Source organism: Cornus florida, unplaced genomic scaffold (genome assembly GCF_030987335.1).
Source record: "Cornus florida cultivar Cherokee Brave unplaced genomic scaffold, ASM3098733v1 CherokeeBrave_3.0.0_Hap2_Chr02, whole genome shotgun sequence".
NCBI lineage: Eukaryota > Viridiplantae > Streptophyta > Magnoliopsida > Cornales > Cornaceae > Cornus > Cornus florida.
Window position 1 is genome coordinate 57,834,123 of NW_026775572.1, and position 72,089 is coordinate 57,906,211.

General features: G+C 37.0%; 1 protein-coding gene and 1 pseudogene across 1 annotated transcript; both read right to left on the bottom strand.

Annotated features, from left to right (window-relative positions):
* Positions 1 to 4,606: 4,606 nt before the first annotated feature.
* Positions 4,607 to 33,898, bottom strand: LOC132295078 (phenylacetaldehyde reductase-like; annotated as a pseudogene).
* A 7,073-nt stretch (positions 33,899 to 40,971) lies between these two features.
* On the bottom strand, positions 40,972 to 42,669 carry LOC132296275 (uncharacterized). The gene is made up of 2 exons (XM_059794487.1): positions 41,930 to 42,669; positions 40,972 to 41,245 (listed from the first exon to the last, which is right to left on the bottom strand). The coding sequence occupies exons 1-2, from the start codon at positions 42,667 to 42,669 to the stop codon at positions 40,972 to 40,974; spliced, it is 1,014 nt and encodes a 337-aa protein (XP_059650470.1).
* Positions 42,670 to 72,089: the final 29,420 nt, after the last annotated feature.

The window sequence follows — 72,089 nt, forward strand, 5'->3', positions numbered from 1 at the left end:
GACACCATATATGTATAAGCAATAGGCAATCAACCCTAATCCTAATTTCATTCCAAGTTTAACAATAAGGAAAATAAAAGAAAAGAAATAAAATAATAAACATATATACCCTAAGTCTGTACGTGATATATATAGATATATATATATATATATATAATAATAATAATAATTAACTTATAACTACATATATATAAACTGACTATGTTAATTATTACTAACTATTAATAATAATAATAATTTCCTTATATATACATAAATACCTATATATATATGTACCACCAACCTATGGGTAAATATTCGTACCCATTAAGTCTCCTATCCAAGTAATTCATGTGACCTAATTGGTTGGTTCATTACTACTATCCATATCCATAAAAATATAAAATAAAATAAAATAAATATTTAAATCATTTAATCTAACAATAAATTACAATTAAACAAACACATCATTTAAGCAAACACACCAGTTAAACAATTTAATTCAAATAAACCATTTAAGCACACAATTTACATTTAAATAATTAATTCAATTAAACACATAAACAAATAGTCAAATAATCAAATAAATAATTAAAAATGCAATTAAAACAATTAAATAAATCCCGAAACTATCTTTTTAAAATTAGGGGTATTACAGACCATGGCTAAGGCCATGACACCCACATATCACTTGGTGGGCAACAGGTGTGCCTATCAAGCAAGTATCCAATCAGATGGAGGCATGTAGGAGTAGTTAAGATATGATCAGTGCCTTATAATCAGTTGTTCCAGACAAGCCTTGTGACTTATATTCGATTGTGATAGCATATGCAGATATGCTAGATGACTTATGATCAGTTATTGCTGTGACATGTTGTCATTGGTCAGTTTCCTATAAGTTGGAGGATGCCCAACTGAATATATGTATCTATATGTCTGACACAGATAGGTGGTTGAGGGAGAAACATCTATGGTGCGCTGCACGAGTATGATAGGGTTATTTAGCTAGAAGGTTGGGTTTGTCAACCTTATCTATTGTGTCTAGATACAAACACATACAGGTTAGTTGTAGGCAGTTTTCCTTGAGTGCCTATATATTGGGATGCAAGGGGCTTGGATTAGGCAGAGTGTACATTGCAGTGTATGCAATGAGAACGTTGGTCTCTTGTATGAAATTGTGTCATTTGTATTATATTTAATAAGATCAAAGGTTGGTCCTGTAAACTGTTTGTGCCTATATTTGTATTGTATATATATTTTTTTCTTCATAATTGTGGTTTTATAAAAAGAGAAGAAAAATATGTACAGGAGCACAGAGGGCATTCCCCCAGAAATGGAAAAGCACCTAAAAGAGTAAGGATACAAGCATCCAAACCCTAAGCCAGAACAAAACAAAAGCTAAGGACAAAGAGAAACTCAAAACCTCAGCTGAAAGAAAAATACATAGAATTTAACAAGTAAGTTCAGTAATAGAAGTATTGTGTATATCCAACACTTCTAATAATAAACTCCTAGCAACAACTTCCGGCTTAGTATCATGGCCATAAAGCCTAGCATTCCTCTCATGCCAAATACCCCAAAGAGACGCTGCAAACAGAGTCTTATGAAATCCCATAGAAGTATTAGTTTTAAACCAATTAAAGAGATCATCAGTACTTGCAATAGAAGCAAATTGAAGGAAATTCCATTGAAGCAGCTCCACTAACCAGCTCCAAAAACGTTTAGCAAAGCTACATTTTATAAAAATATGGTCAGTGGAATCCACAGCAGCATGACAAAGGGTACATCTCGGCACCAAATAAACCTTTATTCTCTGAAGATTGACCATGGACGGCACTTTGTTTAGAAGAATAAAAACAGCAGTAACAGACCATCTAGGTCGAGCTTTGCCCCAGCAAAAACTATACCACTCAACTTCCTCCACCTGATTTTTATAGACTTGCCAAGCTCTCTTGAACGAAAATTTACCCTTGTCCCACATGAACTTTTCAATGGAATCATGAATAGGCACTGCATTAAAAAAAGATCTAACTTGTTGTAATCTAGGCCCTTGAAAACGCTGCCAGTCCCAAGTACCATTCCTCAACAAAATACTCAAAGTATCAGATCTAGAGATATTTAGAGACCTTAAAATCCGGTGACCAAATCTTTGAGAAACGGTCATACCATGACACCATGGATCTTGCATATGAAATATCAAACCATTCCTAACACAGAAATTAACATGTTGTAACATAATATTTCTCATTTCCACCATAGCTCTCCAAATGACAGAATGAGTGATTTTAGGAATGACATTCCAGTAACTTGATGAAGGCGTATATTTATTTCTGAACCAAGACACCCAAAGTCGATCTTTACTTATCAAGAAATCCCAAGTAAGAACAACTCTAGAGGCAGACTGAATACTAACAAGTTTTCTCAAACCAAGACCACCTTCAGCCTTGTTGCTAGTAATTTTATCCCAACTCATGAGATGAATTTTTTTGGAATGATCAGTACTACCCCAAATAAAGTTTCTACACATTTTTTGCAATTAATTGATCACAAAAACTGGAACATTGTAAATACTACACCAATATAAAAATATAGGATTGACAGCGGAGCGAACAAGCTCCACTTTACCAGCAACGGATAGCAATCTAGTGCACCAACAATTAATCTTTCCTGAAATTTTATCAATTAACGGTTGACAATTCGCTTTCTTCAATCCATAAGGTCCAAGAGGCAACCTCAAATATTTAATGGGAAATTGTTCTTCAGAGCATTTCAGAACTCTGAGCATTGTTGATTTCCTTCTAATTGTTGATTTGTATTGTATATTGTGTGTGTGTGTGTGTGTTGTTTTGGCTGAGACTAGGTCCCAAGTGCCATTATAGAGGAAAAAATTTATAGTGTGATTTGACCCTGTAACACTGGCCCACTAGAATTTTTTTTTTTCTATACATAAATTTGTAAAAATTGATAAAATGCCTCCCCCTAAAATTAATAAAATGGCACCTCTGCCCCTGAATCCATTAAATTTTATTTTATTTTATGCGTATGATTTAAAAATATTTATAAAATACCCCAATAAATTTATAAATAATCCCCTTAAAATTATCTATTTCTAAAAACGTCTTTAATTCTTTATTCATTTTCCTTATTATTCTTCAAATTTCTTTTTTTTCATCTTCAAAAACTTATGCATTCTCTTTCTACAATTAAAACCTATTTTTTCTTTCAAAATTCTCTCATAGTGTTAATATGTCCCCTGAATCATATTCTTGGCTCCGCCGATAATAGGAGGCATCCCATTATAAGTACAACTTCTCCCCGCGATACATGGGACGTTTGCTTCACCAGGCTAACGACTGCACCTTGGATTGACTACATCTTACTTGATAGTCTTCATCAATATCATTGGAGAACTTCAGTACCATATGTAGGACAAACATGGATTTCCATTCTTGAGTAGAACCTTGATCTTTATGCGATTCCTGCTCTTTGATTTGCCTGCACTACACGAACATTTTCAAGGTCCTCTTACTTCAGTCTTCCTCATCGTTCAAGACCTTCGTTATCATATATCACATTAGGCGTAAAAATTAGTAGCTCGTGACTTCAACAATAATTAACACTCAATGAATCCATCTCTCATTTTATTTCGAAATTCGTTAAGCAATTCCTGTAAACTCCATAATCCTTAGATTAACCTACCTTGTGTTCTGTAGCTCAAAATCTTGCTGCCATTTTCTTTGTAATTGTAATCTATTACTAAATTTATTTATCAATGGAAATTATTAATTCAAGTCCCACTGTAATTAATTTGTAACCACTTGGTAAAAAATAAAAAAAGTATCCTTCAACAATTTATGGTGTCAGTTCATATATTGGCCACCAAGGTACAGAGGAAAAGGACCAAATAATCTTAATCTCCTACTTCTACTAGGTGTGTATTTTTTTTTTTTTATTTTTTTTATTTGGGTAACCTATTCACATTCAATTGGCTAGTGATTTACAATATAGCTGAGACAAGGTAGACTGTGGACGCACATTTCACACAGCCATTCTTTAGCCCTTTCTGGAGTTGGCATTGAATTTGATACTGCTATAAATATAAAGAAGTTGATATGCACAGAAGATCCAAGTATGAGAATTACAGAGCAGTTCCATAGGTGTTCAGATGAAGAAGGTTCCTCCTTCAGATATACAAGCATTAGATATGTACCAATCGATTCTACTGTTATGCAATGCAATATTTACTAAAATCGTGCAATTTTGGGTAAAAGGCTCTGGCTTCGCGGTGATTAGTTCGATGAGAAAAACTGGAAAATTGGGGCATCCATGTATGAAGAAGATTTAGATTTTTTTCCCTTTTACCTGTAAAGCTACAACAATTCTGGTGTTCCTAGCAATCTCAATCTCAAGTTTGTATTCATTTGGACCGGTTGATCAGCAAAACATTTGAAGAGCCTTTATTATATATTTTTGTTTGAACAAAACAATTTAGTTTATGGTATTTTCATTTGGAAAGTTCAATGGATTTTCACTTGTTATGTATAGCTGTCTGTATGTATATGTGTGTGTATGTATAGGTTTCAGACAGCATTAATAGGTCTCAGAGAAATGGATTTGAACATGTTACTGTATACAAAACACTCAAAATTTCACTCTCACATAGATAATAGATTATTGGTGTCTTTTGCAAGGAGAACACACCCCTTCATAAATGAAAAGGGAAACAGCAGACCTATCAGTCTGGGAATTATTCTATCTGCAGAGTTCTAATACATATTCTACAAATATTTTTCCATTACACACGCATTTGGATCATTTTCCGGTATATCTTATAATTCAAAAGCTGAGAAAGTTCTTCTCCTTCAAGCTTTCAACAGTGTCCATGAGGCTCACCTCAAGAGAACGGAAATCAATGCCCAAACTTTTTGCCTTCTCCATGGAGATGTGGTAAGGTGGCATGGGACGCTTTTCATCTTCACATCTGCTATGACGAAAAAATGCAAGTCCAGTCAGAAATCAGAATTCTACAATCTTCAAGGGAAAGTGCTTCTAGCGACAACAAGAAATTCCTAGGATAGTGAAGTCATTGGATTATGTTTAATTTATAAAAGAACAGAAGAAACCACCTAGTAATTAAAATAAAAAAATGTGCCACCAAGCATTAGTTTGAGTGATACTTCCACCTCGGAATTATTAGGCTGGAGGGTCTCATCTGGAGAGGGACAAAGTGGATGTGCAAGTGTATTTTACTTTTAACCAAAAAAATAAAAAATTAATTAATTTGTATGTTGTGCTGTCCATGTTTACGATAACCAGTCTTAATTGTTTGTTTTGTTGTTTTGTTTAGGTAAATTATTTTTTGTTTTACCTTTACATTATTTCTTCCCCATTAAATTAATATACAACAATATTAAGAGGCTCAAGTGATTTTAATGATAAATTGACAAGGTACAGCAGTCCCATCATACATGTCTAACACCTCAATCTGAAAAATTAAGCATTCAGTTGTAAACACATTTCTGGAAGGTATTACCAAAACAGAATATAAGGAAAGAGCATGACATTCTGTTACGTATCAGTGAGTCAGTGACACTAGACCACATCTTACTGAATGGTTGGTTAACATAATTCGTTTTACCATATCATGCGAAAGCTCACTGGTCCGTTGCAGATATACAGACAACATGCCGCGGCATGGACAAACATTTTGGCTCTGATGGCGTACTAAGTCTACTGTCGACACATTCATTAAATTATTTTAAACTGAAGAATGTGTGTGTGTGTGTGTGTGTGTGTGTGTGTGTCTATATATATATATATATATATTAAATGCAACCAAAACAAACTGCCTGGATCCTAAATATATTCACTTTTTATTCAATGATTGGTGAGCTTTATATTTAGTACCCAAAATCACTATCTCTACTGTGCATTATAACATGGATGATAAATAGGAAGAACTTGTGCACTCTAGATTGCTATATTCAGCCCCCAACCCCCGCAACAAAAAAAAAAAATTGAAATGTAATGACAGAATTCCACATCAATTAGGCCTTAGAGTTCCAATGTGTTCGGAATTTTGCCAGTCATATATGAAAAAGAAAAGGCTAGCTCATGAGTGTAAAAGAGTTTTCAGAAATATATATATATATATATATTGTGCTGACCTCACAATTTTCAAAATCTACATCCTTGAATGATATTTTATCCACGAGACAACAAGAAGAAGAATCTCAATAAATCTTCATAGGTCAGCCATGCAATTTATTAATTTAATTTTCTTCCATTTGGCTCCATCCATGGCGGCATGGCCTAATCTTCAATAAAACATCAGCTAAAGTGTCATCTCTCACAGCCATAGTCCATGTTTTAGGGCCTCGTCTTGCATGCTAGTAACTTCAGTCAAATCCTTCACTTCGTTGATTTAGTCACTGGCCCATACTATCATCACTATGTTCCCTTCTCTCATATTCCATTTGAGTTTTGTGGATAAGTTGGATTGTCATTAAGTATTAAAGTGTGCCTGGATGTGAGCTGTTCTATTGTATACTTCATGTATAAGTTGCACCCCCTTTCTGCACTACTTCAATGAACTGTACTTATTGAGGGAGGGGGGAAGAACTTGTCGAAAATTGCGAGTAGATGAAGATTGGAAATTCACTTATCACTCTTTGTTCTCACGCAAGTTTGGCACTCTTAACATAATATCGTGATCAAGTAAGATATCTAATCTATGCCCCTTTCTGTATCCAAATCTATCAAATAATACTTCAAGGACCATCATACAATTTTCTTAAGTCAGCAAGTATAATACTAAGTTCCTTTCTATATATTGTTTTAAACCTCTTCATTATTTGCCTATGGAACAAAATTGTTCCAATAGGTTTTGGCACATAAACTTTATAACTACAGATATTACTAATATATGTGATAAATTTGATATCATAATTATTGGTTCAGCTATGAGTATTACTATCGAACACATATGAAAGATATCGACCTTTTCCTCAAATCATTAGATATTCTTTAAGCTTTATGATCTTCTTGGACAATTTTGTTAAGCCAAATTACAAACATAACCTAGACATTTTAAGCCACAATAAGAAACAACAGAATTTTTAATCATTCCTATTCTTGTATATTCTACAGCGTTTATAAATTGATACCCAAACTTCAATTTTATTTTCTTTCTTTTTTATTTTTGTTTTCTAAACGACTATAGTTTCTTAAACAGGTCATATTCTAAATTTATGGATCTCTCTGCCTTCACTAACCTATATGCAGAATCAACTATATTCTTATATGAGTAAAAATTGTCAAATCCTAAATTTCAAGTACTTTCTGTAAGTTTACTGCATTGATTTTGAAAGTAAATCTTCTTCATTTCTTTTATTTTCTCCACCATACAACTCTCTGAACTCCCTCACATTTAATATGCTTAACATGATCCAAGTCCCTGGCAGTAATTGACCAGAAATATGAGTTGACTTTCAATATATAAATTTTTATTTAGATGAATGAGGATAGAAAGTTCTCAATTTCTTTCTTCAAGAAAAACTCATGAAAGTATAAGCACCATGGCATAAGGTATATTAGTTAATTTCTAAATCAACTTGAATTGCTTCTGTTAATGGGACTGAAGAAATTAAATGAAGTACCTGGAAAATAAAAATAACTTACATTTTTGGAAGGTTGAGAGTAGGGTAAAGTTTGTGCACAATCTTCAGAGCCTCAGAAGAGAATGTTACTGTCCCGACCAATAAATATCTGCCACTAGCAGAAGGAACCTCAAATGCTTGAATATGTGCGGAGGAAACATCTCTTACATCAACCAATCTATAGATTGAATCAGCGAAGACTTCAGTCCCTGCATTATATAAAAATTACACGTATTAGGTTGTGTTGAGAAGAGAAATGACTTTTGCTGGTAATTAGTATATAACTAGCAGGGCAGCCATTTGGGTTTTCTATCATGCCCTTCGTCTGGATATTATATTTGAAGTGACTCAATAACAGAACCAAGTAACATGCTTGATAATTTCTTTGCACCTCGCTATAAATTGTACACTTCCTCTCCTTCCATACAATGCAGAGTCGCCCTCCATATAAGAATGGTCCTTTTATCATATACTTGCCTCCCTCCAAGTCTCCACTCTCCAGTATATGATATCAGCAACCTTGGGATGAACCATTGAACCTCAAATAGAGCAAGAATATCAAAAAGGCACCAAGCAATGCACCAAGAGATGATCTACTTATTTTCCAATGCTCTTGCACATCCAACACCAATTCAGCCATCTAATCAAGTTGTCTACAATAAGAATTTTACCCAGGGCACGTAAAATAAAAACAGCATCCAAGAGCTCCTCAGGAAAGTAACTTCTTGTTAGAGATGTTAGCCTAGAATCTTAGGATTTGATATGTTAGGCAAGAATCATGAGATTTGACTTTACTTGCGCATATATTTAGCCATAGAATCTGAAGTATTTCTATTTGGTTTTCTTTCACGTGCTCATTTATTATATAAATACCAAAACTGTGAATGAGTGAATTATCTCATTGCAAAAAATTGTGTAACATGGATTGAAAATCATACTCTCTCTCTATCTTTAAAACTGTAAATCCATTACAAGTATGCCATGTATTAAATTGATACAAAGACAGTAATTAGTCAAACCAACAGGAAGAAAATTTATAATTTTAGACACATGCCTAAGCCAAACGTTTCAGTATATATGCATACTCCTATATCATTCTACACTTGTTCTTGCAGCAGGAAATAGTTTTTTTTCCTTTTAACTTTCCACATCCGCTGACTTAATCACCTAAAACAGAAACACATTAGTTGAAGCAGCAAAAGTTAGAAAGGAATATTATTGCCTTTCTATGTCAGGATTGCCTGATGAGTAAACTCAAAAATTAGAGTGAAGAATCTATAGAAAGTCATGTAGAAAAATAAATCACACATCATCGTCATTTGTTGCAGACAAGTTCCAGTTTTTATGAGGTTCAGAATTGACTCAGTAGTGAGATTGAGAGTTGGCTGTAAGAAAGGACCAATCACAAATCCTGGATTTAGTATCACCATGTCGATCCCGTTCTCTTTTGCAAAGTTCCAAGCAGCTTCCTCAGCCAAGGTTTTTGAAAGTGCATACCATTGCTGAAAAATATGAAAATGATGAATAGCATATAATGAAGATAATTAATGCAAGTTAACACTAATCAAACAGTATCATTGAAGAAACAAAAGCATTTGATAGTAGTCAAAATCAATACAAGCTATTAACTAACATTTCATGGATATCCAAAATATCAATTTCTTTTTGGTAAATAAAAAGAAGGAAGCAGATCAAAATATCATTTTTACAAAGAAGATGAAAGGTTTTTTTTCCCCAATCAATATGACAGGATAAAAGGGTTTTAGATGTTCAAGATCCTTCCTTGGACCCCAAAAAAAAAAAGGCAATATAAAAATGGGCTTTAAATAACATTACATAAAGTAACTAATAGAGTCACCGAAATCATTGATTATGTTTAAGATGATAATTCTATACTGTTACCAATGCGACTTTAATATTTAAAGTTAATATTTTCAGTCTTACTTGATTAGTTAAAATCTGAATGAATACAAATAGACATCTTTTTTGTTTTTTCATGCATGACATATAATGTCCAGAGTAAAACAGAGCATCAAAACCAAGAGTCAAAGTATTATGCATGTTCAAGTTGGCTCAATCAAGTCCTCTTGGCCTCGCTGGCTTCCAATGCGATAACAAGACCCAGAAAAACATTAGGAAGAGGACACTGTTTTGTAAGTATTTCAGGACAACCCTCATGTCTTGCCAGATAAATTGCCATCTCGTGGGATGTTGTGCAAGTCACTTAGCAATATGCTGTCATGTCGTGACACGCACTCATCTCACCACCTTTTTCAACTACAATGCTTTACACACCGGCAACCACCTAGGGGAGTGCTGACTGTGATAAATTGATAAGTTTTATCCATATGTAATTTCGTAAAACCTCAAGGATGGTCAGTGCAATTTAAACAAAGAATATACTTGTATACTTGGTTATATTTACACGACCAGGCTCCAGTTCACATGGAAACCAAAATGAAAATATTACTGATATTCTTTCAGGTTTTTAGTAACATCAGTTACATCACCATTGACACATAACCGTACAATCTTAATACGAAGCAGTAAGAAAAGAACCAGCACATGTAATATTTCTGGGAAAAAAAAAAATGCCAATAACACCTGAAATAATTAAATTATATACACACCTTTGATTCCTCACAAAATGCCTTATCTGAAAACCAAGTCTCATCGATTACCATATCAGGATTTCGAGGTTTTCTATTGCAAATAACCGAGGCAATGGAAGAAGTTACCACCACCCTCTTGATCGATGGAACCTTTGCACATGATCTAAGAACACTAAGTGTTCCCTTCACTGCAGGGTCAATTAATTCTGCCTGAAAATTTGAGTGGCAATGATAAGCACCCCTTTTTTATACAGTTTCAGGGAAAAATAAAATAAAACAGAAAAGGCCAATAACATTATACAAAGTTGAGCATGAAATAGCATCATGGAACTTTGGAAAAAGAAATAGCATCATGGAGTCAGAAGAAAATTCTGTTGCCTAGCAACCCTGTACTATGCTGAAGACTACATGGTATCCTTTTTCTGGTAAACAAACCAATTTATGATACTTTTGAAATCATCATCATCATCATACTCTTCCTTGCCTTTATCCCATATTAATCATCCTTGCCTTTATCCCGTATGAATAGGGTTAGCCAAATGAATTCTCTTTTTCATTATTTTCTATTACAAGTCATGTCTCTTATTATGATCTTGAGCGGCCATCCAAGCATGAATACCTTTGTTTAAGGGAAATTAAGAACAAGGATATATGTGGTTTGGCCACTATGGCCTAAATTCATGGCACACAAAGCCCAAAGGGTAACATCACTTTTATTATATCATCTTTTAGTTTTGTTTAGAATGACCACCTCTATTTATAGGTGAAAGAAAACAAGTTTCTTATAAGAAAATAAAAGATTGAAGAGAGAAATTAAGAATGAAACAACACAAGGATATACGTGGTTTGGCCACTATGCCTACTCTTAATTTTCTTTACAATGACACCTCTATTTATAGGTAAAAGAATACAAACATGTGATAAATAAGAAAAATACATTGATAGAGAATCCCTAAAATCAATCCCATGAATCACTCCAATCAATATTATATCGAAGGCTTAAATCACTTCTAAAATGAATTCTCTAACACTCCCCCTAAAGTTGGTAGATGGAGTGTTTAACTCAAGTGTTCAACTTGAAACTCAATACGAAGTTGCCGAGAGTCCTTGATTTCGGATTTGTCACCCATGATATCTGTAGAAATATAATATAGAACAAAATGTGAGAATTATGTAAAGGTTCGAATGAGATTTATAATATGTAAAGGCTTGAATGATATCAATCACTCATTCACAACCCTAGTATTTATAGATAAAATAAGAGCACGTGCTCATATTACAAGAAAAGAAACTAAATCAAATCTAAATCAAATATCTGTTAATATGGCAAGTCATTCCATAAATCATGACTATCATATATGCTAACATATGCATAAGCAAATCTATGCTAATATTGTAAGTCATTCCATAAATCATGTCTATCATATATGCTAACACTCCCCCTCAAGTTGGTGCGTGGATATCAGAACGCCCAACTTGGATAACGCATCTTCAAACACGGTCTTGCTAGCACCCTTCTTCAGAATCTACAAGTTGTGGAGTGCAAATCTAACTACATTAAAAATGTCAATCAACAAACCAAAAATGTCTCCTCAGACCATAAACAATTAATAATGTCTCCTCAGACCGTAAACAACAAATCACGTCTCATCAGACCATTCATGTTTAAAACATTTAGATGGAAGAATCAACAATGTCTTCTCAGACCATTCCTCTTTATACATATGTTTAAACAATGTAGAAGAAAGAATCAACAATGTCTCCTCAACTCATAAAAAATAAACAACTATGTCTCCTCAGACCGTTTCTGAATGGGTGGTGCCAAACTCGCAACGCCCTCATTGAGATCGGAACACCCTGCCTACCCAACACCTCCCGGATGGGCGACGTGACCTTAGACCATTCCCGAATGGGTGGTGCCAAACTTGCAATGCCCTCATTGCAGTCGGACCACCCTGACTCTGATACCAACTAGAAATATAATATAGAAGAAAAAGTGAGAGAATTGTGTAAAGGTTCGAATAAGATTTATAATATGTAAAGGCTTGAATGATATCAATCACTCATTCACAGCTCTAGTATTTATAGATAAAATAAGAGCACATGCTCATATTCCAAGAAAAGAAACTAAATCAAATCTATGTTAATATAGTAAGTCATTCCATAAATCGTGGCTATCATATATGCTAACAATATCTGAGACGAATAGATCCAAAGATCCGAGATCATGAGATCCGATCACAAAATTCAAGTGAGATGAGGAAAGTCGAATGAGTCCAAAGTAGGGTATGATAAACCATCTCTGATACCATGTTGATAAATAATAAAAGATTGAAGAGAGAAATTAAGAATGAAACAACCTAAGGATAAACATGATTCGGCCACTATGACCTACATCCACAGCACACAAAGCCCAAAGCACTACATCACTTTTATATTATTTTCTCTTAATCTTCTATACAATGACAACCTTTATTTATAGGTGAGTACAAATATGTGATAAATATTAATAATACATTTATGGAGAATTATCAATCCCATAAATCACTCTAATCAATATTCTATAAGTGTCCCCGGCGCCCCCCCCCCCCCCCCCCCCCCCCCTGGCGGGTTCCAAGTTGGTACACGGAGATTTTAACTCAAATGTCCAACTTGAAACCAAATAGAAAGTTGTCGAGAGTCCTAAATGAGTAGATCCGGAGATTCGCGATGAGTTGATCCGAGATGAGTAAATCTGATCACAAAATTCAAGCGAGATAGAGGAGAGTCGAATGAGTCTAGAGTAAGGTATGATAAATCTGCTTTGATACCATGTTGATAGAAAATAAAAGATTGAAGAGAAAAAATAAGAATGAAATAACACAAAAATATACGTGGTTCAGTCACTATGGCCTACATCCACAGTAAACAGATCCCAAAGGGCTACATCACTTTTATTATATTGTCTTTTAGTTTTGTTTAGAATGATCACCTCTATTTATAGGTGAAAGAATTCAAGTGATAAATATGAAGAAAAAAAAATACATTGATGAGGAGTCCTAAAATCACTCCTATAATAATAAATAGCATTGCTAGTAACTTCATCACACATGGGTTTTTGTAGGCTCTTTTGTCTCTTACCTTCTATGCAAATAAATCTACCTTTTCTTACAGGTGTATCCATCCGTCTTCGGTGTATGTAACAATATCAAGGAAAAGCTCTGTCTTTGGTTGATTTGTTCTCCATACATCAATACACATGATCATGTTTTGACTAAGGGCGTGAGCAAGACTTGCTTGCAAAATATGTTAGTCAATCTGGGTATGATAGATATCTTTGCACCAACTTAAGGGGGAGTGTTGTCAGGGGCTTATTTGTTATTACTTATATAATATTGGGACTTATGTGTAATTTCTAAAACTTATTATAAATAGAATGTGGTAGAAGGATGAAAGTATTCTCTCTCTCTTTCCCCATCTCTCTCTCTTTCTCTCATCCGCTTTCTTCTCTTTTTCTTCTTCTTCTTCTTTATCACTTACTCTTGATTTGATTATATCTTAAAGTCAACACTTACGACCGAACCCAACACATGGCGAAGGAACTATATTCACTGAAGATCAAGTTCAAGACCATGGCCATTTGGGGCTGGTGAGTGTTAGAATCAATGTAAAGTATTCGTTATATTGCAAGATGATTCTATGCTCAACTATAGGATATAATAACCGAACCTAGGCTAAAAGACAAATTATTTTCCTGGTCCCGAAAGTTAAATGACTCAGCTCTCTCACTTTTATTTCAAAGTAAAAAAAACAAAGGTGATGTAGTCATAAAGGGCCACCTACTGTTTCGCTTTAAGAAACCATAATGCTTTAATTCAAATTAAAGTGAATAAGGACAAATTGCTTGTTTGTACAAGTCATCCATATCCATTAACATGGCCAAGCTTATTAGATAATATCTAGAATGCTATGTACAGGCCATAGAATGTTTGGTAGCACTGCCAAAATAACATTCTCCTTCACTAAGGTGGCTTACAGCTGGAGCACAAAAATGCTCTCATAAAAGACCAGCAAGGCGTTTGCTCTACTAAGATAGACGACTGCTATCGTGGTTAAGGCCTGGACAGATGCTTCTGGCTTACTGTACTACTCTTGGTGGCAATATGGTTACTTGGTGCAGTAAGAAGCAGGATGTTGTCCCTCGATCGAGTGCAAAGGCAAAGTATAGGGCTGTGGCGAGTTGTTATGGCTGAAAACATTACTTCCATTCTCACTTTATTATGACAACAAGTTTGCCATTAGCGTTGCAACAAATCCCGTTCAGATTAAAGTGAATAAGGTCAAATTGAGAATGCATTGTTCCATTCTCACTCACCAAACATTCTTATGAAGGGCGTCAGCACGACCATGTTTGAGAATGCATTGTTCAAGTTGGACATCTCAAATATGTAAGAATTTTGGGCTATCATTCATTATTATTTTATCTTGCTATTAAAAGAAAACACGGATTAACGATTGAGACCAAATAAGGAGTTACCGAAAACCCTATCAAGATGTGATATTTATAAAGTTTGAGTTATGGTGTACCTTAGTTACATGTGATCATGTGTCTTGAGATATGGATAAAAAGTACGTATAATTACCTATCATGATACGGATTACACATGATATGAGTAATTGTTGACTTTAAGATATAATCAAATCAAAAGTGATAAAGAAGAAGAAAAAGAGAAGATAGCGGATGAGAGAAAAAGAAAGAGAGATGGGGAAAGAGAGAAAGAATGAAAGAATCCTTTCATCCTTCTACCACATTCTATTTATAATAATAAGTTTCATAAATTACACATAAGCCCCAACATTATATAAGTAATAACAAAAAAGCCCCTGATAATACTCCCCCTCAAGCTGGTGCAAAGATATCTATCATGCCTAGCTTGAGTAACATATTTTGCAAGTAAGTCTTGCTCACACCCTTAGTCAAAACATCAACAACCTGATCATGTGTGTTGACGTGTGGAGTACAAATCAGCCCAAGCTAAAGTTTTCCTTGATGAAGTGTCGATCGACTTCAATGTGCTTTGTCCTGTCATGTTGAACTAGATTGTGGGCAATGCTAATAGTAACCTTGTTGTCACAACACAACTTCATTGACTTGCAAACAAGATAACCCAACTCACCCAACATCGTACGTATCCATAACAACTCACAAACTCCATGTGCCATGGATCTGAACTCAGCCTCTGCACTAGATCTAGTTACTACAGACTGTTTCTTGTTTCGCCATGAAACAAGATTACCTCCAACAAATGTGCAATATCATGAAGTAGATCGTCGATCTGTCACAGACCCTGTCCAATCAGCATTAGTATAGGCTTTAACACGCAAGTGGCCATGACTGCCAAACAATATCCCCTTACCAGGTGAACCCTTGAGGTAGCGAAGAACATGATGAGCTGCCTCAAGGTGAGGTGTACGTAGAGCATGCATAAACTGACTAATCACACTAACAACGTAGGCAATATTCGGGGGCGCGTGAGAGATAATTAAATCAGTCTCCCAACCAATCGTTAAAATCTTCCCACATCATCTAATGGGTCTCCATCTACATCATTAAGCCTATGGTTCTGCTCAATGGAAATATCAGTAGGCCTAGCTCCAAGCCTGCCTATTTCAGCCAACAAATCTAACACATACTTCCGTTGAGAAATGAACACCCTTTCTTCGATCTACACACCTCGATACCAAGAAAGCATCTCAATGATCCGAGGTCTTTAACCTCGAACACTGTCCACAAGAATGATTTCATTCGACGAATCTCTTTGGGATCATTTCCAGTGACAACAATATCATCAACATATACAATAAAGGCAGTGGTGCAACCCTGGTTCTTCTTGATGAAGAGAGTATGATCTATCTGACTCTGTGTGTACCCTACTCTTTTCACAGTAGTGTTGAACCTCTCAAACCAAGCACGTGGCGACTGCTTTAACCCATACAAGGCTTTATTTAGCTTGCACACTAAATTTTGACCATTTATTTAGCTGATGTAAGGGCTAATTCAAATTAGCTGCCAAAGAAAGAAGAACACGTATAGAGTTCATCTTGGCAACTGGAGCAAATGTTTCCAGATAATCAATTCCATAGGTCTGAGTGAAGTCCTTTGCAACTAACCGAGCTTTATATCTCTCAATTGTTCCATCTGTATGATACTTTATTGTGCAGACCCATTTGCAGCCTACTGGTTTCTTACCCCTAGGTAATGGAACAATATCCCAAGTACCATTCTTCTCAAGGGCCTTCATTTCTTCAAGCATAGCTTTCTTCCATAGAGTTTGACTAAGAGCATCTGAAACACTAGATGAACAAATACAGAGGAGATACACAAAGTGAAAGCACGATATGTTGGAAATAAGGCATCATAGGATACAAACTGAGATATGGGATGCTTTGTACAACTATGAATACCCTTACGATAGGCAATAAGGACATCAAGATCAATAGAAATGCTATTGGGAAAAGAATCAGGAGTATCAATGTCAACTAAGGAATTACCTGGATCGAGGGAGACTTCTTGGTCTTGGGGTGAGTCAATAACTTGTTTTGCCCCTCCAACTGTAGACAACTGGCTGCTCTCTCTCCTGCAAATCATTAGTGTTAGGAGGACTAGACATAGGCACCTCAGTAAGAAGCTCCCCCTGAACAGGAACAGGCAAAGGAAGGGGGCATTCCTATAAGATATAATTTTTGTAATTGGCAAATTTCGATATCAAAACAAGTCTGGCAGAGTTGTAATTCTCAAGTTACCATATCAAGATCGAGATCGGCTGCGGAATTGGAAGGTTGTTCAAGTTTGATAACTTTGATCTACGAATAAGGTATGAACAACACTTTAGGAAGTTATTTCCCACTTAGGACACTATACCTATATGGTATATTCTTCAAGTTACCAAAACAAAAATTTTCCAAGTTTCTCAGAATTCTGTCAAGTGGGAACCGGTACCACATTTGGGAACCGTTCAAGAACCATAGTTTCAAAGAAACCATTCTGTCCTTTGGGAACCGGTTCCAAAGTTGGCTATCGGTACCAACTGCTAATACAGTTTAGGATTTCAGCTTCCTATTCTGTCTAAAACTTCCTCTTTGGTTTAAAATTCTTCCAAAAGTTCTATGCACGAAAATTACCTTTTCTTATGCATATCTAGGTCTTTGAAAATTCTATATAAATCTCGAATTACATCTAAGTTGATAAGGCTTTTGCACTACAACTTCATAATTCTTTTTTTTTTTTTTTTTTTTTTTTTTGATAAATAAAAATTGTATAAAAAGCGCTCAAAAGGGGAGTGAATCCCAAGAGAAATACGCAAGGCCAAAAAGGGCCTCTAAGCCATCAAAGAGGCCAAAAAATCGACAATCTCCTCTAAAGATCTATAATTTCTGCCTGAAACCCAACAAAAGAGAGTGGAAAGAATAGATAATTTAAGTATAGAAATAGGTATCTCATTTCCTTCAAAGTATCACCTATTCCTCTCGAGCCAAATACACCACCACACACATAGAGGCACAGCCCTCCAAGCATCCTGAATATGAACCCCCACAGAACAACCTCTCCAAGCCTCAAACAACCCTCTAGAGGATCCAGGCATAACCCAGAGAATCCCATACAAACCAAGCATCAAATCCCAACAGTCCCTAGCCATGGTGCAATGTAAAAGAAGGTGATCCACTGTCTCCTCATCACAAAGGCACATGTAAAAACGATTGACCACCACCTAATTTCTCCTTCTTAAGTTATCCTGGGTTAAAATCTTTCCCAAAACAGAGGTCCAAGCAAAGAAGGCCACCTTGAGGGGAGCCTTTGAGTGCCAAACAGACTTCCAAGGGAAAGGACCTCCAGGCTCTTCCGTGAGAGACCTGAAGAAGAACCAAACATCTAAACGACCCTGAGAGTTAGCAGCCCAAATCCAACTATCAGAATCCCCATCTATAATCACCTGGCGATATAACAACTTCAAAAAACGAGTGGCATCCTCAATCTCCAAGTCCTGAAAGAGTCGCCTGAATCGAACATCCTAATATAGTCTCTCGCTATCAAGATGATAACAGTTGACCACCATGGCCTGCCTATCTGTAGCAATCCTGAAGAGCCGTTGGAAAGCGAGAGCAAGAGAAAGGTCCCCACACCAAACATCCTCCCAAAAACTTATCCTCCTACCATCCTTGAGTCGGAAACGAACATGTTTGGAGAATTCATCCCACCCCTTGCTAATGAACTTCCAAACCCCCCACACCCCTTGGAACACGCACCTCAAGAGAGCTCCACCCTCCTCTACTCTCCCCATATCTACTCGCTACAACCCTCCTCTAAAGCCAATGCCTTCCCACCCCAAACCTCCACAGCCATTTCCGAAGGAGAGCTTTATTAAAAGGCACCAATCTTCTAAACCCCAAACCTCCACTTAGGGCTGCAAATGAACCGAGCCAAGCCAAGCTTTAGGCTGCTCGGGCTCGACTAGGCTCGCCTCAGTCAGAGGGCTACTCGGGCTCGGCCGAGCTTGGCCTAGCCAAGCTCGAGCTCGACTAGGTAATTTTTTTTACGAGCTCGAGCTCGTTTATGGGTGCGTGTGTGTAAATATGTATATATAGTCATACACTATCTATTAAATAGATCCAGAAGTTTAGAACAGAAAAACGCAACCATCAGTTCACATATTCAACACCCATCAATGTCCAATTTATCAATAATATTATATCAGAGGAAATATTAAGCTAGAGAGAGGGGGAGGAAAGAGAGTGGGAGAGAGATTGACTAACCTTGATGTTGCCTTAGGACCTAGGAAGAGAAGATAGTCGCTGAAGAGTAGAAAGGATGATGCACAGACATGATTTCCGTTGCCGCCAGTGGGATTGGAGAAGCCGTTGCAGATAGTGGGATTGGAGAAGTGAGGTTGCAACACTTTTTTTTAAAGGTTTTTTTTTATCAAATCCTTTTAAGTTCAATCCAATGGTTGAGATTTGAGAGGAATCTAATAGAGCTATTTAATTAAATGAGCTTTTAAGTGCCCAAATACTAATTGGGCTAATGAAGAAATATATGTGGGCTTGATTTGTACATATGGGCTAGTTTTAAAATATAGTGATTTATATTTTTTATATTTAATTACATATTTATGTAAACGAGCCTGCTCACGAGCTCACAAGCCGAGCTTGACATTGTTCGAGCTCGGCTCGTTTACTAAACGAGCCTGAAAATTGACCTCGGGCTCGGCTCGTTTACTAAACGAACTGCTTCTTGCTCCCAACGAACCAGATGAAACTTGAACTCCTCCACTCTTCCCCACACAAAAAATTTCGCTGCAATCTCTCAACCCTATTGGTCATAGAAGAGGAAATTTGAAATAGAGAAATAAAATAAGTGGGAAGGCATGAAAGGGTGATCTTTATCAGAGTAACCCGTCCACCCTTAGAAAGGTATTGCTTCTTCCAACCCGCCAGCCTCCTCTCAAATCTATCCACAACAAGATCCCAAACCCCCATACACCTCGAAGGATCTCCTAGGGGAAACCCTAAGTAAGAGATAGGAAAAGAGCCAATACGACAACCAAGAATATTAGCACACATCGTGATCTCAGGGACCTCCCCAACCGGCACCAAAACGCTCTTTCCAACATTCACCTTAAGCCCTGAGATAACTTGGAATCAGATCAAAACGCATCTCAGATATCTTAACTGGGACACATTCGCATCACAAAGCACTAAAGTATCATCCGCAAACATCAAGTGGGAGATCTCCAATTGACTAGCAGCATCCCTGCCCACCCGAAAACCTCTCAGAAAACCCAACTCAACAGCCCTCCTCATCAATCTACTAAGGGCCTCCATCACAAAGAGGAACAAGAAAGGGGAAAGCGGATCCCCCTGTCTGAAGCCCCTCGAACTAGTGAAAAACCCCGTTAGAGCTCCATTCACAAGAATAAAGAAACGAGCACTGGAAATACAAAAATGAATCCATTTCATCCAATGCACTCCAAACCCCATCCTCCCCATCAGGTAGAGAAGGAAGCTCCAACTCACATGGCCGTATGCCTTCTCAATGTCCAACTCACACAAAACACCCGGAACCCCACTGCGCAATCTGGAGTCCACACACTCGCTAGCAATAAAAACTGAATCCAAAATTTGACGGTCTCCCACAAAAGCATTCTGAGAGTCAGAAATAACACAATCCAAGACTTTCCTCAACTTAGAAGCAAGGACTTGGCAATCAACTTGTAGATGCACCCCACCAAACTAATATGGTGAAAATCCCGAACATCTAAAGCCCCCCCCCCCCCTTCCCGAATGAGAGCAATGAAAGTGGCATTAAACTCTTCTCAAAAGAGCCCTAAGCATGGAAAGCATGAAAAATGCCCATCACCTCCCCTCTAACCACCCACCAGCACTCCAAAAGGAATCTCATGGAAAACCCATCTGGACCAGGGGCTTTATCACCGTTACAACTCTTCAAAGCAACCAAAACTTCCTCTTTAGAAAAAGGCTCCTCCAGACCAGAGCACTCCTCACTAGAAATAGAGTCAAACTGAAGCCCTTCAAGCAAGGGTCTCCACCTAGCAGATTCTGTGAACAACTTCGCATAGAACTCAACAATACCCTTACAAACCTCCTCCTCCTTACATAATAATTCCCCTTCCACTAAAATCCTCCCAATATGATTGCCGCTTCTATGAGCATTGGCAATTCTATGGAAAAACTTCATGTTATTTTCACCCTCCTTAAGCCACAAAGCTCGAGATTTTTGCCTATACGAAATCTCCTCCATGATAGCAATCTCAACAAATCCGCCTGACTCAAAAGAAAAACCCGATCCTTCCTCCAAATAAGATTCCCGAAGACCTCTTTGTTCCATATATTAATATCTTCCTTTAGAAGACGCAGATTACCTACGAGAGTATGACGTAGGGTGCCAACCACCCCATACCCCTCCCACCAGAATCGGACCCTCTCCAGAAAGCCCTCAGCACGAAGCCACATATTTTTGAATCTGAAAGGAGATCGTCTACTGCACAACCCACCACAATCAAACATCAACAAAATATGGTCAGAGATAAGGCGTGCCAAAGTAGCTTGAACAACATCAGAAAACTTCTCCTCCCAATTACCAGACACAAGGAATCTGTCAAGCCAAGAGAGAATAGGAGGAGAGCGACCACTAAAGTATATGGTCCTCCCTCTAAGGGCAGATCCAACAACCTAGAAACATCAATGAACGCCAAGAAAGACTCCATATCTGACATCCACCTACCCCCTGTCGACCTCACAAAAGGAGAACGAACAACATTGAAATCCCCTCCAATACACCATGGCAGCGACCATCGCCTTCTAACATCCCCTAGCTCCTCCCAGAGCAAATGGCGCACATTGTCCTCCGTAGGCCCATAAACACCAGAAAAGACCAATGAAAACCATCCGCCACCAAAGAGAGCACGCATGAAACAGAGAATCTCCCAACCTGAGAGTCCACCTTAGACACCCATCTGTTATCCCACATAAAAAGGATGCCACCCGAAGAGCCAGCAACATCCAAAGCAAACCACTTCACAAATCTCCCACCCCATAGGCTTGGCACAATCATATTCGTCATCGATGCGATCTTGGTTTCTTGCAAACACACCATATGACCTCCCCCTTTACGAATAACCGACTTCACCACTTTTCTCCTCATTGAGTCATTAAGGCCCCGAACATTCCATGATAAAATTCATAGGGAAACAATTGAATTTGCAATCCCTCTCTTCCTCCCACTATCCCACTCCCTGACCCCCTATTCCTCCTTTCATACGTAACAAAAGCAGTGGGACTCTGCACCTCCTTCTCACCCAGCCCAGCCTAAAACCTTCCCCTACTTCCCACCCTTTCCATATGCTGAGAATTAAGAACATCATGAAACATACTCATCGCCTCATCCATCCTACCATCGAAAGACTCCCAAAAGAGAACCCACCTCCACACCCTTCTCCCTCACCCACTCTCCCTCTAAACCTTCCACTCCCTCAACAGCAGCAACACCTCCCACACACTCCCCCTCCAGTCTTACGACAACCAATGGAACAAACAAATCATTATCTGGTTCAAATCCTTCCCACTGAACCAAACCCAAATCCCCAGCAAGAGAAGAACATGCAACTCCCTCCCATTCATCGAGGATAGAAAAGGAAGGTGAGCTACCAGCCAGCGGAGTCCCAAACTCCTCATTAGACATTAAACCCCTTGGCTCACTCTAAAAACCTTTCAAAGCCAAGTGAACCCGCAACTCATTTAACAAAACAGCGGTAGTAACATCGTCAAGATTAATCTGCACATCACGCCCCACACAGACAGTAACGCCCTCACAATTCTTATCAAAAAACCCAGAAGAGCCCAACCTGCTGACCAGACCTCCACCATGCCGCTCATCTAAGTCAAGCTCCGTATCCACCTCAAAAACCGGGGACAAATTTTTGAAAACAGAGGTCAACACTCCCTTCTCTAGCCCTGAGCACCGCCTCGACACCCCACAAGAAGGAGTAGAAGAAGAAGAAGAAGAAGAATGAAGAAGAGAGAGCCCAGGAAAAGAGATGGACTTACCCGGATCAAAATCGGAATGCTTACACGACACCCATTTCTGCTTTTCCTTACATGTCCACCTTTTTCGTATTGCAGGACAAAAACCTTCTTCTTGGCTCTCAGACGGAGCCCCTACATAGGAAACTTTGCTCGCCGTCCAATTCTGTTACACATATTGAGCGACCGAGGAGGCTAGGAATCAAGGCCATCCACTGAAGAAATCAAAGGCCCAAACCTATTACCCAAAGCAAGCCTAGAGCAAGCAGGTGCAGAACCCGACCCAACCTTCAAACCATAACCCAGACCAGAAGAAACACCAACAGAGCAAACATCATTAGAATGGGCCGCCGCACCTCTAACAGGTCCACAAAAAGATGGGTCATGACTGCAATTAAACAAAGGCCCAGCAACCGGCCCTCAAAAAGATAGGTCATGATCACAACTAATAATGGCCCCATTCACCACCCAACATTAAGCCCATCATCGCAAGAGGACTGGTTAGCCTTCTGAATCCATGAGTTAGAAATAAAATTAGATACAGCTGTATCCATACGTGAACGGGTAAAGCCTAAGCGCCAACCACGTGTCTGGTCACCATGTCTTCCCCACCCATGCGCTGGATGCACGTGGAGACCACCTCGGTGACGTCTCCGATCCCACTTTTGCAAAAACGACTGACAGCCATGGCCGCTGAAACCTCCACCCCACTGAAACTCCCGGAGACCTGCTTGCCGGCTACGATCCATTAAGGAAGAAGAACCTTCTCTCTTTCTCTGAGTGAAGATCTGTCTGAAGCACGCCGTATTACGGACCCAAAGCGAATCCCTCTACTCCTTCCATTTCTGGAAATCAGACATCTGCTTCTGTCCCATAGAAACCCATCTCAGCCATTTTACCTCCTTCAGCGAGTGCGAGCCGTCTCCTCCTTCCAAACTATCCATCGTTGGAACAAGCTCGGGATGCATCTCCTCCCATACAGCCACTTTATAACAAAAATGGTCATCATGAATGAAAATAAACGGAGGACAAACACGACCGTCAGAAACTGTGATGCGAACCCTTTCTGCATCAATGGATTCATCTGCATCCACCCAAATAAAAACATCGCACAAATCCCCGACTGTCACAAAGAGAGCATAACTCCAGAGGTGAAGAGGGAGACCGTACAGCGTCACTTTCTTCAACCCCTTTTCTTTCAAAACCTCATAACATCCCACCCTGAAACTCCAAGTGTCCACTCGTGTGGCCTTACCCCAGTCACGACAACCCTCCTTGAGCACTCGAGCTGCCTCCGCCGAAGAGAGGAGTCGAAAGAGGAGCAAAGAATCCGGCAGAGGCGAAACCACCACTTCAGAGGAGACCTTTCAAGCACAAGATGCCCAAACAGTGATTTGAGCCCTATCACCCACTTCCTTATCAAACTTACCCACCAGACACGACCGAAGGTCCTCTCTTCTCCTTCCAACCGAGTCATCCTCCAAAAAAATCGAAATACCTCTGTACGTATTTGCAGATCTCGCAGAACCGCCCTGAAACAGACGAGGTAATCTAGCAACCTCCGAAAAGAACGCATAATAAAGAGAAAAGAAGAAACAGAGAAGATCAGAGGAAGAAGAGAAGGGAAGAGAAGGCATTCACCGAAGTGGATGACTCCGATGAAAAAAGAGCCGACACATCAGAAAGAGAGAGAGAGGAATTACAACTTCATAATTCTTCAAAGCCTATTAGAGAGACATTTTTGCAGAAAATCAAAGTTGATTTTTCTGTCATTCTTTCTACAACACACACATAAACACAAGAGTGAGTTTAGAGTGTTGTTCAAATCCTGATCGTGATCAAATTCTTTCATCTACAACGATCAGAAAAGCAGATCTACTTCTTCTACATCAAATTCAGATCTTGAAGAACAGAGGTGAAGTGATCACACTTTGAAAAGGTTAAAGCATTTGAGGAGTGTTGTTTGATCTATCAGTGATCCTTCTACAGAAATCAAGAGTAAGCCTGAGGTCAAGTGTTGTTGGACGAGACGTCGCAAAGCCAAAAGATTGTCAGCGATTGGTGTTTGGTAAAACGATCCTGAGTCAAAGTCCATTGTACTTTGTTTCAAACATAGTGGATTGATTTACTTTGGACTGCACACTCCATGAGGTTTTTCCCACGCAAACAGTTGGTATATTTTACCAAATGGGGTTTTCTTGTTAAAAATCCCGGTGTCATCTCTAACTTTATTACTTTATTTTATCTTGCATGAGATTAATTGATTAATAGCTAAAATAAGTAAAGTTAGAAAGACACAGATCTGTTTTTAAAATATAAAACTTTCTACACGAGTTATCTTCCGCTGCACAACTCACAATTCCCTCTGAATGGACAACGGATTATCTACCTGCATAGTAGTCTCCCCTGTAAAGAATCCCGAGCAGTGGAAAAAAAAGGAACAGACTCAAAGAATGTAACATCGATGGAGACAAAGCGATGACGAGTGGTAGGGTTATAACACCGATACCCTTTTTGAGTAGCGGAGTATCCAAGAAAGACACATCAGATTGCCTTAGGTCCATTTTGTCCTTGCGATGACAAATGTGAACATAACAAACGCAACCAAACACTTTCAGAGGGAAAGTAAACAAGGTAGTGTCATGGTGTAAGACAGAGAAGGGGGATTGATAGCCAAGAACCTTAGAAGACATACAATTGATAAGGTATGTAGATGTTAAGGTTGCATTAGCCCAATAACTTTTAGGCACTCCCATCCCAAATAGAAGAGAACGGGTCACCTCCGTAATATGACGGTGTTTTCTTTTAGCTACATCGTTCTGTTGTGGTACTTCTGGCTCAGGTTTAGTGTATACAGGTGCAGACATAGCCTTCATTCTACTCTCCACAGCCTAGATATACGAAAGCACATCTCTAAACAGAAGTAGGGGCGGAATACCTACCTAACACTTGTACCCTAGCATGCTCATATCTCAGATGCAGACTGGTGTGTGTCGTCCGAGCACCTAGTTGCACAAAAGAGTGTAGTGTGGCCAAGTTTGAATTTATAGAATGTCTCTACCACTACTAACTATTAAAGTAGCTAGAGTGAGTAGGGATCGTCCCAAGGGAAATGAACGGCACTTTGGAATTAATGATGGAATAGTAGGTCGAATGATCAAAAGATGGATTTGATTTGATTAAACTATGGTTCAATTAAAACAATGCAAGTAAATAACAATCTAGAAATTAGAGAAAGGTCTTAGGGCTTAGAGTTCACCACTAAGCTTCACTTCACCAAACACTAGCAATTGTAAATTAATGGGGAAATTTAAGTTGTAAAATGTGTATGTGTGTGTGTGTCACTAATTGAAAACCAAGCATGGATGGCAAATAAGTATAGATTGTCTAGTCAATCTAGTGAATAGCACAACCTATCAAATGAGACCATAAACCATTCAATTAAACCACTACACACAAAAATCTAGAGAAATGTACTCTTTACACTCATAAGTATGGAACATCAAACAAAAAGAATGGATTGTCCACCTAACTAAGAAATTAAAGCAATTACACTACATCTAGGCTAGTACCATGAAAATTAAGCTAATTAAACTAAGGGTGTGGCACAATTCATCAAGAAACAAGTATGAACCATCAAATAAACCACAAGAGTAGTTAATTAAGCACCATGCCTTGACCATCACTAGATTAACAACATCAATACACATTGACATGCATTAATTTCATTAAATCTAGAGAAAAACATAAGAACATTCATTCTAGCATACATAGACATATGGATAGAACTAAATAGTAAATTATAAGCATTAATCCATACAAATCAAGTAAAAATCACAAGATTTATATTTATTCATGGTCAAAACATTTATTACAACTAAAATCCACAAAAATACACAAAAGTTAGGTTAGGAAGCAAACCTAGGGGCTATCTCTAGCCACAAGTGAAGGATTTAGCCACTCATTGTAGTGGTCATGGAACCCTCAAGGGCTAGCTTGGAGGTTGGCATCATCATCTTCATCCTTATTTTCTTCCCAAAACCCTACTTCTAGAGAGAAAACTATTTCTATATTTTTTTGTAAGATAAAACTCTATGATATTTTTTTTACAATCTTCTTCAATGAATCAATTACAAGCCTCTTTTTGTAGACACCAAGTCAGAAATACAACCTATGATTGGAGGAAATTCGCAGCAACACAAATTAGATAGAGTTCGGCGCGCTCGGGAATTAGACAGCACATTGCAAGCATCTCGATCGATCGAAGATTCTCGATCTATCAAACACTTATCTTCGATCAATCGAAGATGACGTGGCATCAAAAATATCTTCAAGGCCTTATCCACTTTGCTGAGCTGGCACCGCCTCATTTCGATCGATTGTAGCCGACTTCGATCAATCGGGACTTCCTTCGATCGATCGAAGTTCCTTTGGTGCAAATTTCTTGACCTTTTTCCAACTTTGCTCCTTAGCTCCAAAATTGAGCTAAATGGCTCTTGTTAGCCTGTTTTAACTTTATTAACCTGAAATAGGCAAAAACATAAATAAGTAATAAGACATGAAAGTAAGATAAATGGACTAAAATACCCTAACTTAGGTGCTAAAATGCGTCACATTTGAGCACTTATCACAGACCACCCAAGAACTCATAGATTCGATTCCTTTCTACCACAGCATGAAATGCTTTAACATTAGCTGGACACACATGTATATAGTCTTGGTAGTGATCTAACTCTTCCCATTTACCACGTAGAATGTGGTAATATGTAGCAAGAGTTTGATCTTCCTGCTTGAATCTTGAAATCTGTTGTTGGAGTTCGTACAGTTTTGCAAAATTACCAACAGAGGAATACATCTCTTCCACAGCCGTCCATAGCTCTTTAGCTGTTTTCACAAACAAAAACCTTTTGCTGATATGTGGCTGCATTGACTGCAACAACCATGTCATAACTAGAGCATTATTTGCACTCCACTCTTTGAATTCAGAATCGCTCTTGGAGGGATACGTGACAGTCCCTTCGATATGGTCGATCATCCTATGACTAGTGATATGCATACAAGCAGATTAAGCCCACTCCATATAGTTCGTCTCATCCAGCCTAACAGTCATAATACGAAGGCCTAGATGGTGATTACTACTACCTCCCAATACTGGAGTCAGACTAGGAGAAGACCCAGCTTCTTTTGAAGTCACCTCTGAGCCAGACATTTTATCAAACAGTTTTTGGGTATGCAATCCTCATAAACAAAAACAGTAATAAAATACGTAGAGAACCACCTCTCTAACACACAAGCTTCAACTAAAAAGATTACCGTCTTCTGAGATGCATAAAAAACGACCATACAGTCACCACACAAACCCTAGGAAGTAACAAAGTAGACATACCAGAATTGCGAACAACGAAAAAAATGCTGCTATTGTAGAACCCCGCGAACACAAAAAAAACACCGATCGAGTCTGCAATAAATAAAAAACAGGTCCAAAAAATGTTTTCCGGGGCCTCGCCTCGAACCCCAAGCAGGGGCGTGCTACCCTGCAAACCCCAGCCAACTCACCACAAAGTTAGATCCGCAGTACGTGTGGATATGAGTAACACTACTTCCTTGCAAACAAATCCCATCTTGGAATCTCTTCAAAACCCTTCACACCCACTAGGGTTTACACAAACTTGCCCTAGGGTTTCAACTACACACCTAGAGCTTTACAAACCATGTTGACTTTAAGATATAATGAAATCAAAAGTAAGTGATGAAGAGAATAAAGCGGATGAGAGAAAAAGATAGAGAGGTGGGGAAAGAGAGAAAGAATACTTTCATCCTTCCACCACATTCTATTTATAATAACGAGTTTCATAAATTACAAATAAGCCCCAACATTATATAAGTAATAACAAATAAGCCCCGATAACAGTAATCTGAGAGACTCCTTGATGGGAAGAATATTATCAGATAATATCTATATATAACCTTAGTCCCCACTCTCACACACACTCTCAATTCGGTTTAGTCTAGCCCCATTGAATAGACGTCTGAGTCAAAGTGGAGAGGGTGAAAGATTAAAACAAAATTCTATTGTTTATTTCCTTGAGGTTGCAGATCGAAGCAGATGTTAAGAGCAAAAACAAATCAAAGTAGATGTGAGATGAAGAGCAAAACAGGTGATTGGATTTATTCAGTTTCTAAGCTTCCGCAGGCATATTTAACCTAATTATATTTAGTCAGTGTGCCTTATGTATGTGTCTGATATCCTAATTTAGTTTACAAGATATCCACACACCAACTTAAGGGGGAGTGTTACTTGAGATATGATAGCCTAGAATCATGGAATTCAATTTGATTTACACATATGTATAGGCATAGAGTCTGCAGTGATTTTATTTAGTTTCTTTTCTTGTAATATTAACATGCTCTTTTAGTATTTAAATATCAGAGTTGTGAAGGGGTGGTTATTCTCATTTAAGCATTTACATATTCTCTAGTATTTCTTCTATCTTGCATTTCTTTTAATACTGTTATGAATCAAAAATGTTAACAATATATTTTTCTTCTATTTTTATTTTTTTCCACCAGGAAATTTCAATTCTGCATGACGAGCAAGATTGGATGATTAATGGGGATAAAGATTTCTTGCATCATGGCTTAGGGTCAAGAATTTGACTGAAAGGTAGAGGACTTCTATGATTCTTCCTCTTTGCACTTTTGCCTTGGATAGAGATTGAAAGAGTAAAAGAGAAAGAAACCAAGTGGAGGAGATGAACTTACTGGGGTTTGTGGGGGAGAGAGTCAAAGACACCTTGACAAAGAGCAAGACAAGACCCAAGAGCTTGAACTGCACATGACTTGAACCTACAATTGGAGACGGGGAAAAGATAAATACAATTAGGGATTTTTGCAATTTAAGGGGTTACATATTAATGTTTATTATTAATTATGGTAATGTTTAGTTTTAGAGATATTTTCACATTTTCCTATTTATAAGGTTTCTTACGGTTTGTTAATGATTTTTGCACCTATATAAAAGCTCGTATGTTATCAGAGTATCAAGTTTTGGATGATTATGGAATATTAGTAGTTTCCAGACTTCTTTGAGCTCTTCTCCTTCATTATTCTTACTCTTCTCAAACCTTCAGTCTCTCCCGTCTATCTTTTCAATTTTTCTTCTCACCCCCTTTGTCTTTCGTCTCATCCCCTTTCTTCTAGCCTCATTTCATCTTCTGTCTTGTCATCTTCTTCTTCCTTTCTATTGATTCTACATTAACTGCATTTTGGTCCTACATCACACTTTGTGAGAGAGATGAGAAAAGAAATGACTGGGAACAATTAAAATTTAAGAAATCTTTTGAAAATTTTGAGGGGGGCATATTTAAATTCTAATATAATGCAGAGAGAAAAGAATAAATAGAAAAAATTGTTGAGTGGGTGCAGCTGCCCTCATTGGGCCATACCCAGCTCCACCCCTAATGGCCTACATTCAGGAGATGTCAAGGTGTTGGAATTATTTAATATTAATATTTTCCACTGACTTTAGATATTGGAACACAAATTCATTCCCATTTTTGTCAGCAGTACTCCTAGGTTAGGAAAAAGTCGGGTAACAGAGGGCGGCTTAACGAAATAACATATATACTAAAATTAATTAATACAATAGAGAAGTTACAGGATGGACCTTTGGATCGGTGACTGAAAAAAAAACAGGAGATGCCGTGTGAAAGACACCTTCACAACCATCAACTGCAGAATCAAAAGATCCTTCTTCAGTTAGGTTTGCTTCAAACAGATGTAGTCTTTCCTTAGCACCATCAAGTGCAAGTAAGTGCGCTATCTTCGTTGATTCATCTGTAGCATATATAAAAACAATTACTGAGAATTAGGAGAACGGATGAGTCAGTTGAACATACAGAAAGCTATTAATTGGCTAAAACTGTTGAGCCTGTGGTCATAATGATGTCTCTCTGAGTCATGGCCTGCCAATTTGAGTTCATCCTAAAGAATATGACTTCAAAAAATGGAAATTCAATATGCAGCACTGCAACGTCTCAACCATTTTGATACATGACATTTCCAGGTGCACCAGCACCCTTCCCTAGGTAGATTCTCAGACTAAAAATGAGCCCTTGAAGAGTGTCAGCCATTGGATTTGGGTGTTGATCCAATTATAAAATGTTGCTACAGCTTATATGATATTGATCCCGGAGAAAATACCCAGCTCAATCAAATGTCAGCTCCTACAGGGCTATGTACAGTTTGGCAATTGTCCAAATGAAGGCATCTGATGATCAGTTGTGACTCCTAACCATGGCCCCTATAACATTACAGCTACCACAGAAAATGCTGCCTAAGAAGCATGTATGGACCCTAGAGATAGCACATCTATATAATGCAAAATATATTAAGAATTGATTGATTTACTCCAAAATTTCTTAGAAGCAACTTTAGAAACTAAAAGATATTTAAAATCCAATACATCCTTTTCGTGAGCGGCTGAGACTCCCATTTTTTTTAATGTTTATAATTTTATTTTTCTTTTTGGTCAAGTGAGTATTGGTGTAACTGCCACTATCATTTGTCGGAAGTTACTGAACTTGAACCAAAATTAAAATCATCACCTTGAATGTTATTCTAAGTTTTTCTTATAAAATGTGGGTGACTACATGAGGTGAGGAGAAACATCGTCCTTAAAATAGTATAGTTGGTCCATATGTTTGTTTACCATGGGTGCAACTCATTTAAGATATGCAGATGCATACATGAACAGATCTACCAGTATAAGTACATAGATATGAACTTTTATGTACTTGATTTTGTATGTGTGTATGTGTGCATAACTATGCTTTTCCAAAGGTTAATATTTGAAAAACTTGTCAATTGCATAATCATGTCTTCGCAACATTTGATGTCCATTTTCATGATGGCAATTTTGCAGGTGTAAAACAAAAACCGGTTCATTTCTCGAATAAAATAGAGCAGATCGTGTCAACAGATGAATTCTCGATTTGAAAATAGTATAGGACATTATGATTAAAGATGAATATGAAAACAATAACTTAATTGTCACAAAATTGGTGCAAGACACAGTTGGACAGAAGAAGTAATATGGTTCATTGTCTCATGAGGGAGATTCACTGGAACTCATTTGCACCTTGATCTATCAAAAGTGGGATAAATTAAGTCCCAAGGAAGTAACAATCTAGCACGCCTTAAAATACAATGAAAGCCACTTTCCTTCCATTTTTAGTTATATTGATTTTTTTCTTCCATATTTCAAAGTGGCATTCTAACACGCCTTGAAACCCAATGAAAGCCACTTACCTTCTTTTTCATATGTATATAATTGGCATTTTCTTCCCTTGTCACAAATTTCTAAATGTCATGGAGAATTAACATTCAGAGAGGTGAAGATCATATCTTTAGTGATTTTTACAGGTTGGAAGTTGGATCTATAGCCCTTTTATTTCTGAGCTTGGTTCAATCCTTGCGTCCAAAATCCAAAAGGAACTCATGCATTTGTTAAGAGAATAGTATGTGACAGAGGTAATTCTGTAAATTTAATTTTTTTCATCAATAGAAGTGGAGGAGCCAGTCGTCCCAATGGTTCAGTTCTCTGTACTTATTTATTCTCTTCCCTTTTCACCTTATTTTTCACCGACTTTTCTTCCTAAAAGAATACTAGAGGCTCCTGACACGCGAAAGCCTTAGCTCTGATAGACAGATACAATGTCTTCATTTAATGTAAGAATAGATTCTCATGAACCAAAAGACTGTCCTTCACTCTGATAGTGGGTTATGTAACAGCCCTCATCCTATTACTCCCCAGGATAAGCTCACTTAACTGCAGAGAAGAGTGTTGAACCTACATTCACCTTCACCTTCCCCAGGTGATGTGGGATTATGACACCCGTTGCCTGCCAGTGTGGTAACTCGCTCAGTGTCTCGCACCCGCCCAAAGAAGTCATCACAATCATCCCCCCCGGGGCCTAGCTTCCTCGTTGGCCACACTTTCGACCGGGTTCCGGCTCTGATACCATTTGTAATGACCCTCACCCTACCTGACACAATATTGTATGTTTTTGGCTCCCCAAACCAGACTTCCCAGGAGGTCCCATCCTGGTACTACTAATGAGTTCACAGCCATCATGGCTTTAGATCATTTTGTGTTATAGAAAGGTGTTGAATATACATATATTACTTTACCTTCACCTTCCCCATACGATGTGAGATCATGAAACCCGTAACTTGCCAGTGTAGAAGCTCGCCTAGTGTCTCGCACCCGCCCACAGAGGTCAGGTTAAGTAATATTTTCATAATCCCAGAAATACCCTCAACAATTAAAAGAAGAAACTTGACACTTTGAGTCCCACATTATAAGAGGGCATGATAACAATTGATTTGTTTTCCTTTCTTTTCTTTTCTTTTCTTTTCTCTCTTCTACCTTTTCCAAACAAAAACACTATCATTTCCTTTCATTTCATTAATAATTCATCAAAACATGAATTGAGATTATTGTTATCATTTCTTTTCTTTTCTTTTCTCTCATAACTAATCTTATCGTCGTTTGAATTTTGGCATGCCTGCATTTCTGATCGATCAAGTTGACCGCCACTCGGAGGCCAAACAGTTTCTCAGTCCATTAACCCAATAACCTAGATACCCATCAATTCTACTACAAATTAAAACTGAAGTTGGGTTCACAAACCCATATCAAGAAATGGGTACCACTCAAATTTCTAAATTTACTATTAAAACTACGAAAATTATTCTAATTCATAGAGAACAATACTTGTGAACGAAATACAAAAATCAAATACAAATTCCAAATCCCGAATTTGATAATAAGATGATTCAAACCAGTATATGGTAGAAAAGAAGAAAATTGTAGTGAAATTGAAGAAATTGAAGTAAGTGAGAAGATAAATCAATGGATAGAAGGGAAAGAGTGTACTGACTGACGCTACGAACAGTGGCATTGACAGTATAACCACGCTCCAGCAACAACTTCACCAGCCACGAAGCTATGTAACCGGACGCCCCTGTCACGCACACTACTTACCCTGCGCCTGCGCTGCTCATCTCTCTCTCCTCTCTCTTTCTCTATCTGAAATTATTGCTCTTCTGCTATTGTATCCTATGTTTTTATAGTCTGTGATGGGTCTGGGTACGGTGGTGTTTGTTGATGTAAGAGAATACGTCAGCTTAGCCAGCAAGTTTAAAATAATCCATTTTGTTATATATATGTATATATGTGTGTGTATGTGTTTGTGTGGGGTCCACTGGTAAATGAAATATGGTGCATGACATTTCAGTTGCATTGCAGTGTAATGCATAAGCTACTCGCTGTCCAAGAAAAATGATGGCTATAAATTGGTTTTGACATGTATATTTTTGGTGTATGATGAAAAGAAAAGCCAGTTGATTCTCTCTCTCTCATCTTTCATATTCATTTATATTTATTTATACTTTAATATTAAATTAGTAAGACGTTATTAGTACGAGTTTTATGAGATTTGAATAAGAAACTCTTTTTCTTTCTATCTCAACTTTATATATCTCTTTTTGTGATATTATTTGATAGATTTTTGAGTTTGTTTGTTTTACTGAAGACAATTATATTTCCGGCTCCAAAGAGTAAGAAAATCTTAATTATTGATTATTGTTCATGAAATTAATTTATCTACTTAAGTGATATATATGTTCACACTATGGTCGGTTTTACTGTCTTTATTATTTAATGATTTACTAACTATGGTCAGTTTTATTGCTTTTATTATTTAATTGTGTACTAACTATGGTCGGTTTTACCGCCTTTATTATTTAATGATCTATTAATTATGGTCAGTTTTACCGCGTTTATTATCTATTAATTATGGTCAGTTTTACCGTCTTTATTATTTAATGATTTATGGCCTATTTTAGCGTTTTTATTGTATAATAATTTAATTGACTGGATTTACCGCCTTTATTGTTTAATTATACTGAGTCTTGGAAACACAATTAAAGAAGAAAATGATACAACATTATAAGATAAAGCGAATGACATGATTTTCCTTTGTCGTCATATTAGCGAAGAGCTAAAAACTGAATACCTCACTAAAAGAAATCTACTAAGTATGTGGAAAAATTTGAAAGAAAAATACAATCATCTAAAGTATCGCAATCATATCAAAAGTTTAGTATGCAATAAATGCAACTACGGTTGTAAGATTATGCAATTATTGGCGAATATAATTCGACCTTGTTTACAATCAGCTATATTGAGATAATGTGGATAAATAATTACTCATGAGTATATATTGAAAGGAACATCTGTAACGACCTAAAAAGATACCGGTCGACGGCACCAAAAAAATATATAAATAAATAAATAATTTCGGTATGACCTCTGCAGAAAAAGTCCTACTATGACCTGCTGAAATACATGTAAAATGCAATGGCCTCACTTGGCCTTAAAACTAATCTATCATGTCCCAACGCACAATACAAATAATATACAATATTCACAAAATCAACACATACATATAAAATAAGTCTCGTTCCTCCATCTCATCAAAACATGAAAACACCAGTCCACTACCTAGTCCCATAATCCTTTACAAGGAACACACGTTAATTATATCAAGTTACAGTTCATGAAATACAGCTGAAATTAAAAGTCCATAACTTGCAACATTATACAAATAATACAAAAGTTTTACAAAATATTAAAGTTCTAATACAAAAGATAGCAAAATATAGATCTCCAATATCGTCTAAACTTGTGATGGAACGTCGTCCGCCACCTCTTTCCCATGTCCTAAAAATATTAAAGTAATGGGGTGAGCCAACCACTCAGTAAGAAGTGTCTAAGACACACCTATTACGACCTCGTGAATCCACGCAAAAATTAGGTAAAAAGTAGGCGGAATCGTGCCATAAGGAATGCACATCAATAACCACAACAACAAGTATATAAATAAATGTCATCTAATCACAAATACACCATATATGCCAATGAAGTGCAATGTCATGCCAATGTCGCTCCCCATTTTTTAAAACAATTCTGTTTCACCATTTCAAACCGTCAATGCGACCCGACCCATAGCACATCTATAGCGCCACGAGGGAAGGATTGGCTAACTATCCCCGACCACATGGCACTTCTATAGCGTCATCTAAGCCTAGGTAGCTCAACCATACTAGGGTCTCTCTCTAGTTCCCTCTAGATCACATTAACACCACGAACCACTAGGCAATCCTTAGGCACCCGAGTTTTCACAACCCATTTTCAAAACATTTCCCAAAAAAGATTTTCTTGCTTTTCAAAACATTTTTCCCCTTTCTTCGTCTTCCTAATGAAATGCATGAATGCCTTATACCATACTAAACCATAAATATACTTAATTTTCCATAATTTACATTCAACTATAACAATGTCTAACCCCATGCTCTCAAGAAAATTTTCAAGGGATCATCTCATTATTTCACAAAAATTAAATCTCAATAGTTATTTACATACATGTCATCCAATAATTTTAGCATAGCATACTTCATCACATCATAACAAATAAAATGTATTTTCAGCTTAAGAAACACATTAATATATAAAATTCTCAAAGCCATAAACAAAATAATCAAGTTAAGCATGCTTATTAACAAATTAAAAGGGGGAAAACTCACTAATGCCAAAGAATATGTGTATTAGAGCACCCTTACCTCAAATTGGTGAAAGAGCCCTAAAAATGCTCAATTTTTGAATTCCCAATTGGTGGTGAAACGGAGATTGGCTCATGTGATACCCCCTAATTTCGGAACACGGGTTGATCAAATTCGTGCCCAAAATTAAGGGATATTAAAACAATTAAAGTATTTAACAAGCACAGAGTACAAAAAAAAAAAATTAAAAAAATAAATAACTCGCTGAAGGAAAATCTATTAAATAAAAATTTTCATTAATAATTCTTCAAAAGTTATAACTCGGGAATCCCATAAATCAAGGACCCTTGAACATAATTTAATAATCCAGTGAACTCTAAATTAAGTCTATCATCTAACAATAAGAAAATATCTTACATTGAAATAAGAGGAAAGAATGGATAAGTCCTTCAGCTGCGGATCCTCAACCTTGAGACTTTAACTTCTAATAACCTGAAAAACAAATCGCGGGTTAAACTCTACAAGCAAACTCTCTCTACCAGGCCTCTAAAAACCAATAAAAAGATCATCTCTGACAAAAAACAATCCTAATAAAACTTTTATCTTTAGTACACCATGATACGCATATATATATATATATATATATATATATATATATATATATATATATATATAATACATTAGTCACATCTATTACTAGGTTCATTAAATTCAAAACTATTAAACAATGATTAAATTAACAATCATTCCTAGACCAATTGTAATACCCCTAATTTTAAAAGGATAGTCCTGATATTTATTTAATTATTTAATTGCATTTTTATTTTATTTAATTGGTTATTTGTTTGTGTGTTTATTTAATGGTTGTTTTAATTGGATTTTGTTTTGCTTTAATTCATTAATTATTTTATTTAAATTGGTTGATTATTTTATTTGTATATTTATTTTAATTTCATGGTTTATTTTAATTGGATTAAGTTAAATGTTTTATTTTATTTAATTAGGTTATAGTTTTAATTGTAGAATGGAATTCACATGTGTAGTCGTCACTGTTTCAAAACATCGGTTTTGTTATGGGCCGACAAGGATTAGGATTAGGGCTCTGTTTCTACATATACAGGGAATAGGGTTTAGTTAAGTCTCTCTATATATAGAACATTACGTCAACTTATGGTTTTGAGAATACACAACCCCTATTCACGTACCAAAGATATAGAGATAACAGAGTCTTGTGAGAGAACTGAGCGAGAGAAAACAGAACAAGGCTTTGGAGGAGAACAGAGAGGACCAAGGGAGAGTTGTGGTGGATTAAACCAAAACCATATGAGGCTTGAAGGTGGTCAATGTTTGCCAAAAAATTAAAAAGACGGTAACAAAGTTTTGGGACCCAAATTGCAGGCAAGTTATTTTCTTTCTCCTTCCCTTTGGCTCGTGTTCTGTGCACCTAGATAGCCTCTAGGGTTTTAATTAATCAGTAATTGGGATTTACGTGTTTAGTATATGCTATATTGATGATCTGTTTGTATTAAAATCAAATCTGCTTACAATTTGTGCATGTCTACTTCCGGTTTTGTTCCATAAGGCATGTTAAGTTCTGTTGTGATTTTTGTTACTGTACTTGCTTCCATCTTCTATAAACGAACCATGGGGATGCTAATGGAATGATATAAGATCTTAGGTTCAGTTTTAATGAGGAACAGAGGGGCTGGAATGGAACTGTTGTTGCAAAATAGTTTCAGTTTGTTCCTAAAGCATGTTTAGTTCGGTAGCAAATTTAATCTTTGTATTTAATTCCAATTGTTCTTATTAAACCATTGGGATGCTATTTGGTATTAATAAGACCCTTAGGATTAGTTTTAGAAACCAACTGAAGGGTAGAAAGTGGCTGAGGTCGAAGTAGATCATCGGAAATGAAGAAAGAAACGGAACAGTGGGCTCCCCTTTTTGGAGGCGGCTCCAAAGTGTTTTGGAGGAGGCTCCAAGCACTTTGAGCCTACTCCAAAAATTTTTGGAACCGGCTCAATGTTGGTTTGAGCCTGCTCTATTTTTTTTTAAGAGCAGGCTCTTTCCATTTTGATGCGTATTGTAAGTTTTCAGCTACTGTTTGGGCACTTGGAGTTTCTGAACAGTTTTAAAACTTTAATGGGGTTTTCAATAATTAATTTAGGATGTAATTAAGGTCTTGTATTGCATAAAATACCCTCTTTGTATTAATGGAATTAACAGTGCGTTATTTAACAACTTGTGCGCGGTTAACTGCTGGAAGAAAGTTAATTTGTCTAATTTTAATTTGACAATTTAGGATGCTATAATATGATTCTAAATTAAATTTTAGATGTATAAGGGAGTCTTTTAATTAAAAAATTGGACTTGTAGCATAGTTTATGGCTCGGTGCTAAAACAATAAAACAGTATACAAAGATGTAACCTAGCATGCTATAGATGAATAAAATGAACTGAATTGCTAGAATTAATTTTAGCAATTTCTTGGACAATAGTATGATTTTAAAACTTATTTATATGCATGATAGAGTTGTTGATTTATTAAAACTGATCTGTTCATGCTCTGGATGTTAGTTGTTGAACTGTTAAACAATACATGGTTTAACTCTTGGATTTAAATTGCTGAACCTTTAAACATCTTTCTGCAATGATTTGGATATTGGTTTGGATTGTAAATTACTAGCTTAATATTTATGTGTCGTAATTTATATGAATATGGAGGATTGTATGTACCGGTATGGGACGGTGACATATTAGGGATGGTTTAGCTCAAAACGCTTAAACCTAACCTATCGGATTAAAGGAATGGATTGAAAAATATTGAATCCTAACTGTGACTAAGTCAGATCAACTGTGATTAAGTTGAATGGCTTCCTAGATTAATGGATGGTGGTTAAGTCATATCAACTAAATAAGTTGACTGACTAACTAGTATGTTTTGTATGTCTCCTCAATAAATAATTGAATGATATACTATGGTTTTGGACGAATTCTAGATATATGATTATGGTACCACGATATGAGCTTGAGTCTCAGAGTCGTTGGTAAGGGTACATATATGCAGTGGATGCGTAGCTGGATATAGTAGGTATGTGTACCCTGTTAAGTCTAGGTACTGATGCCCACCCTTGGGTGCGTTTTCGCATGTTGCCTTCTGTTCAGGTTAAGACCCCTATTTTAGTCCAGTGAATGTCCCTTAGTGTGGATATATATATGTATGGACTAAATAGATATTGTGAGGTATGTACGGTGTATCTATGTATCGAGTCACTGTATGGATTGTAGTTAGTTTAAAACTTGCTCGTGGGTCTGACCCACTCTTCAATTATTCTTTTCAGGTACAGGACGATTCCAGCCTTAGAGCTTGATCGTGCTGTTTGAGGACAATTTCCATTCGTCAGATTACGTCGGACTTCTCATGATGTTTTCAGTTTTATTTACTTTTAGTTTTCAGTTCAGTTGGGATTTTATTTAGGGGTCCACTAGATGGATTCCCGAGTTGTAATCATGGAGGTTTTGAATGTTGGATTTTATAAAGTTTTATCAGTTGAGGATTCCATATTAGTATTCATTTCAGCTTTTAATATTTATTCTTATTTCATTTTGTCATTCGTGTTCGTTACATAATACTTTAATTGTTTGATATTCCCTCGGGTTTGGGCCTGGGCCTGATCAACCCGCGTCTCGGATCCGAGGGGTATCACAGTTGGTATCAGAGCACTCCAGGTTCAAGTGTCTCTAGGATGTTTCGTATTAAAACTTCCGCGTAGCGTTTTCTCTTGATTAGAGCTTAAGTTTAGGATTCATTGTATTCCTTTACGGTTCGTTTAAACACGTACTGATATCTGTCTTACTTTGTTAACAGCATGGTTAACGCTAGAAGAGGACAGATGAACAGTTGATAGAGGAGAGTGGCACGTAGGCAACAGGAACGCCTGCGGCGTCAGGAAGAGCAGCATATGCCAGAGTTTCAGGATGATGGTCAGTTCCATGCAGAGCAGGAGGACGTTCAGTAGACTCGGGATTAAGGAGAAGATCCAGAGTTTCCTCCTCACATCAATGACCTCATTGCTCGGGCTATAGAGGTAGGGGTAACAGCTGCACTTCGGAATCAGCCTCAGATACAGCCGGCACCGTTACAAGTACCGGTTGTTCAGACTAATACTTGGGAGAATGCCAGGAGCTCTTTCACAGAGGGGAGTCCACCTGAGTTCACAGGCTCCACCGATGCGAGAGTAGCTCACCAGTGGAAACAGGACATCGAGCGACACAGGGGCGGAGCCAGGATTCTATGACGCGGGGGGGGGGGGGGGGGGGGGGCGAAACTATTAGCAATATTATCATCTAATATACGACTATTTTAAGCCAAAAACTTTCTATTATAAATAACGTTCATACAAAAATATATCTAGTCAAACTTTAGCTAATTTGTTTACAAAAACAAAAAAAAATTGGCTATATCTAGTCAAATATGACATAGATATGAACAAAAATAAACCAAACGTACCAAATATCTACTACAAAAGTTGAGCTCGACGATGTTTCAAAGAACAAAAATCATCTATTATCGAATCTGAACTAAAAGTCCCAGCAATTTCTTTTTCAATGTTGATACTTAAGTAATCTGCAAGAAACTCATCCTCCATCTTATTGCTAAGTTTGGTTTTGACATTTTTCATAGTTGAAAATGCCTTTTCTGTAGTTGCCGTGGAAACTGGAAGAGTTAAGACAAGACGAATCAATCTATCAATCAAATAATACACATCTGACTTCTTTGTTTCCACTAATCCTCTACATAGTTTAAAAATTGTTGTCATATTTTAGAAATGTGGATGGTGAGGTACTTCAATCTCATTATGTTGCAATTGAAATCTCAACATAATCGTCTCTTGGTCTATGAAATCTTGAGGATAAAAATTATTTGCAAGCTTGCAAATGTCATCAATTTTAAATAACTTGTAACCATCTCTAGGATCCAAAGCAGAACTTAGGACAATTAGTTCCACTACCTTTTCGCTAAATCTGTTATTCAACTCCTGCAATTGTGAATCAATTGTGCCATTGAATATATCAATCCGATAGTGGTGCTCAAGTGTAATATTTTCTTATGGGTGATGTGGTCGACCCTTACCTTTTGTATAAGGAGCACTCATATTAGGCACATTTATGTTATGACGCTCATAAAATGATTTAACAACCCCAAGTAGGTTGTTCCATCCATCTTCTCTCAATTTTAGAATGATATTTTTAGTAGTCGAAACCAAATGCATAGCATTTAGGATGTCTTGAGATTTTTGTTGCAAAGCTTCACAAAGGATATTACTTGCTCCCATAATATCTTTCACCAAATGCAAAATAAACACAAACTCAAATGATGTAATAATATCAAAAGCAGAATCGACATCCCCCTATTGGAAGCAAGTGGATCCATCTTTAATGATGCTTCGAAGAACTGAACATGTAGGACCAAACAACCTGATTAAGTTACAAACAGAATCAAAATGAGAGCTCCAATGAGTATTCCCAGGTCGTTGCAAGGAACCAATCTGATTAGCTCCTCTACCAGTCTCAATTTCATCAAGAGCTATCAAATGGGCAATTTCAGCAACTTGAGCAGATTGTAATTCATCATTTCGTTTGCAAGAAGCTCCAATGATATTGATAATGAAGTTTAATTTTGAAAAGAATTGATAGACATGGATAACTTCTCTAGATGATGCAACTAATGCTAGTTGTAGTCGGTGAGCCAAACAATGCACATAATATGCATAAGGGCAATCATTAAGAAATAATGCTTGCAAGCCATTCCATGCTCCGCGCATATTGCTAGCACCATCATAACCTTGACCTTGAAGATCCTGAACACTAAGATTATAATGAGAGAGAACTGTAGAAAACGCATTTTTCAAAGTCAATGAAGTTGTATCTTTAACATGCACAATATTAAAGAAACGTTCTTGTAAAAAACCATCTCTGTCAACAAATCTTAGAACAAGAGCCATTTGTTCTCTCTTATAATCATCACGTACTTCATCAACAAGAATACAAAACTTGGCATCTCCAATATCTTCACGAATCGTACTTCTCACTTTTCTAGCAAGAACATGCAAAATTTCCTTTTGAATTTGTGGTGAGGTATACTTGGCATTTTTTGGAGCATTTTCTAGAACAAGTTTAGCAACATCATCATTATATGTTGCCAAAATCTTTACCATTTCAATAAAATTGCCCCTATTTCTTGATTCGGGGCATTCATCATGCCTTCTAAAAGCACAAGCTTGAAATGTGTAAGCCACCAAACCGCATCAACTGAAGTTTTCAGTCTCAATTGGTTATTTGAATTTTGTTCTGAAGTTTGTTTTTCCATCACTTTATCAATATGACAAGGTTGATACATTAAATCTTTGCACGATCTCTCGGCAATGTTGTGAGGTGAACAAGGACCTTCTCCAATATGATTTAAGAAAGCACAATTCTTTCCAGTGTTAACTTTCTTCCAATTTCGAAATCCTTCAAGGGTGAATGCATTGGTTTCGGGATGCTTTGTTGGTTTCTTTCCAAAAAGAAAGCAAGGTAAACAAAATGCAGCATCCTTTGTAGGAGAATACTCTAACCAAGAACGAAATAATTTGAACCAAGATAATTGAAACCGACGGAGATGTTTTGCCGATCCAGAACGGGGATACTCTGAAAGAATAATTTGATATGGTTTCGCATTGATATAAGCTCGACGAATTTCATCTTGTTGGCCAATAGGATATTCCCATATTTGACGACGCAATCCCGGATCACGTTCTAAAATGGCAGAATCAACCTGTGTATATTCAACTCAAGGATATTTTGGAGGATGTGGGTTCTCAAGAACTCGAGGATATTTTGGAGGATGTGGGTTCTCAAGAACTGAATCATCAAGATTAGAAGAGGAAGCTACATCATCATTTGATTTATCGATGTTTTTTTCTTTTAAAGAACGTGTCAATAGTTTTTGGTGGCTTGCCCATTGTATAACACTATACCTAGGCCTACGCTTCCAAAGTAACCAATTGACCTGAAAATTAATCTAACAATGAGTTATTTAAAGAATCTTTTTATCAAACTTCCCTAACAAACACAAGAGTGATTTAAGCTAAAATTTAAATCACTTTTAATTAAACAAATAAAATTTTAATTTATAACCAAAAAATATATAATTAATAGTCAAGCAAAAACTGAAACACAACATGTGTAATATTATAATAACATTATTACTATCAATCTTTCATTATTTTCAATTATCAATTAATAGTATAATTATATAAAGAGAAAAATTCAGAAGTGGTGCCTCTAATTCAGCAGTACTTTACACCAATATTCTCCAACCACCAATATATGAGTAAGAGTGTAAGACTCCAATTGAACCAATCCTTCCAAGTTTCCAACTACACAATTAAGTAAGCACTGCAACATTAGAATAAATGTTGATTTTTTTGAAAAAAAATAAAAAAAAATACATGTATGGAATTCAAGACTGTAACTTATTCTTTACTCACATTTGATTTCAAGAGTCCAAGATTTTATGATTATGCAATCAAATTAATGAACCATGATAGACTTAAGTCACTTGATTATTTATAGTTCATAGTATTAGAATTTTAGAAACACTTCAAAAATTGAAGTATTTGGGAAAATTGGAAAGTATAATTTGAAAAATGACAAAACGAAATTTTGTTTAATAATTTTAATTGATTGTTTATTTTACATTGTTACATAACTAATAATTTATATTACCTATAGAAATAATGCATAGAAGAGTATTTGAAAAAAAAAATAATTAGTGTTTTCAATAATAAAAAATGCTTAAAAGATTAAAGTTAAAAAAAAATAGAGAGGAAATTAGTAACTTACATATTCTTATTCAATTACTTTAATTGATCTGTGGATAAATCGTTGATGGATCAAAGATTCAAGATGAGTTGCAAACCTGTCGCTGCTGCCTCTTTTTTTTTTTTTTTTCTCCTTTTGTTCTCTACTTTTCGTGGTCTCTCTGTTTCACTCTTTGTATTTGTTTTAGGAAAGTAAAAAGATGTTTTACTTTTATCTTTCCATTATAAAAATATAAAAATGATACTTATTATTTGATTCCCGATGCTACATCAATCATCAGCATCTTATATATATATATATATATATATATATATATATCATATATGTATATTATATTTGTTAAGTCAACTTTTTTCTTTTTTTGGATGGGACTGTGGGGGGGCCAAACATAAAATTACCTTTGCTATTTTTTTCAAAGCTGTATTTAGCATATACTAAAAAAAAATCTCTCTTTTTTTAGGGGGGGGGGGGGGGGGGGCATGGCCCCCTCCGGCCCCCCCTCAGCTCTGCCCCTAGAGCGACATCTTCGCTTGGTTCAGTGCACGGAGGTTCAAAAGCAGATGCTTGCTACTTTCAAGCTAGTTGGGGATGCACTGCAGTGGTGGGAGTCAGTTACCACCATAGAAGAGAGGATGGTATTGACTTATGATGAGTTCAGTGCACGCTTTGAAGAGAAGTACTTCCCTTATGCAGTCAGGGCAGCTATGAAGACTGAGTTTCTTAATCTGCAGCAGGGGAACATGACAGTAGTGGAGTATGAGCAGCAGTTCACACGCTTGTCTCTTTTTGCACCAAAAGAGGTGGATACCGAGGAGAAGAAGCGCAACAGTTTCATCAAGGGACTGATGTGGTCTATCAAGAGAGCTATTACAGGTAGTCCAGCCTATACTACCTATGCTCAGGTGGTAGACGCCGCTCTACAGCAATATCAGTTGATAGTGGACATTAGACAGGCCAAGGTTGAGAAGCGGGGTGACATAGACTCTACTAATCAATCAGCTGAGAAAGGGAATGGGAACGGACACCGACAGAATGACAAGGGTAAATTCCAGGGACAACAGCCTTGGAAGAAGTACAAAGGTGGTTCAGATGCTCCCAAGGATGTGGCACCTGTCCTGCTTGTGGTTCGGTACTTTCCAGGGTAGTTGCTATACTTGTGGGGAGTATGGTCACACTTCCAGGCAGTATCCTACAGTCAGACAGGAACAGAGATAAGGACAGGGACAATATGTGCAGCAGGGACAGAGGGCACCAGTGCCTTTACCAGCTCCACAGGTTCCACGGATTCAGGGACAGACATATCCGGCTTTACCAGCACCGCCGCAGCTTCAGGGTCAGGCACCGTAGTAGTTATATTATGGCAGGGTGTACAAACCTAAGCCACAGGATATGCAAGCACCTCAGGCTGTTGAGGGTAAGTTTCCTATTCATAGTTTACTTGGACGTGTTTTGTTTAATACGAGTGTTACACACTCATTTGTAGCTAGGACTTTTGTTGCTTTGTCTGGGATGATGACTCGGGTATGCAGTAGACCTCAGGGTATTTCTACACCGTTGGACGATACAGCCATTCTTTATGAGAGTGATGGGCCCGTGACACTAGATATTGGTGGACTCAGATTTCTAGCCAATCTATTGGTCCTGAATATGCACACTTATGATGTGATACTTGGAATGGATTGGTTGTCTCACTACCATGCCCAAGTTAATTATTTTGATAGGTCAGTTATTTTCACCATACCTGGTCAGGACATGTATGTAGTTGTTATGCCGCATTCTAGCGGGGTCACTAGCACCTATTTGTTTAATATGGAGAAGGACACAGAGGAGGGGACTACTGTATCATTGGATAACATACCGATTGTACAGGATTTCCCGGATGTATTTCAGGACATTCCGGGTTACCACCTAGTCGCGAGATTGACTTTGTTATTGATTTAGCTCCAGGCACTACACCTATTGCTAGGGCACCATACAGGATGGCACCAGTGGAGATGAGGGAGCTGAGAGATCAGATTCAACAATTACTCAGCCAGGGTTTCATTCGTAGGAGTACATCACCCTGGGGAGCGCCATTGTTATTTGTGAAGAAGAAGGATGGTTCGCTCCGCCTGTGTATAGATTACAGGGAGTTGAACAAGGTTACTATTCGTAACAAGTATCTTTTGCCCAGGATTGATGACTTGTTTGATCAGTTGAAGGGAGCTACTTATTTCTCTAAGATTGATCTACGGTCTGGATATCATTAACTTCGAGTTAAGGAGCAGGATGTTCCGAGGACAGCGTTTCTCACTAGATATGGATCTTATGAGTTTCGGGTGATGCCGTTCGGGTTGACTAATGCACCAGCGGTTTTCATGGATTTAATGAACAGAGTCTTTAGGGCTTACTTAGATCAATTTGTCATTATCTTTATAGATGACATTTTGATTTACTCGAGGTCTGAGGACGATCATGTTAGACATCTTTGGATAGTCTTGTAGACGCTTCGTGAACACCAGTTGTATGCTAAGTTCGAGAAGTATGAATTTTGGCAGCGGGAGGTGAAGTTTCTGGGTCACGTGGTGTCAGAAAAGGGAATAGCGGTGGATCCAGCTAAAGTTTCAGCAGTGGTTGAGTGGGGACAGCCTGCATCACCTACTGAGATTCGGAGTTTCCTCGGTTTGGCAGGATATTACAGGAGGTTCATTCAAGTGTTCTCAAACATAGCGAGACCACTCACTCAGCTGACTAAGCAGGGTGTACGGTTCATATGGGATGAACATTGTCAGAAAGCTTTTGATGAGTTGAAGACTACGTTGACTTCTGCACCGGTTTTGTCTACCCCACAGAGCGGAATAGAGTATTTGGTTTACACGGATGCTTCTTTGCAGGTTCTTGGATGTGTTTTGATGTAGGAGGAGCGACCGATTTCGTATGGATCTCGGAAGCTTAAGCATCACGAGCTTGATTATCCAACACATGATTTGGAGTTGGCAGCTGTGGTCTTTGCCTTACGTATTTGGAGGCATTATCTGTTGGGTGAGTCCTTCAGGTTATTTAGCGATCACAAGAGTTTGTAGTACTTGTTTACTCAGCGCGAGTTGAATATGAAATAGCGCAGATGGTTGGAGTTTGTGAAAGACTATCATTTCTCTATACAGTACCATCCAGGGAAAACGAGTGTGGTGGCAGATGCACTCAGTCGACGACCTGTTGGCAGTCTTTCTGCTCTGTTCATTATGGAGTGGAATGCTTTGAGGATAGTGGATGAGTTGTAGGATGCTTTCATGGCTTATATGGTAGTTACACCTTCTATTATTCACAAGGTTTTGAAGGCACAACTCACGGATAAGCAGTGCATTGACAAGGTTGCAGAGATAGCTTCGAAGAGGTTCCATTCTACTATGTTGGAGCTGATGAAGGTTTGAGGTACAAGGGACGGTTAGTGGTACCTTCTGCTGATGATTTGAGGAAGGATGTGATGACTGAGACTCACCACTCTGAGTTTTCTATTCATCTAGGAGGCGACAAAATGTATCAGGATATGAAGCGGCAGTTTTGGTGGGCAGGTATGAAGAGGGACATTACTCTTTTTGTCTCACGATGTAGTACTTGTCAGATGGTCAAGATTGATCATCAGAGGCCGCCAGGAGCTCTACAGCCGCTACAGATACCGGAGTAGAAATGGGAGAGTAATTCTATGGATTTTGTGGAAGGATTGCAAAATTCCTTCAAGGATCATAATTCTATTTGGGTTATCGTGGACAGACTGACGAAATCAGCTCATTTCTTGCCTATTCGCACTGACTACACTTCGGAACAGTTGGCGCGATTTTACATTACTGAGATTGTGAAGTTACATGGCATTCCCTTGTCTATTATATCGGACAGGGATTCGAGCTTTGTGTCTGGATTCTGGAAGAGTTTTCAGCAGGCTTTGGGTACAGAGTTACACCTTAGTACTGCTTATCATCCTCAGACTGATGGACGGACTGAGAGGGTGAATCAGATCATAGAGGATATGCTTCGGTTGTGTGTTCTTGATTTCAAGGGCCACTGGGAGGATTACTTACCGCTTGTGGTAGTTTTCAGAAGACTATTTGGATGGCACCATTTGAGGCGTTATATGGCCGACTGTGTTGATCGCCTGTTTGTTAGATGGAGGTTAGCGAGAGCCGATTTTTGGGTCCTGAGTTTATTAAGGATACTTCCGAGAAGAAGGATACTTCCGAGAAGATAGCTCTTATTAGGGATCGCATGCGTACTGCCCAGAGTAGGCAGAAGAGCTATGCTGATCGTCGCACTCGTGCTTTGGAGTTTTAGGTTGGGGATCAGGTCCTACTCAAAGTGTCTCCTATGAAAGGAGTCATGCGCTTTGGGAAAAAGGGGAAGTTGTCACCATGGTTTGTCGGTCCGTTTATGATTACAGATTGAGTTGGAGCTATTGCTTATCGGTTAACACTTTCGGATAATTTGGATCGCGTACACAATGTGTTTCATGTTTCCATGTTGCGGAAATTTCTGCGAGATGAAAATCGGTATCAACATATCGATGTTGGGGAGATTAAGTTACAGCCGGATGCAACTTATTTGGAGCCACCATGTCGGATTGTTGACCAGCGGGATCGGATCCTTCATAAGAAGGTTATTCCTTTAGTTCACGTCCAGTAGAGTCATCACAATGAGGCTGAGTCTACTTGGGAACGGGAGGACGTTATTCGCTCGCAATTTCCTGAAATTTTGGAAGAAGGTAAGAGCGAATTCCGAGGACAGAATTCCTTTTGTTAGGGGGGAAGAATATAATATCCCTAATTTTAAAAGGATAGTCCTGGTATTTATTTAATTATTTAATTGCATTTTTATTTTATTTAATTGGTTATTTGTTTGTGTGTTTATTTAATGGTTGTTTTAATTGGATTTTGTTTTGCTTTAATTGATTAATTGATTAATTATTTTATTTAAATTGGTTGATTATTTTATTTGTATATTTTTTTTAGTTTCATGGTTTATTTTAATTAGATTAAGTTAAATGTTTTATTTTATTTAATTAGGTTATAGTTTTAACTGTAGAATGGAATTCACGTGTGTAGCCGTCACTGTTTCAAAAAGTCGGTTTTGTTATAGGCCGACAAGGATTAGGATTAGGGCTCTGCCTCTACACATACAGGGAATAAGGTTTAGTTAAGTCTCTTTATATATAGAACAGTACGTCAACTTAGGGTTTTGAGAATACACAACCCCTATTCACGTACCAAAGATACAGAGATAACAGAGTCTTGTGAGAGAACTGAACGAGAGAAAATAGAACAAGGCTTAGGTGGAGAACAGAGAGGACCAAGGGAGAGTTGTGGTGGATTAAACCAAAACCATAGGAGGCTTGAAGGTGGTCAGTGTTTGCCGGAAAATTAGGAAGACGGTGACAAAGTTTTGGGACCCAAACTGCAGGCAAGTTCTTTTCTTTCTCCTTCCCTTTTGGCTCGTGTTCTGTGCACCTAGATAGCCTCTAGGGTTTTAATTAATCAGCAATCGGGATTTACATGTTTAGTATATGCTATATTGATGATCTATTTGTATTAAAATCAAATCTGCTTACAATTTGTGCATGTCTGCTTCCGGTTTTGTTCCTTAAGGCATGTTAAGTTCTGTTGTGATTTTTGTTACTGTACTTGCTTCCATCTTCTATAAACGAACCATGGGGATGTTAATGGGTTGATATAAGATCTTAGGTTCAGTATTGATGAGGAACAGAGGGGTTGGAATGGAACTGTTGTTGCAAAATAGTTTCAGTTTGTTCCTAAAGCATGTTTAGTTCGGTAGCAAATTTAATCTTTGTATTTAATTCCAATTGTTCTTATTAAACCATTGGGATGTTATTTGGTATTAATAAGACCCTTAGGATCAGTTTTAGAAGCCAACTGAAGGGTAGAAAGTGGCCGGGGTCGAAGCAGATCATCGGAAACGAAGAAGGAAGAGTGGGCTCCCCCTTTTTGGAGGCGGCTCCAAAGTGTTTTGGAGGAGGCTCCAAGCACTTTGAGCCTGCTCCAAAATTTTTTGGAGCCGGCTCAATGTTGGTTTGAGCCTGCTCTATTTTTTTTTAAGAGTAGGCTCTTTCCATTTTGATGCGTACTGTAAGTTTTCAGCTACTGTTTGGGCACTTGGGGTTTCTGAATAGTTTTAAAACTTTAATGGGTTTTCAATAATTAATTTAGGATGTAATTAAGGTCTTGTATTGCATAAAATACCCTCTTTGTATTAATGGAATTAACAGTGCATTATTTAACAACTTGTGTGCGGTTAACTGCTGGAAGGAAGTTAAATTGTCTAATTTTAATTTGACAATTTAGGATGCTATAATATGATTCTAAATTAAATTTTAGATGTATGAGGGAGTCTTTTAATTAACAAATTGGACTTGTAACATAGTTTATGGCTCGGTGCTAAAACAATAAAACAGTATACAAAGATGCAACCTAGCATGCTATGGATGAATAAAAGGAACTGAATTGCTAGAATTAATTTTAGCAATTTCTTGGAAAATAGTATGATTTTAAAACTTATTTATATGCATGATAGAGTTGTTGATTTATTAAAACTGATATGTTCATGCTCTGGATGTTAGTTGTTGAACTGTTAAACAATACATGGTTTAACTCTTGGATTTAAATTGCTGAACCTTTAAACATCTTTCTGCAATGATTTGGATATTGGTTTGGATTGTAAATTACTAGCTTAATATTTATGTGTCGTAATTTACATGGATATGGAAGATTGTATGTACCGGTATGGGACGGTGACATACTAGGGATGGTTTAGCTCAAAACGCTTAAACGCAACCTATCGGATTAAAGGAATGGATTGGAAAATATTGAATCCTAACTGTGACTAAGTCAGATCAACTGTGATTAAGTTGAATGGCTTCCTGGATTAATGGATGGTGGTGAAGTCATATCAACTAAATAAGTTGACTGACTAACTAGTATGTTTTGTTTGTCTCCTCAATAAATAATTGAATGGCATATTATGGTTTTGGACGAATTCTAGATATATGATTATGGTACCACGATATGAGCTTGAGTCTCAGAGTTGTTGGTTAGGGTGCGTATATGCAGTGGATGCGTAACTGGATATAGTAGGTAGGTGTACCCTGTTAGGTCTAAGTACTCATGCCCACTATTAGGTGCGTTTTTGCATGTTGCCTTCTATTCAGGTTGAGACCCCTATTGTAGTCCAGTGAATGTCCCTTAGTGTGGATATATATATGTATGGATTAGATAGATATTGTGAGGTATCTACGGTGTATCTACGGTGTATCTACGTATCGAGTCACTATATGGATTGTAGTTAGTTTAGAACTTGCTCGTGGGTCTGACCCACTCTTCAATTATTCTTTTCAGGTACAGGACGGTTCTAGCCTTAGAGCTTGATCGTGCTGTTCGAGGACAGTTTCCATTCATCAGATTACGTAGTACTTCTCATGATGTTTTCAGTTTTATTTACTTTCAGTTTTCAGTTCAGTTGGGATTTTATTTAGGGATCCACTAGATGGATTTCTGAGTTGTAATCATGGAGGTTTTGGATGTTGAATTTTATAAAGTTTTATCAGTTGAGGATTCCATATTAGTATTCATTTCAGCTTTTAATATTTATTCTTATTTCATTTTGTCATCCGTGTTCGTTATAAAATACTTTAATTATTTGATATTTCCTCGGGTTTGGGCCTGGGCCTGATCAACCCGCGTCTCGGATCCGTGGGGTATCACACTAATCCACAATTCATATTTCTTTTAAAAAGAAACTCCCTTGACAATAATTCCACTATAGCCAATTGTTTAATCATTTAAACAATCAATTATAATAAAAGATAACTTATATTAAATCCCAAATCCCGATAATGATTTTTATTCACTAAATCACACAGCCAATATTTAGGCTTTGACAAATTATCCATGTCTCTCCGAGTATTATTTTATTAATATATATAAATAAATATACTAACTTTTAAACACTAGATTATTTTAATGTAATCCTAATCCAACTGATGCACACAATAACCGTAGATGGAATTTTAATCATCTAGCACATAGTAATTTAATTACGCTTTGGCAAATCAACCATGCCCTTATAAATATATTTATTTATATATTGGCAACTCAACTATGCATACTTAAGTATAATTATTTATACATTGGCAATTCAACCATGCCTCTATAAATATATTTATTCATACATTTAATTAGCAACTCATCCATGCTTCCCATGTATATATATTATTTTCATACAAATATATAAGTAATATTTATAATCCTTTGGCAATTCATCTATGCCTATACTTTAACCATGAATCACTTCAAATTTAACAATACGCTAAATCATACACAGCCATCTCATGCATATTATACGCATATCATTAATTTAATAATCAACCTATCAAGATATACCAAATAAGAATGATAATATTAATTATCTTACATGATATATATATATATATATATATATATATTCATCCTTCTATACAACTCATAAACAAATTAAACTATATATACACATATATAAATAATTATATACACTTCCTTCCATAACAAATTATTAATTTATTATATTTACACAAACTAATGCTACTAAATATGTCAGAAATAGTTTCCCCTAAATACTCCAAATTGGTTTAAATAGTTTTTCAACACTATCTAACTAAAACATAAATATCTCCTAATAGGATGGGAATCTGATAATGAAATTGGTACCATCGGAAAGAGGACGAAAAATCCTTAAATTTGAGCTCAAGAATGACCTAATTTCGATTTAAAATGACTGAGTTATGACCGTTTCAATCTTGTGTCACAAAAGGGATCAGCATGCGCGCCCATGCGCTTTCCACGCATTTGCACGCACCGGATCCAAGTCTCCATGTGTAATGCTTGTTTTGATTGGCTGGAGTTTTCAGTTATTGTGAGCTTGCCCACACCAGATTATTCCTATGTTGACTAGACCACATCTACAGTCCAGATGCACATGTATACCCTTTTCCATACGCCATAATGCACCGAATCATTCTACTTATATTAAATTAATCCAATGGCTTAGATTAGGGTATGTAACATCTTATCATGTGCCGTAATGCACTAGATTACTCCACCTAAAATTAAATAATCTAATGGTCCAGATCAGCATATGTACCATTATTCCATGCACCGCAATGTACCCTATCAATCCACTTATTTGTTAATGGCTCTGATTCACATGCACACCAAGCTATGCTATAACGCGCTACACTGAATCAGAAGCCCCTTCTAATGCGCCGAAATACAGCGTCCAGTATGTGTATATACTATTTTACCATATATATATATATATATATTTATATAATTTTCTAAACAAATACTAAGAAAATAAATTCTAATAAATTCTTAAAAATATCAGAAAAATTACAGAAAATTACATGAAAATTACAAAAAATAAAGAAACTGTAATAAACCCTCTTGGGTCATAGATCCACCTATAGACTGATTTTAATATATATGTACAACACCTATATATATTAATTTAAAATCTAATAATCCAAAAATCAATTATAATAATTTACGCTTTTAATTATTTCGATCTAATCATGATTTTAAATAAATAAATTTAATTAAAGCCTTGACACTCAAGGTGAAATCCTTATGAATTTTAAGAGTAAAGTTAGAGAAAACTCGCCTGAAGGTTTCAAAACGAAACCGAAGCTTCAAGCCTTGATTGCCTCTTCCAAATCCGACGTCCTCTTTCTCTAATCCGGCCTCCTCTTTGTCGGCCTTCTCTTTTTCTCTCTTTCTCTTATTTTTCTAACGTATAAACTTTTAACCCTAAAGTCTTATGCGTATATTTATACACATTAAAATCCAAATCATATTCCTACTAGAACTTTCAAATAAAATAATAATCCTTAAATAATATATATCTATAAACATATATTATATTACATATATATATATATATATATATATATATATATATATACCTTCCGTAATTAACCTATTGGTTAATTAAATCATATAGACCTATATATATCCATAAATATATATCTCTATATATATCTTTCCATAGCAATTATTAATTAATTATATTTATATATAATTTTATATATTTATAATTAATACAAAAATGATCATTTAAATAATTAAATAACCATGGGCCTTTATTAATTAACCCAATAAGGCTTCATACAAGCCCAAGACCACGTCTTTTGGTCCAACTTCCCTTAAGCCTAAATCCAATTAATTTCAATAAATCAAATAATTAAATAAACACTTAAAAAAAATAATAATAATTACACTAAGCATATAAACAAAACAATAAATTACAATCAAGTCACACGCCAACAATTCAATAAATAATTAAGCACACACACAACAATCATCATATCAATAATTCATGAAATATAAATAAAATAAAATAATTAATCTAAGCACTCAATAAAACAAATCAATTAAAAATTAAAATAAACGTAATTAATTCAAATTAAATCAAATAAATCATTTAAAATAAAATAAAAGTAGTTAATTTTAATTAATAGATCCTTTAAAATATCGGGGTATTACAGCTCCGATCAAAACGACAGCCTCGACGAGCTCTCCAACTTTGCCTTAAGAGGCAATACCAAATTCTCAAAGAAATAGCTAGATCAAGGCTTGAAGTTGTGAAATGAAAAAAGAAAAATAGAAAAATAGAGGAAGAAAGAAACACCCGCGTGGAGAGAGTAAACTGATGAGTATGTAATGACTCATAAGTCATTTGTAATGACTTATGTTTTGGTGGGTCCCAAGCCAAATAAAAATCTCAAATTATTATTATTAATTTTTTTTTACATTTTAACAAACATATACACTAACCAAGTTATAACCACCAAATAAACATGTAAACAAATAATCTATGCATAAAATAACAATGCATGAAATGCAATGGACCCGTGACACAACCTCCGTGCACAACGACTCTGGTAGCGGGTCCCACGTGGGACCTCCCAGCCCGAAAACAGAAAAATGCCGAAATGACAACCAATACATTTTCAAGAGTTCTGGACTTAAAGAAATGTCCTAATCAACACTATGACACACCCGGCACACCCCACGGTGGGCGGCAAGCAAAACGAGAAAAAATGAAAATACCCTCGAAAAAAAATCAAAAAATTCCAGAAAATGAAAAATGACGAAAATTGGAAACATTACATTTCCCCCTAATTTAAAAAGATTTCGTCCCCAAAATCAAATCATACCTGAGGGAGAAAACAACGCTGGATACTTGGAGCGAACCTCCTATTCGAGCTCCCAAGTAGCCTTCTCAACTCCGTGATATCTCTATAGAACTTTCACCAACAGTATCGTCTTGTTCCTCAACACCTTCCGCTGTGTGTCCAGGATCTAAACTGGTCCCTCCTCGTAGGAAACATCCTCATCAGTTTTAACTTCAACCCAACTCAAAACGTGAGATGGATTCGGCTCGTACTTCTGTAGCATCGATATATGGAAAATATTATGGACTCTGTCCATTTGTGGCGACAATGCTAGTCTGTAGGCAACTTTTCCTACACGGTTTAATATCTCAAAAGGTCCAATGAATCGTGGCGACAACTTGCCACTATTCCCGAACCTTATTAACCCCTTTCGTGAAAAACCCGAAGAAAAATATGGTCTCCCACCTCAAAGGATAGCGGCCGTCTTCACCTATCAGCATAACTCTTCTGTTGGCTCTGAGCTGTGAGCAATCTTTGCCTGATTAACTTAATCTTCTCGATAGTCTCGAGTACAATGTCGGGTCCTAAGGCGGCTGTCTCGCCCATCTCAGTCTAATAAATAGGAAACCCACAAGGTCTACCGTACAATGCCTTAAATGGAACTATCTGAATACTCGCCTAATAACTGTTGTTGTAGGCAAACTCAATAAGTGGATGACGGTCCTCCCAACTACCTCCCGAATCAAGAACACAGGCCTAAAGCATATCCTTCAAGATCTGGATGGTACGCTCTGACTAGCTATTCATTTGTGGATGGAATGCCGTATTGAAATGTAACGGTGAGCCAAACGCTGTGTGAAGTCCTTCCCAAAACTTCGAGGTGAACTTGGCATCTTTATCCGATATAATAGCTACTGGAACTCCATGCAACCTCACAATTTCCTTCACATACAGTACACCAAGTGCCTCTGCATCATCTGTTGCCAAATAGGTAAAAAGTGAGCCATTTTGGTCAATTTATTAATAATGACCCATACGGCCTCATACCTAGGAAGACCTATCATAAAATCCATAACAATCTGCTCCCATTTCCACTGCGCAACCGATAATGGCTATAATAAACCAGCTGGTCTCTGGTGTTCGGCCTTCACCTGTTGACAGGTAAGGCACTTAGCCACAAACTACGCAACATCATTCTTCATCTCATTCCATCAATACTGATGTCTCAAATTGTGATACATCTTGGTACCACCTAGATAAACTGTAAAGCGGGAAGTATAAAACTCTCGTAAGATGTCCTCACGACAAACTGTGGGAATAACCAACAAACCCCTGAATCGTAGACCTCTATCTGCATGTAAAGTCCAATCCTTCACTATCTCACCAGTGGAGATCAAAGTGTGAATGACATCTAAATCCGAATCCTGTCTCTGTGACTCAATCACCAGTCCGACAAGAGTGGGCTGAGCCACAAGACTAAACAAGAATGTTAACTCACTGTCATCATCATCATCAAAACAATACAACCACATCTTTGCCAAATCCTCAAGCATCTTCCATTTTTGAATGGTTAAATTAGCTAAAGTCTCACGAGATTTCTGGCTTAAGGCATCAGCTACCACATTTGCCTTACCCGGATGATACTGCAAGTTAAAGTTATAGTCTTCCAAGAACTCAACCCATCGCCTCTGTCTATTGTTCAAGTCATTTTGCGAAAAAAGGTATTTGAGAGTCTTGTGGTCTAAGAACACCTCAAATCTCTCACCATACAAGTAGTGTCTCCAATATTTCACGGCAAATACAACTATTGTAACGACTTGAACCCCTGGGTCCGAAATGTTAACCGGGTCCTTACTTGAACCCAAGGTAGCATAAATGAACTTCTAGCTACACTTCATAGCTATAAGCATCAACATTTTGGTACAATGCATCATCGTTCATCCCATTACTAAGAAATAATACATGGTCATTACATTTAGCCCAATTTACGTCAAAACAGAGTCAAAGGCTTATAGTTACATTACATAACCCTATTATGCAAACGAAAATACATTTCAAAATGAAGCTCTATAAAAGAATGGGCTCAAGTCTACAAAAGGTAGCATAAATGAACTTCTAGCCCCCTTCAAACTTGTAGTGGATTGTCATCCCCCATCTCCTTTCCATGACCTGAAACATGTTAATATAAGGGGTGAGCAAATTGCTCAATAGGTAGTGCCTAAGACACACCTCTTGTGACCCCGTGAATCCAAACAATGAATAGAAATAGGGAGAACGGGATCATGCTATACCGAGGAGAATACCATACAATCTCAAGGTCATAAATAACAGTGTCGTGCCTTGGAATGCAATGCCATGCTATGTCGTTCTCCACTTTCAAAATCACTTCCATTCAGCACTTTTCAAACCGTTAACACAACCCGTCCCATGGTGACACGAGAGAAGGATTGGCTATTGTCCCTGACCCATGGAACCTCGTGGCGTCATTTGAGGCCGGATAACTCAACCACGCTAGGACGATCTCCCTAGTTTCCTCTAGGTTACATTAACGCCACGGACCCTAGGTACCCCCTGGGCATCCAGGTTTTCACAAAACCCTTTATCAAAACCTTTCTCAAAACCCATTTTTCTTTCATTTCAAACCAATTTCCCTTTTTTCATGCCCAATGTCATGCATGAATGCATCATGCTTTTTCATACCATAATTATCTACATAACCACATTTAAACCATAAGGCATACATGAAAGAAATTATGTAATACATACACCATGCTTTCACACCATAATTACAGTCATTTAAATATATAAGGTATGAAATAAAATCACTTAAAGCATGTTTTTTCACAACATAATAATAAACACAGTCACATACATTTAACAACACATAGAATCATGTAAATACACATAAAGCTCATATCTCAAAAATTTAATAAAATCTAAGCATGCTTATACATTCAATTAAAGAAATAATTCACAAAAGTTAAAGAATGTGAGAATTAGAGACCCCTACCTCAAAACCAGATGAAAACCCCCAATTTCTCCAAATCCAAGCCCTAAATCAAAATTCCAAGGTTAGCCAAAAGTGTGTTTTGCTCCTATCAAAGTGAAGATCACAACGAGCTTTCCGATTTGCCGCAAACGGCACCCACAAATTCTCAAAATTGAGAAAAAAATTGAAGTTTGATGTTTAGTAGAAAAGAAAGAAAAAAAAAAAGAAGAACAGAGAGGGCTGCTAGGGAGAGAGAGTGTGTGAGGCCTAAATGGCCTTATGGCCATTAAAAAGAAAGTGGTGGGTCCCACCACTAAAAGATCCTTTGACATTATTTATTTTCTCACCACATAATATATGCATATGCTCTAATTAATTTACAATCAGACAATTTAATACACCACCATGAAATTATGCACAAAATAATCATGCATGATATGTAATGGACTCGTGACATAGTCTCCCGCACACAACAATTTCGGTAGCGGGTCCCACCCGGGTCCGTCCGGCCCGAAAATTAAAAAAATATCGAAATGGCAACCACTGCATTTCAAAAAATTCTGAATTCAATGAAATGCCCAAACCAACTCTCGAACACACACGGCACACCTCACGGTGTCTGGCATGCAAAACAGAAAAAGACGAAATCCCCTCCCGAAAAGTCGAAAAATTCTAGAAAATGAAAAATAGTGAAAAACAGAAATATTACAACTACTGTTAGCACCAAGTCATGAGTAGGGTAGTTATGCTCGTGAGTCTTCTATTATCGAGACCCATAGGTCACTACTTTACCATCCTGCGTCAGTACACAACCCAAACTGTAATACTCCTAATTTTAGAAGGATAGTCTCGGCATTTTAATTATTGTTTTATTTCATTTTTGTGTGTTTAATTACTTATTTGCTTATTATTTAATTATTTTATTTACCTGATTTCATTGTTTAAATTGTGAATTTAAATTGCCTTATTTGATTTGATTAATTTTTGTTTAATTTCATTAATTAGTTAATTGTGTTGGTTTTCTTTACTTGTTTATTTATTTTATTTGTTTCATTTATATCTACGCTTAGGTGGATAATTGTTTTATTTATCTGATTTAATTATTTCAATTGTGAATTTAAATTGCATAATGATAGTTCGTATAATGGTTTATGGTTTTGTATTCTTTTAGGAGACTAGGATAGCCAACTTAGTTTTCCGTCTCTACATACACTTCGACTTAGGTTTAAGTGTGGCCTATAAATATACGTATTAAGTTCTGCCTAGGGTTTTAGAACCCTATTCACGACAGTAGAGGTAGAGAGAGAATAGATGAGGGTTTACAATAGTCGGATTGCGCCGGAGAATTTAGGAAAACGACGGTGCAAGGTTTCGGACTGAGACCTAAAGGCAAATTCTATTCCTAACTCTCTTTATTTGGCTCGTGTTCTTTACATGCCTAATGCAATTCCAGGAATAAGTAAAGATTAAAATTAATTTAGGTTGCATATCTTAGATGTTTTAAACAGAACGTATTCACAAATTGTATACTGCTCGTTTAAATTCTTTCTTGTGTAACTCATAACTTAATTCATGTAGATTGATGTATTAAGAATTTAATTAGTTCTGGAACACCTTGGGGAAACATTAAAATTACTCTGGTTCGCTGGTTGATTACTTGAAACAGTAAGTGTTCATGAATGGTTAATTGTTCCAGTTTAAATTCTTTTTGCATAATTCATGTTTTAACTAATGTCGATGATTGATTAAAGAATTTAATTGCTTTTGGAACATACTGGGATTTAATTTAAACACCTAGGAACCCTAGGAATGGAGGACAGACGTTTAGGAAGTCACCGGACATCAGGAGGAGAGCCGGCTCCCGTAATCAAAGAGCAGGCTCTCTCAAGGAGGGAGCCGGCTCTAGGGCCTTTGGAGGAGGCTCCCTCAAGGAGGGAGCCTGCTCCATATACTAGGGAGGCGGCTCCCTTGAATTTTTTTATTTTATTTTTCGGCGTTTCAGTGACCTGTTTGGGCTACGGGGCTTGGATTTTGAGATTTTTAGATTCAGGTAGAAGCTGTATTTAGGTGTTCATATATGTCCTAAGCCTTATTAAAACTTCAAAGAGTAGGTTGATGAAAAAATAAACCAACTGGTGTTTTTACTTGAACCGTAGACAGTTTTTTAAATAAGCTAGTTTATTGTTCTTGGTTGTAAAGGATTTTTAAATTTGCTAAAGTTTGGAATAACGATTCTCAGTGATATATTACAGATAATATGCTTCAGTAATCTCAAATAAGCATGCAAATTTTCAGACTACTAATTGTCTTGATGTTTATACATGAACAGTAGATAATTTTAAGAAATTAGATTACTGTTTCTGGAAGGAAAGGATTTTAAATTGCTTAATCTTAGGATAGCAATTTTCATTGATGGTTTTGTTAATTATGTTCCAGTGTTGTAAAACTAAACATGTGAAATTATATATTTTATTGTGCTTACTTAGAATTAATTGGTTTACATGTATGACCTATAGTATCAATTATTATTATCAATTGTGAGATTTATGGATTAGTTGATATTTACACTTATTATTTGCATTATCAACCGCTGGATGTTTGGATTGTATGCACCGGTATTTGACGGTGGCATATTAGGGATGGATTAACTCAAATTGCTAAGTCCTGCCTATTTTGGAATAAGGGTACGGATTATAAAAATAGAATCCTCCTTATATGCTAGTCTGTGCGGCTGAATAAGCTGAACGACTAACTGGATTTTTTATGGATGGATATGATAGGATTTTTAAATATATTTTTATGATACCGCGATATGAGCTTGAGCCTCAGAGTCGACGGTTAGGGAGCGTATATAAAGTAGGATGCGTAGCTGGCTATGTTGGTTGAGGTACACCATGTTAGGCTTAGGTAGTCATGCCCACTCAGGTGCGTTTTGCATGTTCCCTTCTACTCAGGTTGAGACCCTCATCATAGTCCAGTGAGAGTCCCATTGTGTGATACCCCTCGGATCCGAGACACGGGTTGATCAGATCCAGGCCAAACCCGAGGGAATATCAAACAATTAATATTTAAAACGAACGCAAATTACAAAATGAATTAAGAAGAAATAAATAATAACGCTGAACGAATACTAAATAATAAAATCCTCAATCGTTAATCATTAAAACCAAACTTTCCAGAACCTCCAATCCATACAACTCGGGAATCCATCCAGTGGAGCCCTTATTAAAATCCCAAACTAAAACTAAAACAACTGAAGTAGAATTTAAAACTAAACATAGAAAGCAATCCTACGTAATCAGAGGAATGAGTGTCTATATCTGCTCTGCACGTCCAAGCTCTAACCCTGGAACTGACGAACACCTGAAAAAAATAAGACAGTGGGTCAGGCCCACATGCAAGTCCTATCCTACTACGATCCATACAGAAATCTGATATGTAGATACATCCTAGATAGCTCAACAATATCTAGAGTAATCCATATATGTATATATTACACACCATAGGACGCTCGCTAGTCCAATAGGTCTGTCTCAACCTGAATAGAAGGCAACATGCGAAAACGCACCCAAAGGTGGGCATGAGTACCTAGACCTACCAGGGAACAACACCTATGTCCAGTTATCCATCCTAGGCGATATACGCACCCTAACCATGGTTTTGAGATTCAAGCTCATACCATGGCACCATATCATAAATATATAAAGTCTGTATACTCCTAATACAAAATATCATCCATCTAGTATAATGGTCTGATATATGTATAATAATCCATTCAGAAACCAAAGTAGGTCATTCAATTATTTTATTAACAGGACACAAGTAGGAGATGGATTTAACCTTTATGGTTAATCCATACCTCAATCCAGATTAGGTAGGATTTAACTTCTTTGGTTAATCCGTCCCTAGAATGCCACTGTCCCATACCGGTGCATTAATTCATCCAGTCCAACAAATGATGTAACAAAATAATAACACATCAATTAAACCAGAAATATTATGATACAAAATTAAACCATCTAGTCCAATAAATGATGCAATATAAAAATAATACATCAATTTAATCCACAGATAATATGATACACATCATATAGATAAGTATTGCATTTATTTAAGCAATACCATAGTTTAAATAGCATGCAACTAACTTACCCTCTAAGTCACTAACATACATCTCAGATAAACAAATATAACATTTTATGAACATTATTTAATCCGTTTAAACATTAATTTCAATTGTCAGAGCAATTAAATTTACCCTTCCATCCGATCTAAACAACATATAAGTTATTTAATTTCAAAACCATCCACCTTCTTAGCATATATAGATATAAGATGCATTCTGGGATCTTCCTAAGTCCATTAAACCCATTTAGATTAATTAAAATAGGTTTAGAAATAATTCTGGGCAATTAAAACCAAAATCCAGGTCGCGGTCCAACTGAGCAGGCTGAGTTCCCAACTTAGTCGGCTGAGTTGGTGATGAAGTCGTCTTCTTCATCTGTTCAGCCTCTGTAAACCTTAAAACTCCATAGTTAAAGCCTCTAAGCTTCAACCTAAGCCCATATGTCCATACTAAATTATTTTAGATGTTTTAACATGCAAAGATTAAACTTAAACATCAATTATGCATAAAAAATTTCCAGAATCATTCAAAACAGGAATATGAAAACAAAATCATACACCCACTGTTTTAGTTCGACTAAGCATGCATAATTACTCAATTTTAGCATTCATTAAACCCCTGGAGCCTAGCTAGGCATGCACAGAACACAGATTTAAGGGAAAGAGTAGAACATAGACTTGCCTTTAGTTTCAGATTTTGAAACTTTAAACCACCGTCTCTGAGTTTTCCGTCAACATCCTAGACTGTCGTTCCACCCCTCCGGTGCTCTTGGTTCAACCCAGAAGCAAACACATTCCTTTCTCCTTGAACCTCTCTATAAATCTCTCAAGGTTCACTCTCTGTTTCTTTCTGCCTCAATACGTGAATAGTGTTTGTTTGTAACCCTTATACAGACGTATAATAACGTATTTATAGGCTTTACTTGAAAACCTAAATCAAAACCTAAACCAACTATAAGTCGGCTAAATCCCATAACGCGATAAAATATAAAAACCTAATAATTATTTTATACAGTTAAAACCATTAATAAAACTAATTTAACCAAATAATGCATATAAACAAAATAAATTATACAATTACACAATTAAGCAAATTAAAACAATTAATTTAATTAAAGAAAATAAAAACACAATTAAATAAAATAAATCAACAAGTAATTCAAATAAAAAGACAAACAAGCACATAATCAATTAAGTGCAATAATACAAGCAATTAAACAACTAATTTATTAAAAATGCACATAAATAATTAAATTAATTTACATGACTGTCCTTTTAAAATTAGGGGTATTACACATAGTGTGGATATATATATATATGTACGGACTACATAGCTATTGTTGAGTTGGTTAGGATGTACATGCGTATCGAGTCTCTGTTGGATTGTAGTAGGATGGAACTTGTTCGTAGGTCTGACCCACTTCTATTTTTCAGGTATTCGCCAGATCCAGACTTAGACCTAATTGTGTTGAGCAGAGACTATCACTCACTCTTCCGACGACGTAGGACTTCTCTCCGTGGTTTAATTTTAGATGTTCTTTTAGTTATTTACATTTCGGTTTGAATTTTCATATTAGGGGTCCAATGGATTGTGATACCCCTCGGTTCCGAGACATGGGTTGATCAGGCCCAAGCCCAAACCCGAGGGAAATCAAACAATTAAAGTATTTTAAAACGAACACAGATGAAAAAAAAAAAAATGAAATAAGAATAACTATTAAAAGGTGAACAGAATACTAATATAAAATCCTCAATAGCCTGATAAAACTTAATAAAATCCAACTTCCAAAACTTCCATGAATTACAACTCGGGAATCCATCTAGTGGACCCCTAAATAAAAATCTCAACTGAAACGTAAACAATTGACATAAAACCAAAATACTAATATATGGAAGGACATCCTACGTCGTCGGTGGAATGAATGATAATCCCTGCACAGCACGATCAAGCCTAAGACTGGAACCGTCCGATACCTGAAAAATAAGAGTGGGTCAGGCCCACGAACAAATTCTAATCTAACTGCAATCCATTCAGTGACCTGATACGCAGATACACCTAAATACCTCACAATATCTATCTAGTCCATACATAAATATATCCACACTAGAGGACCTTCACTGGACTATAATGGGGTATCAACCTAAGTAGAAGGCAACATGCAAAAACGCACCCAAAGGTGGGCATGAATACCTAGACCTAACAGGGTACACCTCAACCATCATATCCAGCTATGCATCCCAATGCATATACGCTCCCTAACCAACGACTCTGAGACTCATGCCCATATCGTGGTGCCATAACATATATATAAAGTCCGTCTAACCCAAGGTATGCCATTTTATTGTTTATTGAATTGACATAAGAATTTTAATCCAGTTTAGTCATTCAACTTAATCAGTCGATCTGACTTAAACACAACCAACATTTAATCCAGGTAGTCATTCAACTTAATCAGTCGATCCGACTACACACAAACACAATTAATCCAGATAGTCTTTCAACTTAATCAGTCGATCTGACTAAACAAGGTTTAGGATTCAATATTTTACAATCCTTCGCTTAAATCCAATAGGTTAGGTTTATGCGTTTTGAGCTAAACCATCCCTAGTATGACACCGTCCCATACCGGTTCATACCATCCTCCACAACCATGTAATTGACAGAATCTATTAATTCAGCAATTAAAATTCCACATATATATATAATCGTTTAGCGATTTATAATCCAAAACCAATATCCAAGTATTTGCAATTAAATCTAAGCATTTAAACCATATAGTTGTAAGGAATGATTTCATAATTCAACCACTAACATCCAGAGCCTGCATAGATCACATCTAACACATCAATGACCCTATAATATATTTAAAACCATTTTATAAATATATTAAATCCCACTGGAATGCCTAAAAATAAGCTTAAGTATTTAAAACTTCCTCTATCCACTAACCGTATACAATGTACATAAGTGTTATACAGTTTGATCCGTTAATTTAGAATTAACCTTAAATCAATTTAGGGTCTTAATAACACCCAAAAATTAACTATTTAATCCCTCCGTGAAGTCTCATTAAATTTCTAAAATTTAATCAAGCCATTTAGTTCCTTTCTTCTGTTAGTAGCATACACCGTTGTATATTTTTACACTGCTACATCCTTTGTCTTAGAGACTTAAACTATGCAACAATAAGTTTAATAACACTTAGAATTAACTACTTAGATCCTCTGTTAAGTCCCTACAGTTCATTAGAATCACTCAGAAGCTCAAACAGTGCTCAAAACACCAAACAGAGCCCTAGAAAACACTTTCTGGACGTAAAACAAATTGGAGCCGGCTCTTGGAATGGAAGAGCCGGCTCTTCCCCTATTGGAGCTGGCTCTTGCTGAAGGGGAGCCGGCTCTTGAATTTCTAGAGCCAGCTCTCTCCCTCTTGAGAGCCTCCAGTTCATCTCTGCTCCTTTTCCGTCAATCTGCTCCTTCTCCGATCAATTCCTACCCCTCTGCTTGTTTCTTAAACTGATCTAAAGGATCTAACACCCTCCTGATAGCATCCCCAAGGTTTGATTATAGCAATTTAAATCAATTACAAAGCTTAAGTTTGCTACCCAACTTAACATGCTGTTAGTATGAACACGGGAACCATATGCAAATTGAAACGGAACAGATTGCAACACGTATTTAAAATAGAATAATAGCATCCCTATAAGCTTTGTATAACCCCAGTAGTGTTCCTATACTGTGTTTACAAAAGTTGCAATCAAATACAGAGACTAAATTTACAACAGAATCAATATACTTAACGTACAGGATACTGAAACAAATATACACGAACTGTAAATATATTGGATTTTAAAACAAACAGACTATCACCCAAGCATATAATAAACATGTAGGTTTCAATCATTGATTAGTTATTCCCTAGAGATCATCTAGGTGCACAGAACACGGCCCAAAGGGAAAGAGGAAGATAGAACTTGCCTTTGAGTTTCAGACTTTGAAACTCTAAACCACCGTCTCTGAGGTTTTCCGACCACCTTCTAAATTGTCGTTCTACTCCTCTACTACTCTTGGTTAAACCCAGAAGAAAAACCCTTGTTCCCTTCTTCTTGAACTTCTCTGTAGATCACTCAAGTTTTCTCTGTTTCTCTGTCTCTCACTCTCTGTATCTAGGTATGTGAACAGAGTTGTACATACTTCCCAAAACCCTATACCCACATTATGATATATCTATAAGCCCAAAACAATAACCCTAATCCGTGTAAAAATTAGAGACTAAGCCCTAATTCCAACCTTAATCGGCCCATGAAACTACCTAAGTTGAAACAGACGGCGGCTATGATAAAACCTAAACCCTACGTTACGATAACTCAATTATAAACAATTAAATAATTACCATTTAATACAATAATTAACCAATTAATATAAAACGCAATTAATCAAATAACTCACGAAATAACAATTAATTTAATTTAAAGAAAAATACAATTTAAATAATTAATTAAATTAAAATACTATTTAAACAATACATTAACTACCAGGAGTATCTTTTTAAATCTAGGGGTATTACATGGATGGATTCCCGAGTTGTTATTATAATGGAGGTTTTGGATTATTGGATTTTAAGTATTAAATGTTTTGAGGATTATAATTTAGAATTCTTTCAGCCTTTAATTATTTATTTCTCATTTCATATTTATATTATGTGTTCATTTAAATATTAATTGCTTGATATTTCCCTCGGGTTTGGGCTTGAGCCTGATTAACCCATGTCTCGAATCCGAGGGGTATCACACAAACCATCACGTGAAGTGTCACAAAATATCACATATCCCAAGCTATGCTCGAGTATCACCAACACTGGAGCAATAGTCAACCTTGTTTTCAACTTTTGAAAGGAAGACTTACAGGCTTTGTTCTATGTAAATTTGATCCCCTTCTGGGTCAATCTAGTCATATGCACTGCCAAACGGGAAAAATCCTTCACGAATCTGCGATAATAACCCGTTAGGCTAAGGAAACTCCGGATTTGGATTGCTCCCAATTCAGAAGTGCCTCTATCTTTGAAGATCAATTGAAACCCCACTTTACGAGACAACATGTCTCAAAAAATTCACCTCTTGTAGCCAAAACTTACACTTTTCATATTTGGCATATAAATGGTGCTCCCGTAGAATCTGCAACACTATACTCAAATAGATCTCGTACTCTTCCCAAGTCCGTGAATACACAAGAATGTCATCCACGAAAACTACAAGAAACTAGTTCAAGTAATCGTGGAAGACACGGTTCATTAGATCCATGAATGCCGCTGGTGTATTAGTCAGACCAAAGGGTATAACAAGGAATTCGTAATGTCCATACCGTGTACGGAACGCTGTCTGTGGGATATCCTCATCCCTAACCTACAGCTGATAATAGCTTGACCTTAAGTCAATCTTCGAAAAACAGTAAGCTCCTCTCAACTGGTTAAACAAATCATCTATCATTGGCAAATGATACTTTTTCTTGATGGTGGCATCATTCAACCTCTGGTAATCAATGCAAAACCTTAAAGAACCATCTTTCTTCTTAGGGAACAAGACTGGTGCGCCCCACGGTGACACACTCGGTCGATTGAAACCTTTCATCCTCAAATCATCAAGCTACCTTTTAAATTCCTCCAATTTTATCGGTGCCATATGATACGGTACCATAGAAATTGGTGCACCAGGCATCAAATCAATGGCAAACTTCACCTCTCGATGTGGAGGCAACTCCGTCAAGTCCTTCGAAAACACATCCAGAAAATCATGTATAACTAGTGGATAATCAACCCCACAAAACTCACCATCATCATCGACAAAAAGGTTAGCCAAGAAGAACTCCTGTCGATCCCGACTTCTAACACTGTAAAATTAAGGAGTGAGAGAATCACACCGATCCCCCACAAAACAGAAGCAATCCCCATTTGGGGTACAAACTGACACTCTATCCCTGAAATAGTCAATAACAACTCTGAAGGATGACAACCAATCAATCCCAAGAATGACGTTAAACCTTGTCATCTCGAGAAGGATGAGATCGAACTCCAGTACCCGTCCGACAATGGTAATGGAACAACCCCGACAAACTCTACCAAGAGTAACTGAACCCCTAACAGGCGTGTTAACACAAAATGGTCTGTCTAACTGACTGACCTCTAACCCCAATGCCCGTGCAAATGATGAAGCAATGAAAAATAATGAAGCACCGGAATTAAACAACACTCTGGCCAAAGAATGAGACACAAGGAACATACCCTTGACAACTGAAGGACTGGATGATGGCTCAGCTGGAGTGACTATATACACAAGACCTTAGGTCCTCTGCCCCTGAGAACCACCGGCCTGATAACCAGACTGCTGAGTTGGAACACTAAACGGGGCTCCCTTACTCGGTTGAGAACTCTGAGTTGTCATAGCTGGATGAGATGGCTAACATGGTGGTGGCGGTCGAAACCCTGACTAAACTGTGGCAAACTGCATCTGCATCTACTGTGAACCTCTACCCTTGCTAGAACTACTGCCCACTGTGGATAATCCCTCACTATATGGCCTTGCTGGCCACACCCAAAACATCCACTTGACACCACTTGAACCTGAGTGCACTGGGACTTGTGGAGCCCCGACTGCCCACATCTGAAACAAACCACTTGAGCCTGAGTGCACTTGGACTTGTAATGTCCCGGCTGCCCATATTTGAAACAAGTAATATTCGGTCTAGAAGACCTAATAGACACTGAGGTTGTAAGTGTAGATCTGGCTGACCGCTGTCCCTTAAACCCTAACAGTTCATTCTTCTATTTTTTCTGTGACTGGCCCTCAGAAGTAGCACCTATGCTCCTGCCGTGCTTATAGTACTCCTTAATAGCCTTCATATCCTTGCTCTCAGCCTCGACAACTAAGGCTTTCCTCACCGCCTTTGTATATTTCGTCAATTCTGCTGCGACCATAATTAGCCTAATAGCGAGGTCAAGACCATTAACAAATTTTAGTGTCTTCTCTTCTTCATCTTTAGCAATCACCGGGGCAAACCTCAAAAGAGACGTGAACTTGTTTTCATACTCCGTGACGGTCATATTTCCCTGCTTGAGACCATCAAACTCTTTCTTTAATTCTATTCTCTTAGGCGCCGGAAAATACTTCTCATAGTACAACTTCTTGAATGCATCATAGGTCATTGTGTCCAAATTATGCGTGTGAAAAATGGTCTTCCACCAAATTTCTGCATCGCCTATAAAATTAGAAGTAGCTAAAATAATCTTCAACCATCCTAGAGGTGGCATCAACTTTACAAACTTTGCAATGTGATCAAGAGTCTTTTCTGACTCACTTTTCTCTAGAGGTGGTGCTGGTGGTAGCACAACTTATCATGAAGACGTCATTACAGTCCGGAATGCATCCTGAAAGACTGCCTGTAGAGCTAACCTAAGCTGTTCCTCACTTTTCTGAGAAGGTGGCTCGATGGTTCCCCTCGCTTGTCCCCCTCTCGGCGGGACCAAATCCCACAACAACACATCTTCCTCAACCTGCTCCTGATCCCTTTCCATGGGATTAAAGCTAGAACTCTCCCTAGGATCCCTTCTTGGTGGCATGACGCTATAAAAAAAGAAGGAAACGAGTCAAAAACGATAATCGCACTAAAATACGCATGAGAACGGAGTCCCCACACAAATGACTTGACAAGAATGAAAATACAAAAACACCTTCTATATTCCCGGAATACCCAACTAATGATAAATATGATCATGATAATAATATACATTAACTTTAAACACTTAGCACGTAATCACATAAGCAGTTAAGCAATTAAGCAGTTAGAGATGCTTTTTAAACAATTAAACACCTTAACACATAAGCATATAAACATGCAATTCAACTTCCCATGCAATCTTAGGTAGGCTTCTACTCGTCATCCTAATGGTATTCGAACCATTGCTCTGATACCAAATTTGTAACGACTCAAAAAGATACCGGTCGACGGTACCAAAATAATAAATAAATAAATAATTTCGGCATGACCTCTGCAGAAAAAGTCTTACTACGACCTGCTGAAATACATATAAAATGCAATGGCCTCAGTTGGCCTTAAAACTAATCTATCTTGTCCCTCCGCACAATGCAATTAATATACAACATTCTCAAAATCAACACATACATATAAAATGAGTCTCGTTCCTCCATCTCATCTAGACCAGTCCACTACCTAATCCCATAATCCTTTATAGGAACACACTTTAATTACATCAAGTTATAGTCCATGAAATATAACTGAAATTAAAAGTCCATAACTTACAACATTATACAAATAATACAAAAGTTTTACAAAATAGTCAAGATTACATCTACAAAATATTAAAGTTCTAATACAAAACATAACAAAATATAGATCTCCAATCTCCTTGTGATGGATCGTCGTCCGTCACCTCTTTCCCGTGTCCTGAAAATATTAAAGTAATGGAGTGAGCCAACCGCTCAGTAGAAAGTGTCTAAGACACACCTCTTACGATCTCGTGAATCTACGTAAAAAATAGGTAAAAAGTAGGCGGAATCGTGCTATAGGGAATGCACATCAATAACCACAACAACAAGTATATAAATAAATGTCATCTAATCACAAATATACTATATATGCCAATGAAGTGTAATGTCATGCCAATGTCGCTCCCCATTTTCAAAACAATTCTGTTTCACCATTCCAAACCGTTAATGCAATCCGACCCATAGCATATCTATGGCGCCACGAGGGAAGGATTGACTAACTATCCCCAACCACATGGCACTTCTATGGCGTCGTCTAGGCCTAGGTAGCTCAACCATACTAGGGCCTCTCCCTAGTTTCTTCTAGATCATATTAACACCACGAACCACTAGGCAACTCCTAGGCGCCCGAGTTTTCACAACCCATTTTTAAAACATTTCCAAAAAATGATTTTCTTGCTTTTTAAAACATTTTCCCCCTTTCTTCTTCCCAATGAAATGCATGATTGCCTTATGCCATACTAAACCATGAATATACTTAATTTTCCATAATTTACATTCAACTATAACAATGTCTAAACCTCATGATTTCAAGAAAATTTTCAAGGGATTATCTCATTAGTTCACAAAAATTAAATCTTAGTAGTTATTTACATATATGTCATCTAATAATTTTAGCATAGTGTACTTCATCATATTATAACAAATGACATGTATTTTCAGCTCAAGAAACACATTAATATATAAAATTCGCAAAGCCATAAACAAAACAATCAAGTTAAGCATGCTTATAAACAAATTAAAGAGGGAAAAACTCACTAAAGCCAAAGAATACGTGTATTAGAGCACCCCTACCTCAAATTAGTGAAAAAGCCCAATTTTTGAATTCCCAATTGGTGGCCAAATGGAGATTGGCTCCGATCAAAACGACGGCTTCGACAAGCTTTGCAACTTTTCCTTAAGCGGTAATAC

Excerpts from the sequence above, each read along its gene's own strand:
- LOC132296275 (XM_059794487.1), bottom strand. The coding sequence starts at position 42,669 with ATGGTAAAGATTTTGGCAACATATAATGATGATGTTGCTAAACTTGTT. Across the intron at positions 41,246-41,929 it reads TCTGTTTGTAACTTAATCAG|AGGATTAGTGGAAACAAAGA; the intron begins GTTGTTTGGTCC and ends TAAACTATGTAG.